Source organism: Salmo salar, chromosome 06, assembly GCF_965601325.2.
Source record: "Salmo salar chromosome 06, fSalSal1, whole genome shotgun sequence".
NCBI lineage: Eukaryota > Metazoa > Chordata > Actinopteri > Salmoniformes > Salmonidae > Salmo > Salmo salar.
The window spans coordinates 31,337,575-31,409,663 of NC_138296.1; the positions used below are offsets into that span (position 1 = coordinate 31,337,575).

General features: G+C 45.3%; 1 protein-coding gene across 1 annotated transcript; it reads left to right on the top strand.

The window, feature by feature from the left end:
* Nucleotides 1–12,629: 12,629 nt before the first annotated feature.
* LOC106606905 (neurexophilin-1) lies at nt 12,630–39,543 on the top strand. Its single transcript, XM_045720129.2, has 2 exons — nt 12,630–13,172; nt 31,949–39,543. Exons 1-2 carry the CDS (start codon nt 13,119–13,121, stop codon nt 32,714–32,716), a joined length of 822 nt encoding a protein of 273 aa, XP_045576085.1. The 5' UTR covers nt 12,630–13,118; the 3' UTR covers nt 32,717–39,543.
* Nucleotides 39,544–72,089: the final 32,546 nt, after the last annotated feature.

The window sequence follows — 72,089 nt, forward strand, 5'->3', positions numbered from 1 at the left end:
GGTAAAATGACATTGGATTCATTAAAATGCACATTCCCATCCAGTGCCAATATGACCATGCATTCATGTACCTGTGTGTATATGCACTAAAGTCTTGCAGTCCAGTAGTCATAGCTCCCAACCTCATACATGCATACTGTACCTCATTCAGAAATCTATTTCCACACCATCTAACATAGCGTCTTTTCTCTTCTGGTCCTGATGAATATTTACGTTGACCATGTTTGCATTAGACTGTGGTGCCGTTATCATTGACTGGAAACAGCTTCAAAGGCTGAGGAGCCATGTCTATGCTCATCACACAATATTTACAGTGGTTTGCAAGCAAAATAAACGTTGTCTGGACATGCAAACACGAAGAGTTTGATTGGGGGCCCTGTGGCTATGGGTCTGGGCCTATAATCAACATACTGGTAATTACGTCATGGGATTGATACTGTATATTACGGAATGAAGCAGCTGCAGTGTTCTCATGGTGCAGTCTTAAACTCCCTCTAGTGGTGGACATTATTAGAGATATCACTATGACCCCACACCAATATCTGTGTAAAAACAGATCGAGCCACTAAGACAAAGTCTGAAGCCATCCTATAGCTCTCCTCAACCCCTCCCTTCCTGTCCATAGATGAGTCTGTGTTTTTAATCTGAAATTGCCCTGCTCTGATCACTCACCCCCCCCCCCCCAACCCCCCCGCACCCTGCCCCCTCTCCCAGAGGCACACCCTGCTCTAAAAGCTTTTTTAATTATGGCGCCCATTAGAGTTGGGCTGGCTCTCTGCTCCGCTCTGCTCTGTCCTGCACACAAACTGTTCTGCTTTGACTTGATGACAAAAAACCTGCAGTGACATTGACCTGCTCCATGTGTCTCATCTCACTTAGGAACAGAGAAGGGATGTGAGCTGGACGCTCATCAGTGGAAAAATAGAGTGTGGCGGGAGAGAGGTAAAGAGACAGAGTGAGGGGGAAAGAGGTAAAGAGAGAGTGAGGGGGAGGGAGGTAAAGAGAGAGTGAGAGGGAGAGAGGTAAAGAGACAGTGAGGCGGAGAGAGGTAAAGAGAGAGTGAGGCGGAGAGAGGTAAAGAGACAGTGAGGCGGCGAGAGGTAAAGAGAGAGTGAGGCGGAGAGAGGTAAAGAGACAGAGTGAGGCGGCGAGAGGTAAAGAGAGAGTGAGGCAGAAGAGAGGTAAAGAGAGAGTGAGGCGGGAGAGAGGTAAAGAGAGAATGAGGCGGGAGAGAGGTAAAGAGAGAGTGAGGCGGGAGAGAGATAAAGAGAGAGTGAGAGGGAGAGAGTGAGGGGGAGAGAGGTAAAGAGACAGTGAGGCGGAGGGAGGTAAAGAGAGAGTGAGAGGGAGAGAGGTAAAGAGACAGTGAGGCGGAGAGAGGTAAAGAGAGAGTGAGGCGGAGAGAGGTAAAGAGACAGTGAGGCGGCGAGAGGTAAAGAGAGAGTGAGGCGGAGAGAGGTAAAGAGACGAGTGAGGCGGCGAGAGGTAAAGAGAGAGTGAGGCAGAAGAGAGGTAAAGAGAGAGTGAGGCGGGAGAGAGGTAAAGAGAGAATGAGGCGGGAGAGAGGTAAAGAGAGAGTGAGGCGTGAGAGAGATAAAGAGAGAGTGAGAGGGAGAGAGTGAGGGGGAGAGAGGTAAAGAGACAGTGAGGCGGCGAGAGGTAAAGAGAGAGTGAGGCGGAGAGAGGTAAAGAGACAGAGTGAGGCGGAGAGAGGTAAAGAGAGAGTGAGGCGGAGAGGGGTAAAGAGACAGGTGAGGGGGAGAGAGGTAAAGAGACAGTGAGGCGGGAGAGAGGTAAAGAGAGAGTGAGGCGGGAGAGAGGTAAAGAGACAGTAGTGAGGGGGAGAGAGGTAAAGAGAGAGTGAGGGGGAGAGGGGTAAAGAGACAGTGAGGGGGAGAGAGGTAAAGAGAGAGTGAGGGGGAGAGAGGTAAAGAGACAGTGTGAGGGGGAGAGAGGTAAAGAGACAGTGTGAGGGGGAGAGAGGTAAAGAGACAGAGTGAGGGGGAGAGAGGTAAAGAGACAGTGTGAGGGGGAGAGGGGTAAAGAGAGAGTGAGGGGGAGAGAGGTAAAGAGACAGTGTGAGGGGGAGAGAGGTAAAGAGACAGTGTGAGGGGAGAGAGGTAAAGAGACAGAGTGAGGGGGAGAGAGGTAAAGAGACAGTGTGAGGGGGAGAGGGGTAAAGAGAGAGTGAGGGGGAGAGAGGTAAAGAGACAGTGTGAGGGGGAGAGAGGTAAAGAGACAGTGTGAGGGGGAGAGAGGTAAAGAGACAGAGTGAGGGGGAGAGAGGTAAAGAGACAGTGTGAGGGGGAGAGGGGTAAAGAGACAGAGTGAGGGGGAGAGAGGTAAAGAGACAGAGTGAGGGGGAGAGAGGTAAAGAGACAGAGTGAGGGGGAGAGAGGTAAAGAGACAGAGTGAGGGGGAGAGAGGTAAAGAGACAGAGTGAGGGGGAGAGAGGTAAAGAGAGAGTGAGGGGGAGAGAGGTAAAGAGACAGTGTGAGGGGGAGAGAGGTAAAGAGACAGTGTGAGGGGGAGAGAGGTAAAGAGACAGAGTGAGGGGGAGAGAGGTAAAGAGACAGAGTGAGGGGGAGAGGTAAAGAGACAGAGTGAGGGGAGAGAGGTAAAGAGACAGAGTGAGGGGGAGAGAGGTAAAGAGACAGGTGAGGGGGAGAGGTAAAGAGACAGAGTGAGGGGGAGAGAGGTAAAGAGACAGTGTGAGAGGGAGAGAGGTAGTGAGGGGAAAAGGTAAAGAGACAGAGTGAGGGGGAGAGAGGTAAAGAGACAGCGTGAGGGGGAGAGAGGTAAAGAGACAGAGTGAGGGGGAGAGAGGTAAAGAGACAGAGTGAGGGGGGGAGAGAGGTAAAGAGACAGTGTGAGAGGGAGAGAGGTAGTGTGAGGGGGAGAAAGGTAAAGAGACAGAGTGAGGGGGAGAGAGGTAAAGAGACAGCGTGAGGGGGGAAAGAGGTAAAGAGACAGCGTGAGGGGGAGAGAGGTAAAGAGACAGCGTGAGGGGGAGAGAGGTAAAGAGACAGCGTGAGGGGGAGAGAGGTAAAGAGACAGCGTGAGGGGGAGAGAGGTAAAGAGACAGAGTGAGGGGGAGAGAGGTAACGAGACAGCGTGAGGGGGAAGAGGTAAAGAGACAGAGTGAGGGGGAGAGAGGTAAAGAGACAGAGTGAGGGGGAGAGAGGTAAAGAGACAGAGTGCAATAAACCTGGATGTTTCTATTCATCTCCCTGAAGTGGAGACGTCTGGCTTTGGCAGGCTGTGCACAAAAAAAGAAAGAAGTGCATGTAAATATTGAAAGGGAAATGTGGTGGACAGTGTGACTCAACTATTGAACAGCTATTAGTGTACTTCACATGTCCATTTTCATTTATACGCATCTGCCCCGACCATGAAATCAAAATCAAAACGTCACTGCCATATTTTGTGTTGCATTATGTTGCATTAACCTGTGACTGTGTATGAGAGAAAACAGAGTAAACTTCACAGGCACAGCAGGGGGAGAAAATGTAGTGTATGTGTGTGTGTGTGCGTGCGTGTGTGTGCGTGCGTGGTGACTGTGTGTTTGTTTATCTATGCTCCTCTGGCTTTCTGGTCTACATAAAACACTAATCCAATAGTCACCGCTCTGAGAAAAGTGTTCTGTTTCTGACCCCTGGTTCACGGTTGCTTCCTGTTCCGACCAATCAGGCGAGTCTGTCCGTCGTTGACTGGCTGCTACACAACCTCTCATGTTACTCTGGGATCACATGGGGTTTGGAAGCAGGGTAGCGTTCCTATGGAGGCCATACAGCTACAGCGTCTCAAACCAACCAGCTTCAAAGGGTGCCAGTCCACCCCCTGAAGGCACCCTGCTGCATCGCCCTCTATCCCCCCAGTCTGGACCACAATGCCAGGTGACACAGGGTGCTCAGACAGACCTTGAAGTCTGACACCTTCACACCATGGTCCCTAAGCCCCACCCGGTGACCTTCTCTGTCTGTGAGCCACAGAGCATCCCAGCTGAGCAGGGCCATACTTTGATCAGATGGGAACTATGGAAACGTCATTGACACCATAGAACTGAGCACTAACTTAGATAAGATCAGAATATGGATCATGGAATGAACATAAGACAATTTGGAGACCACTGCTTTTTAATGGTTATCAGGTGTTGACCAGAGCCCGAAGAACAACGACTAGGCCATTAGAACAAGGGCTCACCTGTTCTGTGGTTTGTGATTGTGCATGTCAGGAGGATGTGGTGAGGGAAGGGGCTGAGTGATGATGATCCTCCACATGGAGAGAGGTGATGCTGACAAATCTCTATTATGAACAGACTGGAATTCCATCTCTTTTAAATCAACAGAGGTTATTACCACTCCAAATCACTAGCATTGTAACCTTGTCACACATAGTTATTATCTGAGAGAAGGGCATCGGACTGAACTATCCTCCATTACATATGAGGAAAATCAGTCACGTTGATTAGCATGCTACCTGGTTAAATGGATTTCCCATAGAAGAGCCTGTGACAAAAATCCAAATGGACTGAGTACACGCCCTGGGTGACACCACGGTGATGCATGGTTTTAGTAACCAACCAGGAAATGCTTGTGAGCTGAGTAGTTCCCATGTTTAGGGTTAAAGGTCGTGAAAATGCCAGATTGGTTTAAGCAGTGTCACTCAATAGAGACATAACGGAGTTTGAATGAACCTCAGCAGCAAACCCTCAAGGGGGGATGGAAAGCTACCTCCCCTCCAGGAGATGTTTGTTTTTGGTATTAGAGGGAGGTTAAACAGTTTAAACTGAGCAGAGGTGGAATAAGAATAACCCTCTAGTGTTAAGACTGAGCACTTCTCTCTCCCATAGTGTGTAAACCCAAACAAACATCAACGCGACGCCGAGACGCTATGAGATACTAACACCAGACACTTAAACTAGACACTAAACACCAGACATAGACTGAGGTATTATGAACAAGATGTTGATCAGAAGCACATGGGGGTGAGCGTATTAACTTCTTCTGTCTCTCCATCTTTCTCTCTATATGCCTCCCATTCACTTCTTCCCTGTCTCTCCATCTTTCTCTCTATATGCCTCCCATTCACTTCTTCCCTGTCTCTCCATCTTTCTCTCTATATGCCTCCCATTCACTTCTTCCCTGTCTCTCCATCTTTCTCTCTATATGCCTCCCATTCACTTCTTCCCTGTCTCTCCATCTTTCTCTCTATATGCCTCCCATTCACTTCTTCCCTGTCTCTCCATCTTTCTCTCTATATGCCTCCCATTCACTTCTTCCCTGTCTCTCCATCTTTCTCTGTATATGCCTCTGGCTCTGCTACACACAGTAACAGCTCTATCTGGACTATAGATTTCACAGAACAAGAGAAAACTAAAAATGTCTGAAATTAAAGGAGTTATTTCACAGAGCACTGGGTCGGACTGTCAGTATGTCTGGAAGTAATCCACTCCTAAGACAAAAACAGAAGAAAAAAGATGACAAGCTTTCAAAATCTTTTGTTCTCCTGTTGTCTCAATTAACCCACCATGGTCCACTAACCAACATTAACTTTCTATTAGACTCCATTAACCCACCGTGGTCCACATACCCAACATTAACTTTCTATTAGACTCAATTAACCCACCATGGTCCACTAACCAACATTAACTTTCTATTAGACTCCATTAACCCACCGTGGTCCACATACCCAACATTAACTTTCTATTAGACTCCATTAACCCACCGTGGTCCACTTACCCAACATTAACTTTCTATTAGACTCAATTAACCCACCGTGGTCCACATACCCAACATTAACTTTCTATTAGACTCAATTAACCCACCGTGGTCCACATACCCAACATTAACTTTCTATTAGACTCAATTAACCCACCGTGGTCCACATACCCAACATTAACTTTCTATTAGACTCCATTAACCCACCGTGGTCCACTTACCCAACATTAACTTTCTATTAGACTCAATTAACCCACCGTGGTCCACATACCCAACATTAACTTTCTATTAGACTCAATTAACCCACCGTGGTCCACATACCCAACATTAACTTTCTATTAGACTCAATTAACCCACCGTGGTCCACATACCCAACATTAACTTTCTATTAGATTTGCAGGCAGAGCCAGGCAGTGGCGGTTCTAGACATTTCAACTGGGGGGGGGGGGGGGGGGGGGGGGGGGGCAAGCTGGGGCCAGTTGTACTGTTAGGGGGGCCAGTTACATTAGACGTTATTGTTGTCATATCGTTTTCTTCACTGCATTGCAGGCATTCGCAGGCAAAAGACCATGTTCATAATCATTAGTGTTTCGCGTTGCCACTGTCTAATAACGGATGTAAAAGAAGAACGATAGCAAAGATTAGTTATGTAAAAATTATTTCCTACTCCACATTTAGGGGGGCCACAAGGGGGTCCAAAATTGTTGTCACAAGGGCACTGCCCCCCCCTGGAGACAGGGGGCTGATACTCAACATGGGACAGCTTCGGGAAAAATAGACCTCTGGGGAAACACAAAGGAAACACACATAGGCACTCAATGCACAGACACAATCTTTCACAAACCACATAGAAAGACGGAAGGCTGTGAGAGCAGGGACCAGCGGTGGTTATGGGAAAGTGAAAGAGAGAGTAGAGGTGGAGCCACGGCCGGTGGGTTTTCTTTCCCTTGCTCTCTCAGAGGAAGAGAGGAGGAAATGAAACATAAATAAAGGAAGGATCTATCAGGATTAATGGAGCCTGAGCCTCAACAGAGCTGGAGATTTAGACCTCCTTCCATCCTCTTTCCTTTATCCTTACAATTACACTTCTCCACTCTTCTTTCTCCCTTTTACCAGTGGTGGAAAACGAACTCAAAAGTCATACTTGAGTCAAAGTAAAGATATGTTAATAGAAAATGACTCAAGTAAAAGTCACCCAGTAAAAAACTACTTGAGTAAAAGTCTAAAAGTACTTGGTTTTAAATATACTGCTAAAAAAAATAAAGGGAACACTTAAACAACACATCCTAGATCTGAATGAAAGAAATAATCTTATTAAATAATTTTTTCTTTACATAGTTGAATGTGCTGACAACAAAATCACACAAAAATAATCAATGGAAATCCAATTTATCAACCCATGGAGGTCTGGATTTGGAGTCGCACTCAAAATTAAAGTGGAAAACCACACTACAGGCTGATCCAACTTTGATGTAATGTCCTTAAAACAAGTCAAAATGAGGCTCAGTAGTGTGTGTGGCCTCCACGTGCCTGTATGACCTCCCTACAACGCCTGGGCATGCTCCTGATGAGGTGGCGGATGGTCTCCTGAGGGATCTCCTCCCAGACCTGGACTAAAGCATCCGCCAACTCCTAGACAGTCTGTGGTGCAACGTGGCGTTGGTGGATGGAGCGAGACATGATGTCCCAGATGTGCTCAATTGGATTCAGGTCTGGGGAACGGGTGGGCCAGTCCATAGCATCAATGCCTTCCTCTTGCAGGAACTGCTGACACACTCCAGCCACATGAGGTCTAGCATTGTCTTGCATTAGGAGGAACCCAGGGCCAACCGCACCAGCATATGGTCTCACAAGGGGTCTGAGGATCTCATCTCGGTACCTAATGGCAGTCAGGCTACCTCTGGCGAGCACATGGAGGGCTGTGCGGCCCCCCAAAGAAATGCCACCCCACACCATGACTGACCCACCGCCAAACCGGTCATGCTGGAGGATGTTGCAGGCAGCAGAACGTTCTCCACGGCGTCTCCAGACTCTGTCACGTCTGTCACATGTGCTCAGTGTGAACCTGCTTTCATCTGTGAAGAGCACAGGGCGCCAGTGGCGAATTTGCCAATCTTGGTGTTCTCTGGCAAATGCCAAACGTCCCGCACGGTGTTGGGCTGTAAGCCAACCCCCACCTGTGGACGTCGGGTCCTCATACCACCCTCATGGAGTCTGTTTCTGACCGTTTGAGCAGACACATGCACATTTGTGGCCTGCTGGAGGTCATTTTGCAGGGCTCTGGCAGTGCTTCTCCTGCTCCTCCTTGCACAAAGGCGGAGGTAGCGGTCCTGCTGCTGGGTTGTTGCCCTCCTACGGCCTCCTCCACGTCTCCTGATGTACTGGCCTGTCTCCTGGTAGCGCCTCCATGCTCTGGACACTACGCTGACAGACACAGCAAACCTTCTTGCCACAGCTCGCATTGATGTGCCATCCTGGATGAGCTGCACTACCTGAGCCACTTGTGTGGGTTGTAGACTCCGTCTCATGTTACCACTAGAGTGAAAGCACCGCCAGCATTCAAAAGTGACCAAAACATCAGCCAGGAAGCATAGGAACTGAGAAGTGGTCTGTGGTCACCACCTGCAGAACCACTCCTTTATTGGGGGTGTCTTGCTAATTGCCTATAATTTACACCTGTTGTCTATTCCATTTGCACAACAGCATGTGAAATGTATTGTCAATCAGTGTTGCTTCCTAAGTGGACAGTTTGATTTCACAGAAGTGTGATTGACTTGGAGTTACATTGTGTTGTTTAAGTGTTTCCTTTATTTTTTTGAGCAGTGTATATCAAAAGTAAATGCAATTGCTAAAATGTACTTAAGTATCAAAAGTAAAAGTAATTATAATTGCTAATTCGTTATATTATGTAAACCAGACAGCACAATTTCTAGTTTTTTTTAAATGTACAGATAGCCAGGGGCACACTACAACACTGACATTCATTTACAAACAAAGCATTTGTGTTTAGTGAGTCCTCCAGATCAGAGTCAGTACGGATGACCAGGGATGTTCTCTGTTTAGTGAGTCCTCCAGATCAGAGGCAGTAGGGATGACCAGGAATGTTCTCTGTTTAGTGAGTCCTCCAGATCAGAGGCAGACCAGGGATGTTCTCTTGATAAGTGAGTGAGTTGGACCATATTCCTGTCAAGTACTTTTGGGTGTCAGGGAAAATGTATGGAGTAAAAAGTACATTATTTTCTTTAGGAATTTAGTGTAGTAAAAGTAAAAGTTGGCAAAAATAAATAGTAAAGTAAAGTACAGATACCCTAAAAAACGACTTAAGTAGTAGTTTAAAGTATTTTTCCACCACTGCCTTTTACATTTTAGTCATTTCGCAGACACTGTTATCCAGAGCAACTTACAGGAGGAGCAATTAGGGTGAAATGCCTTGCTCAAGGGCACATTGACAGATAAAATAAAAATGTTACCTTGTTCATGTAACATATTAAGTTAGCCCATGTCAGATGCACCTCTACACTACACATACAAGTAACTGCCAAACTAAAGGAAACATCAACATAAAGTGTCTTGATAGGGCGTTGGGCCACCACGAGCCAGAACAGATTCAATGCACCTTGGCACAGATTCTACAAGTGTCTATAACTCTATTGGAGGGATGCAATATTATTCTTCCACAAGAAATTCCATCATTTGGTGTTTTGTTGACGGTGGTGGAAAACACTGTCTCAGGCACCGTTCCAGAATCTCCCAAATGTGTTCAATTGGGTTGAGATCCGGTGACTGAGATGGCCATGACATGTGGTTTACATCGTTTTCATGCTCATCAAATCATGTAGTGAGTACACCCTGTATATAGCCCTGCTATCATCATTTACTGCTGCTCTTTAATCATTTGTTATTTGTATCTCTTACTTTTGGGGGGGATTTTCTTAAAAATGCAATGTTGGTTAAGGGCTTGTAAGTAATTATTTCACTCTAAGGTCTACACCTGTTGTATTCGGCGCATGTGACAAATACAAATTGATTTGATTTGAGTACTCGTGGACTGGGGATAGGGGCATTGTCATCCTATGGGGGCATAACCATGGTAGCCAAAATAATGCCCTGCCCAACATTTTTAAACATAATGGGATTTTAATTGCTTAAATAACTCAGGAACCACACCTGTGTGGAAGCACCTTCTTTCAATATACTTTGTATCCCTCATTTACTCAAGTGTTTTCATTATTTTGGCAGCCTCACTGTCGGTAAATGCCTGACAGATTCACATGCTACAATAGCTCCCCCTAGTGTCAACTGATCAATTTGGCTACTGTTTTCTAAAGACTGTTGACTGGACTAAACTAAGACACAAATGTACTTAGTAAGCGCAACATTCAGTTAAAATGATAAATGTTTCAGTATATAGTATTAACCAAAACATTGGATCTGATAGCTTGAGTTTGACCCTTAGTTAAACCACTATGTCAGCAGGGTGTGTCCAAACCTGGACACTAGAGGTCGCCCACACATCACTGATCACACCAGCACGCCCCAGACCAGCTCTCACCATGCTCCCTCTGCCTGGCTGTCGCTTGCAGCGCCTCATTGAAATTGAATTATACAGTGAAATAGGATTACATGATAGAGCACTATTGTTGGAGTCTGGAAGAAAAGTAGAATCAGTACATATTACACAAACACACATTTCTGTCTGGCATTCTGATTCAAGTCTTGAATAAAACTAGACTGGAAGAATATATTGTTACACATGCTGTTCCCTGGTGTAGCATGACGACTTATTTTAGCATTCAGCCTCTGCTTATCTTGAGTGAGTAAAGAAACTGAGTGATGGGCCTATAACAATGTGTGGTGGTGAATGCGTGTGTATGAATGAAACAGTGCTGATTTAAAGACACTTTATTATGGCTGGTGTTCTACTAGATAGCGGGTTGGGGAGCTGATATCCCTTTATAGACGGGTTGTTGCTTCTTCCATGACCCTCTCTGGTACACAGGGCCGCCTCTGAGGCAGAATACAATTAAAAAGAGGGAAGTTTATAGAGTCTAAAATAATCTAACAGACATCTAGAGCCCTCCTGAGCCTGGGTACTCATTCTTAACCTTCATCAGCATTTACTGGTGCGTAATGAGAATAGAAAGGGGGACTATTGAGTGTGTGTGTGTGTGTGTGTGTGTGTGTGTGTGTGTGTGTGTGTGTGTGTCTCAGTCATATGGCTGATTGACACACTCCACAGAGACCTTATCCTCCAGTGACCTCTCACCTCTGAACTCAGTCTTGTATGAGGGTAGAGTCTCTGGCCATCACAGATTTATAGCTAATTAACCCCTGAACTGAGATCAATTAACCCTGTAACATCGCCTTAATAGATAGCCAAACAAGCTGAATTAGCAGATACAGATAACTCCAAAGTTCAAAGGTCAAAGGGTAGAGTAACATTAGAGATCCAGAGGAAAGCAGGAAGCTGAGGAAAATATATCATCTATCAGATAGAAGAAAAGGTAGACGGATAGACAGACAGACTGACAGACCGAACCGGAACGACTGAACCAGACAGACAGACAGACTGAACCGGACCGACTGAACCAGACAGACAGGCAGACTGAACCGGACCGACTGAACCAGACAGACAGACAGACTGAACCGGACCGACTGAACCAGACAGACAGGCAGACTGAACCGGACCGACTGAACCAGACAGACAGACAGACTGAACCGGACCGACTGAACCAGACAGACAGGCAGACTGAACCGGACCGACTGAACCAGACAGACAGAACTTTATGTTTCTATCTAATGAAGTGGAAGTAGAGTCGAGCAGTGAGCAGCAGCAGTAATATGCTGAAATGCCCAGATATCCAGTAGTCCGGCCCATTAACCTGCTCCTAATGAACTGTGTTATAGGAAGTGTTTTTATTAATCACACAGCACCGGGTGACGCACGTGTGCTCTCCAGGCTCACTGTGTACATCAATAAGCTTCAACAAGGCTGTAGATTGACTAGACACCCTGCAGGAAACTACATCAGGGCCAAACAAGCTGCTCACAGCGTTCCTGTGTCCATCAGAATGAAAAGGGATCAATTCAGCTTTGGGACTGGCATAACAAAGTCAGAACCGGCCCTAACCAAAAAGGTCAGTTCCTGTCCTTCAGATGTCAATGAGGAAAACGTTATGTATGCCCCATGTGTGGTGGCATTGGTTAACACTGAGAAATGTGACTGTGACATGGTCATGATCACCACCTGTTGCACACAGCAGGTGAACCACAATGGTCAGGGACAGTCTGTTAGTCTACAGAAGATCATAGAAAAGTTGATTCCAATCATTTGCATCAATAGCTTAATTCCCTAAATGGATAAAATGGGTTTCCAAACAGCAGCCATCATTATCATACATAATGACATGCTTGGTTCCACTGACATAATGTGTGCAAAAGTGCAAACCAGTCAATTAGTTTAGTAGAACCACAGTGGGTTTGACTATATTCTGCTTGACTGCTGATCAGTGGCGGCTCTAGACCATTTCAACTGGGGGGGCCAAGCTGGGGCCACTTGTACTGTTAGAGGGGCCAGTTACATTAGACGTTATTGTTGTCATATCGTTTTCTTCACTGCATTGCAGGCAAACTTGCAGATGCATGTGGTACGATAGTGTTGTGTTCCGCCTAAAGCCGTCCCTCTAGAAAATGTGTGGGTTAAATTAGTGTTCCGCGTTGCCACTGTCTAATAAGGGATATAAAAAAAGAATGATAGCAAAAATGTGTTATGTAAAAATTATTTCCTACTCCACATTTAGGGGGGCCACAAGGGGATCCAAAATTGTTGTCACAGGAGTACTGCCCCCCCCCCCCCCCCCCCCCCTCCCAGAACGCTAGTGCTGCTGATGAGAAATAGTGTGAGGGGATGAAAGAGAGATAGTTGGGGCCACACGCATGAGGGGTAGGGAGAGAGAGAGAGAGACTGTTTAAACGTCAATGCCAGGATTCGATTCCTTGTCAGTCCACACACGCTGATATGAGCAACGCCAAGGATTCCATTCATCAACTTGGCTTCACCCCCGTGGATATACACTGATACAGCCGAACAGATATGATCTACTTCATTCTCACTCACACTGTTGCAGGTTGAGCAGGAATTGCATACACTATTTTTCGTGGATGGTAATGCGGTACATTCTCATGGATTTCCAATGTTGAAGTGATTGGACTCAAACCCGGGAAAAGTAAAAGAACAGGCGCGTGTTGAAGGTGCCCAGGTGTAGCAGCTGAGCCTGCGTTGGACATGGGACCGTATCTTAGCTTTGGGGAATACAGTACGGAAGGAATAGCGTCTTCGTGAAGGAAAGCTGACTTCGGGCTGAAGCGGGAATCTGAGGCACTGCGCGCGGCAGAAAAATGCGTTCCAACCACGGCTTTATCTTGCTTCTCCTTAACGGAACAGCGTGCTTGGTAAGCAAGAAGGGGCGGCGGTGCCCAGCAGTGTAAAAAAGTTACACCAGTCATATGTGTGTCTGTGTCCATAGTTCCATGTCCATTCACCCCCGTCGTTACTAGGCTACCTCTTCCTTCAGACATGTGCCACTCATTTGTTTGTCGAAAAGTGAAGGGAATTAACCGTGCGTACGGTGTCGCACGAGCTACTGGACCCGACAAGGTTCGCTCTCCCAGGGCAGAGACCCGCGTGAGTGGGTACGCTGTGAGCGGTTGCCATGGATAGCATGCTGCGCCACGGACAACGGTCCCGTACATTAAGTGTGCCTCGAAGCTCCATATTGGAGTTCCTCGGTTGAAGCGTATTCTATCCATTGATGAAGTTATGTGTTGATGGACAACGAAAGGGGACTCTCTTTGACCGTTCATTACTATATGTTAGAACCAAAAAAATTGAACGATAACTTAATAACGGTACAAAGCCGAGACGAATATGGCATGAGACACAGTGCAACGTGTCCCCCATACAGGTAATGTCTGGTCAATATTTTAATGTTTCATTGTGCAAGGTTGACAAAAAAAAAAGGAATTTCTATAATTTTTTATTGACCACTAGCTGATTATTGCAGGCAACACAATTCGACGTTAGTGCACTGTAGCCTATGGCATTTCAGGTACCACACTGTGCAACCTGATGTATACTCAATCAAAATTATGTTGTGATTAATGATCTGCAATTACCACAGGATTTAGAGTCCTGGTAAATTAAACGCTTTTAATGAGATAAACATGACTAACATCAAGATGAAACTAAGTGCCTTATTGGGCATGTTTATTGACCATGTTGTGTGCACAATTTTAGCCTAGACTTTAATATTCTAAACAAATTTACGTCATCATGCTTTACATGTATATCGGTATATAGAGCAACAATCTAATTTGGCAAATTTAGAGGCAAATTGTAGCATCAAGAACAAAAACTGAATGACGTAGGCTAAATTCAAGTGTTGTCGCAAGGTTGCTTCTTTGATGTGTTGTGTTCTGTTGTGACACCTTTGTGTCAGAGCGGCCGACCTTGTGGCTTTGTAAAGGCACACACACGGAATAACCTTGGGCGCTTCTGACTGAACAAAGACTGTAGTCTACAGGTGAATTGTAGGCTATAATAAAGTATTCAAAGAGTTATTACCCACTGGGCACAGATGTCAGTTCAACGTCTAGTTATCGTTGAGTTGGCAACTAATGTAAAGTCAAGGTGAAATCAACAAAACATGTCACCATGTCATTGGATTCAGGTTAAAAGTTAGGTGAAAAAGACGGAATCCCCTTATGTTGATTATTTTTTTCAAATCCAATCCGTTTTCCACATTGATTCAATGTCATCACATTGATTTATTTGATTGAAATGGCGTGGAAACAAGTTGATTAAACCAGTTTTTGCCCACTGGGTAGTTGCCTAATCCAGGACTTTAAGCACAACAAATTCGTAAAATATAGTAAGAATTGGATTCTTAACATATCATACGAATTGTAAAAAAAATAAAAAAAAATATATATATATTGCAGGATGTAACCACAGAGTTTCTAAACCCAGAGGTGCAACATCGCAAGACTTCCTGGGAACACTTGCGAAACAAACCAAGCAGAGCAGGCTGGGGTTTGAGAAGTCAGTGAGAGAAGTGACATTTTCTTCCTTAGTTGTTCATTTTCTTGAAATCTAAAGGCACAACCTGGATTCGAGCCAACGTCTTAAGTAGTTGGACATATTATTACTCCAACCTCGTGAAAGTGACAAACTGACACCTTTTCATTTTCCTCAAAACCAACATTATATCGAAGCACTGCCTTTGATTTGACGGCCAGCACATGGCAGTTCCCCTTAGACCCAGTGACGTGTTTCAGCCCACTAGCCAACATCACCATGGCATTGCCTATAAGTGTGATTAGGGATTTCTATTGGAGAAGCAGTTTCTGCCTACATACTGTACTGTCTTTGATGTAACATATTACACGAAATAGATGACTTGGTACACAATTTGATGAGGTAGTAAACAAAAAACGGGGACAACTTTTGGCTCTTGAGCACCACTTTCAAAACTACTGGCTGAAATGATACAAACGTTTGAGAGTACATCTTAAAGTAGGTAACCTATTTTAAATAAATACATATGCCACTGTTTAGCCTATGTGAAATTAAAATGAGATTATGGACAATTCAAAATAAAAGTCATCATTAGGCCAAATGTACCACTGTCTCAAAATTATTTTTCTTCATTGATTGAACATTTGCACGTGTTACAAAGGATTTGGGTCGTAAAGACATATTATTAATAGATGACATTGGCCCTATTACTTGACCAATTGAATAAATGTTCCCCTTCCATTTCCTCCCATCTAAGAAAGAGATTTTAGGAGTCGGAGAGCATGTTTACGCTTCAAGGTGTATGTTCACACATGCTTGCCACATACTCTCAAACGCAGCAGGATTGCACTAATGATGTAATTAATTGGAGTGCAGTTTCTATCAATATTCTACCATGTTGCCTATCTAAAAACTGTGGCGCACCACATCTCTCAGCAGGGAATCTTGGGTAATTCATTAGCAGCATGACATTGATAAATTATAGAGCAATTAATAAATTATCCAAATTATTACACAATAGAGCTCGGATTAATAATGATAAACCATGCATTTATATTCAAATTCAGCTGATTTCCCTATTGTACTGCCCCACTCAATATCAGTGTGTAGCCTTTGTCTCTAGGGTGTATAAACCCACTCTGTCTGGATGGAAATAAGGTTATTAATACACTATCAACACGAAGAAAGCAACAATGATGTGATGGATTTAGCGTCTCAAATATTAATTACTATGCCATGCATTGGTTGATATGAATAATATAAACAGTCTTAGTCAGAGTGCTTTGAAATTGACTGCTATGCTGAGAAATTACGGTACGTTTTTGGCGAGGGTTTAGCAATTTTTCATTCAATGACATGCAGCTCAGAGATTGGATTCAGGAAGTTTCTAATGGACTAAATGGCTCGAGCATTCCGTGTTATACAGTCAAGAGCCTATTACAACTAATTTGTTTGCTAAATGTTTATATTAGGGCTATTAACCCAACACTAGTCTCATAGCAATACCATTAGATCCTTACAGGCAATATCAAGGGTTATTGTGCTTTCTCCAGGTTCACATGCACACACACACACACACACACATGCACACACACACACACACACACACACACACACACACACACACACACACACACACACACACACACACACACACACACACACACACACACACACACACACACACACACACACACACACACACACACACACACAGAGATCGAGAGAGAAAGAGAAAGACAGAGCTGTGTTCCATGTGCCCATGCTCATAATGACTGGGCTTACAAAAGGGCTGAATAAGGAAGAGTGTGCAGAAAGGGAGAGTTAGCAGTCAAATACAGGGTGAGGGACAGCCTAGTGTGAATAGGATAGAAAAAGAGAAGGAGGGAAATGTGTAGAACAGCATACAACGAGAACAGAGAGTATGGTGAGAGACAGAATTAAATGAAAGAGTTGGGGCAGAGAAAAACAGAGGGAAAGAGAGGGATTGAAATGGATAGAGTGTAGAATAGATGGAGGAGTAACAGTAGTAATAATAATAAGAATAATACATTTTCTTTGGTGGACGCCTTTCAGGACAGTCAAGGACATCTTCCGTTAACAGTAGGTTTACATCAAATCAAGTGTAACAATCAATGTGCAATTTAAAATCAAAGGACCAGACAAAACAGGACAAATAAAATGAGGAGGGAGGGCTTGGGTAGAGGATATAAACCCAGTTTAGGGTAAGGGTTTGGGTTTAGGGGGTGGGGTTGGGAATTGGCAAAGGGAAGGGTTTAGGGTAAGGGTTTAGGGGGTGGGGTTGGGAATAGGCAAAGGGAAGGGTTTGGGTTTAGGGGGTAGGTTTGGGAATAGGCAAAGGCACGGGTTTAGGGTAAGGGTTTGGGTTTGGGGGGGACACATGGATACTGAGAAGGAGTGTAGGACAGACTACATAGACTACAGACTACAGGTTATAGACTTCCTATGAAGAGGTGTGTTTTGAGGAGTTATTTGAATGAGATGACTGTGGCTTCATATTGTATGTGTGGGCGTAGTGCATTCCAGAGCCTGGGTGCCGAGCAGCTGAAGGCCCGGGCACCCATGGTGGAGAGGCAGAATGAGGGGGTGACAAGGAGACCAGCAGAGGAGGAGCGGATGGAGCGAGAGGGGGCATAGACTGGGAAAAGGTCAGAGAGGTAGGTGGATGCCAGGTTGTGGAGGGCTTTGTCGGTGAAGAGGAGTGTCTTAAAGTCAATACAGGATTGCACAGGGAGACAGTGTAGATTGATGAGGATTGGTGTGATGTGTTCAGTTGATCTGGTGCGGGTGAGGATTCTGGCAGCATAGTTCTGGACCAGCTGGAATCTGTTGGTGAGTTTGGTGAGGATACCAGGGAGGAGAGTGTTGCAGTAGTCTAGTCGGGAGGTGATGAAGGCATGGATAAGGGTTTCGGTGCAGTAGTATGCAAGTGATTACTAGTGAATTGTACTGGTAAAACGAAGTCAATACTGTATATTACACATTCACAATCTCGCTTTCGCACGCACGCACGCACGCACGCACGCACGCACGCACGCACGCACCACCCACACACACACACACACACACACACACACACACACACCACACACACACCATAGGGATGCTTTTGGAGAGTTTTGGAGAGGCAGGCACGTATTGAACAAGGACTTCTATAGGCTAGAAGCCTCAAGTTCTCAGAGACCTTGAGAGGTTGCACATGTCCTCCACACTCCACAGATTGTCACCCACTATACATACAGTAGTTGTCAGAGAGCATGATTTCCAATGTATTAACTCTAGCTTTACAATTCTAAGTTTATGGGGAAATGAAATGGGAACAACAGAGAGGATCCATAGGCCAACAGAGGTGTGTGGAATATTCGCCCAGTAAGAGATCTGAGGTACTGTCCAAGGATCTGAAGTGGCTCTCAACTTTCGTGGGTTTTAGCATTAGTTGCGCTCCCTTTCCATGGTGCTGAAAACGTCTTCTATTTTTCCCGTGTTAGTTGTGGTTCCTGTCCATGGTGCTGAAACATCAGTGTGATGTCTTAAGTATTACCTGGGGCTTCTCCCAATGAAGTTACGCTGCAGACAGCACTCTGATCTACACAGATCTATGTTTTCTGGTTATAGGCCGGGCATCTGCAGCTACATGACTGATCTATGTTTATACAGCTATGTGTTGTATGAGCTTTATGTATATGTTGAGCATCAGGGTCTGTTCTCACTGATCTGTTTTTACTCCAGCCTTTCTACCCCTGTCCACTATGAAGTCTATAGGACCATTACATATCTGACATCTAGTTGCCAGTGCAATTTTAGGTGTTCGTATTTTCAACTCTTCATATTGAAGTAAGATATTAAACAGAGCGTCTTTCCACAGCGTGTTGTGTTATTTAAGGTTAAGAGACTGGCTGAAGGTCATTTTAACCACATGCAGCTCTTTTCCCCTCTTTTATCTTGTCAGAAAGTCTGAGTCATCTTTCTTAGATACCCAGCCCTCCCTTCACGGTCAGTGACCTTGTCCACCCAGATTCATCCCTCACTAAGCAGGACAACACCAGCCATGCTCCCCCTGTACAACAACAATACATCCAAAGCATTCCAAACTGAGACAGAGAGACACAGACTGTACATGGCCACACAAATATGGTACAATACAGCAATGCTGTATCATCACAAACACATTAGATGATTGCCAATGCAAAGCTGTGCATTATAGTCCTAGTGCCTCTCTATCTTGCTGTCTCCAGGTTCAATCACATCTGCAAACAGTATCAATCAGTCACAAACAGTACAGTTATACTATGGCATCACAAACACAGATAAGCTATAGCCATATCTCTGTCTCTCATTTTCTGTATTTATTGTTTTGTTTAACCTTTATCTATCCAGGTTTCATTGAGATCAAAACTCTTTTACAAGACGGACCAGGTCCAAGACAAGAGCAGGCAGGGTCACGGTGTAACAAGAGGTTACAGACATTAAAACACCTCCCTGTGGACAATGGATTCTTATTGTACTTCAATAATTCCTCCCACAGACAAGAGCTAGACAGACACACTAAAGTGAATGAGAGGAGCTTTAGATAAGAGGCAGAGAAAAGGGCCAGTGGTGTTATTATGGACAGGCTGTCACTTCCTGCTCGGGTTATAAAACAGCTTGAGTTATGCGCAGGCATGGCATGGATGACCCTAGAGGTGCGCCATTCTCCTGCCCACCCAGCGAGTACCCCAGCACTGAGCCTCAGGCCGCCCTCAGCCCCCCAGGCCCTCAGCATCCCCTGCTGCCTGCCTGACTGACATACGGCAGTAGAGAGAGGCATGATGGGTAGAGGGAGATTGTGCTCTGTGACACATCACCAGACAGGCACAAAGCTGCCTGTCCACAGACAGAAAACACTTTTCTGCACAAGCGCAATTGTCAAATCCTATTTTACAGATGTAGACCTTACCGTGAAATTCTTACTTACAAGCCCTTAACCAACAATGCAGTTTGAAGAAAATAAGAGTTAAGAAAATATTTACCTAATAAACAAAAGTGAAAAAAGGAACACAAAATAACAAAGGCTATATACAGGGGGTACCGGTACGAAGTCACTGTCAAACGTTCCCTAAAACACTTCTGTTTCTAATCGACCTGGCCCGGGTATCCTGGAAGGATATTAACCTCGTCCCGTCAGTCGAGGATGCCTGGTCCTTCTTTGAAAGTCATTTCCTCACCATCTTAAACAAGCATGCCCCTTTCAAAAAATGTAGAACTAAGAACAGATATAGCCCTTGGTTCACTCCAGACCTGATTGCCCTTGACCAGCGCAAAAACATCCTGTGGCTGACTGCACTAGCATCGAATAGTCCCCGCGATATGCAACTGTTCAGGGAAGTCAGGAACCAATACACGCAGTCAGTCAGGAAAGCAAAGGCTAGCTTTATCAAACAGAAATTTGCATCTTGTAGCTCTAACTCCAAAAAGTTTTGGGACACCGTAAAGTCCATGGAGAACAAGAGCACCTCCTCCCAGCTGCCCACTGCACTGAGGCTAGGTAACACGGTCACCACCAATAAATCCATGATAATCGAAAATTTCAATAAGCATTTCTCTACGGTTGGCCATGCTTTCCTCCTGGCTACCCCAGCCCCGGCCAACAGCTTCGCCCCCCCCGCAGCTACTTGCCCGAGCCTCCCCGGCTTCTCCTTCACCCAAATCCAGATTACAGATGTTCTGAAAGAGCTGCAAAACCTGGACCCGTACAAATCAGCTGGACTAGACAATCTGGACCCTCTATTTCTAAAACTATCCGCCGCCATTGTTGCAACCCCTATTACCAGTCTGTTCAAACTCTCTTTTGTATCGTCCGAGATCCCTAAAGATTGGAAAGTTGCCGCGGTCATCCCCCTCTTCAAAGGGGGTGACACTCTAGACCCAAACTGTTATAGACCTATATCCATCCTGCCCTGCCTTTCATAAGGTCTTCGAAAGCCAAGTTAATAAACAGATCACTGACCATTTCGAATCCCACCGTACCTTCTACGCTGTGCAATCTGGTTTCCGAGCTGGTCACAGGTGCACCTCAGCCACGCTCAAGGCACTAAACGATATCATAACCGCCGTCGATAAAAGACAGTACTGTGCAGCCATCTTCATCGACCTGGCTAAGGCTTTCGACTCTGTCAATCACCGTATTCTTATCGGCAGACTCAATAGCCTTGCTTTCTCTAAGGACTGCCTCGCCTGGTTCACCAACTACTTCGCAGACAGAGTTCAGTGTGTCAAATTGGAGAGCCTGTTGTCCGGACCTCTGGCAGTCTCTATGGGGGTACCACAGGGTTCAATTCTTGGGCCGACATTTTTCTCTGTATATATCAATGATGGTGCTCTTGCTGCAGGTGATTCCCTGATCCACCTCGACGCAGACGACACCATTCTGTATACATCTGGCCCTTCTTTGGACACTGTGTTAACTAACCTCCAAATGAGCTTCAATGCCATATAACACTCCTTCCGTGGCCTCCAACTGCTCTTAAACGCTAGTAAAACCAAATCCATGCTTTTCAACCGTTCACTGCCCGCACCCGCCCGCCCGACTAGCATGCGCTCCAGCAGGTATATCTCACTGGTCATCCCCAAAGCCAACACCTACTTTGGCCGCCTTTCCTTCCAGTTCTCTGCTGCCAGTGACTGGAACGAATTGCAAAAATCGCTGAAGCTGGAGACTTATATTTCCCTTACTAACTTTAAACATCAGCTATCTGAGCAGCTAACCGATCACTGCAGCTGTACATAGTCCATCTGTAAATAGCCCACCCAATCTACCTACCTCATCCCCATATTGTTTTTATTTACTTTTCTGCTCTTTTGCACACCAGTATCTCTACTTGCACATCATCATCTGCTCATTTATCACTCCAGTGTTAATATGCTAAATTGTGAATAACTTCGCTACTATGGCCTATTTATTGCCTACCTCACGCCATTTGCACACACTGTATATAGACTCTTTTTTTCTATTGTGTTATTGACTGTACGCTTGTTTATTCCATATGTAACTCTGTGTTGTTGTTTGTGTCACACTGCTTTGCTTTATCTTGGCCATGTCGCAGTTGTAAATGAGAACTTGTTCTCAACTAGCTTACCTGGTTAAATAAAGGTGAAATAAATAAAAATAAAAATGTGCGGGGGTACAGGTTAGTCGAAGTAGTTGAAGTAATATGTACATGTAGGTAGGGCTAACGTAACTATGCATAGATAATAAGTAGCGAGTAGCAGCAGTATAAAGGGAGGAGGATGAGGGTCAATGCAAATAGTCCGGGTAGCCATTTGATTCATTGTTCAGCAGTCTTATGTTTTGGGGAAGCGATTAAGGAGCCTTTTGGACCAAGACTTAGCATTTCGGTACCGCTTGCCGTGCGGTAGCAGAGAGAGCAGTCTATGACTAGGGTGGCTGGAGTCTTTGACAAGTTTTTGGGCCTTCCTCTGACACTGCCTAGTATATAGGTTGTGGATGGCAGGAAGCTTGGCCCCTGTGATGTACTGGGCCATACGCACTACCCGCTGTAGTGCCTTACGGTCGGATGCCGAGCAGTTACCATACCAGGCCGGTCAGGAGGCTCTCGATTGTGCAGATGTAGAACTTTTTGAGGATCTGGGATCCATGCCAAATCTTTTCAGTCTCTTGAGGGGGAATACGCGTTGTCGTGCCCTCTTCACTGTGTTTGGAAAATAATAGTTTGTTGGTGATGAACTTGAAGCTCTCGACCCACTCTACTACAGCCCCATTGATGTAAATAGGGGAGTGTTCGGCCCTCCTTTTCCTGTAGTCCACGATCAGCTTCTTTGTCATGCTCATGTTAAGGGAGAGGTTATTGTCCTGGCACAACACTGCCAGGTCTCAGCCCTCCTCCCTATAGGCTGTCTCATCGTTGTCGGTGATCAGGCCTACCACCGCTGTGTTGTTAGATAACTTAATGATGGTGTCATGCTTGGCCGCACAGTCGTGGGTGAACAGGGAGTACAGGAGGGGACTAAGAATGCTGAGGATCAACGTAGCACATGTGTTGTTGCCTATCCTTACCACCTGGGGGTGGCCCGTCAGGAAGACTAGGATCTAGTTGCAGAGGGAGGTGTTTAGTCCCAGGGTCCTTAAATTAGTGATGAGCTTTGTGGGTGCTATGGTGTTGAATGCTGAGCTGTAGTCAATTAACAGAATTCTCACATAGGTGTTCCTTTTGTCCAGTTGGGAAAGGGCAGTGTGGAGTGCAATAGAGATTGCATCATCTGTGGATCTGTTGGGGTGGTATGCAAATTGGAGTGGGTCTAGGGTATCCGGGTGATGGTGTTGATGTGAGTCATGACCAGCCTTTCAAGCACTTCATGGCTACAGACGTGAGTCATTTAGGCAGGTTACCTTTGTGTTCTTGGGCACAGGGACCATAGTGGTCAGCTTGAAACACATAGGTATTACAGACTCGGTCAGAAAGAGTTTGAAAATGTTTGTGAAGACACTTGCCAGTTGGTCCGCGCATGCTCTGAGTACACGTCCTGGTAATCAGTCTGGCTCGCGGCCTTGTGAATGTTGATTCACAAGGCTACGGAGAGTGTAATCACACAGTCGTCTGAAACAGATGGTGCTCTCATGCATGCTTCAGTGTTATTTGCCTTAAAGCGAGCATAAATTGCATATAGCCTGTCTGGTAGGCTCGCGTCACTGGGCAGCTTGCGGCTGGGTTTCCCATTGTTGTCCGTAATAGTTTGCAAGCCCTGCCACATCCAACTTTCACAGAGCCGGTGTAGTAGGATTCAATCTTAGTCCTGTATTGAAGCTTTGCCTGTTTGATGGTTCGTCGGAGGGCGTAGCGGGATTTCTTATAAGTTTCCTGCTCCTTGAAAGCAGCAACTCTAGCCTTTAGCTCGGTGCAAATGTTGCCTGTAATCCATGGCTTCTGGTTGGGATATGTACGTACGGTCATTGTGGGGACGAAATGATCAATGCACTTATTGATGAAGCCGGTGAGTGAGGTGGTATACTCCTCAATGCCATCGGATGAATCTCAGAATTTGTATTTTTTTTAACTAAGCAAGTCAGTTAAAAACAAATTTGTATTTACAATGACGGCCTACCCAAACAAAGCTGGGCCAATTGTGCGCCGCCCTATGGGACTCCCAATCACGGCCAGTTGTGATACAGTCTGGAATCAAACCAGGATCTGTAGTGATGCCTCTAGCACTGAGATGCAGTGCCTTAGACCACTGCGCCACTCGGGAGCCAACATATTCCAGTTTGTGCTAGCAAAACAGTCCTGTAGCTTAGCATCCGCATCATCTGACCACTTCCGTATTGAGCGAGTCATTGGTACTTCCTGCTTTAGTTTTTGTGAATAAGCAGGAATCAGTAGGATAGAATTATGGTCAGATTTGCCAAATGGATTGCGAGGGAGAGCTTTGTACGGGTCTCTGTGCGTGGAGCATAGCTTGTCCAGAGTTGTTTTTCCACTGGTTGCAGATGTGACATGTTGGTAGAAATTAGGTAAAACGGATTTAAGTTTGCCTGCATTAAAGTCCCCAGGTCACTAGGAGCACTGCTTCTGGATGAGCATTTTCTTGTTTGCTTATGGCCTTATACAGCTCGTTGAGTGCGGTCTTAGTGCCAGCAACGGTTTTCGGTGGTAAATAGACAGCTACGAAAATATAGATGAAAACTCTCTTGGTAGATAGTGTGGTCTACAGCTTATCATGATGTACTCTACCTCAGGTGAGCAAAACCTAGAGACTTCCTCAATATTAGAGACTGCGCACGAGCTGTTATTGACAAATTGACACAGACTACCACCCCTCGTCTTACCGGAGGTAACTGTCTTGCCGCTGGACGGAAAACCTAGCCAACTCTATGTTATCCATGTCGTCGTTCAGCCAACTCGGTGAAACAAAATATATTACAGTTTTTAATGTCCCATTGGTAGGATATCTCAAACAGAGTTCATCCAGTTTATTCTCCAGTGATTGCACGTTGGCCAATAGGACGGATGGTAGAGCCGGGTTACCCACTCACCAACGAATTCTCACAAGGCACCCGGATCTGCGGCCCCTGTATCTCCATCTCCTCTTCATGCGAATGACAGGGATTTGGGCCTGGTCTGGGAGCAGCAGTATATCCTTCGCGTCAGACTCATTAAAGAAAAAAATCTTAGTCCAGTTTGAGGTGAGTAATCGCTGTTCTGATATCCAGAAGCTCTTTTCGTTCATAAGAGACGGTAGCAGAAACATTATGTACAAAAATAAGTTACAAGCAACGTGAAAAAACACACAAAATAGCAGAATTGGTTAGGAGCCTGTAAAACAGCAGCCATCCCCTCCGGCACCATTGTGTGGCATGGATGACCCTAGAGATGCGCCTTTCTCCTGCCCAACCAGTTGTGGTATTCTCCTCTGAAACACTGGGGCACATAGAAAAAAAGGGCCTTGGATGAATTGTGCTAGAGAATATGTTACAGTATGTGTCTGTCAGGAATTGTTTGAACCACACAACAATGATATACAAAGGTTGTAAAAGGCTCTGCATGGTCAATCCGACGTCTGCTGTGACCGTACAGCATTTACTGCGATGTGGCCTCCACAGAAGTCAGATGAAACATTCGTGCTCTCAAATTTTTTAACAATGCGGGATGGCTTTGTATAGCTCCACATTGACATGATTGGTTGACAGTAAGTTGGGGCGGGAGGTCCTGTATAAACACAAACTCACTTCCTTGACAACATCCTTCACAACAGCTCTGCTGTCAACCAATCATGTCAATGCGGAGCTATACAGAGCCCTCTGAATTGTTAAAACATTTGAGAGCACACGGCAATGCGGTACAGAGCTTGATTTGGTCTCTGCATGCCTCTGGAGACTCTGCAATTGCGTCACACCCTCCATACGAAGCCTCCGACCACATTTTCAGATCAAGCATAAATTGGCTTTAAGTCATAAATTGTCTCTAATTCCATAGAATTAGAAGTAATTTCACCTTTGATCATTAGGAAGGAAGCGTCAGACAATTTTATTCCTCTGAGAATGCTAGCCACTCGATAGCTTCCTATTTGTGCTGAATATACTTTTATTTATGTAAATAAAAAGTTATCTCAAGAACAAACAGCTTTAGAGAGCGGACGGTGGCAGAACTCCTTTTTACTGGAAATAGAAGCAGGTTTATTTGAAGAGGGGACATCTGTCACCATCTGCTACTACAAAGAGACCACTAGTGATGTCCTCCTGATGATGCAGTGGGCTATGGGTCCCATGCTGACCTCACCAGGCTGTGACGGGGGCTCCTGGTGACATCGTCAGGGGGTGATGGGGCTTCTGCTGACCTCACCAGTCTGTGACGGGCTGTTTGGTTACAGTAGGGAGGGAGTAAAGACACACAAGTATCTACCCACTCCAACAACCAGCTGACTTAGGGGCCTCCAGGGTGTAGTCCCGAGATGTTGAAGTGATCTGAAGGACTGGAGTACTATATGTCTCCAAGGGTAGTGCTCTGCTCTGGAAGGGTTTTCTGAGTTTGTACTGTAGCTTAAAGGAGATGTATGATGTAGGTTGGAGCCATGACAATGTCGATGGAGATGTCCACACTCTGTTGATGTTTGTGTTTGTACTATAACCAGACACAAAAACCAGATAGTATTAACTATGTCCACTGATATGACCTCAAATTAAAGTTAAGCCCAGTATTCCACAGTGCATCACCACAGAGAGAGAGTGTGTTAGAGAGAGTTAGAGGGAGGGAGAGAGAGAGAGAGAGGGAGGGAGGTAGAGGGAGAGAGAGAGGGAGGGAGGTAGAGGGAGAGAGAGAGGGAGGGAGGTAGAGGGGGAGAGAGAGAGGGAGGGAGGTAGAGAGAGAGTCCAGTCCCCTCTCAGGTCCTCTCAGACAGGTGGGCCTATACAGTAGCAGATCTCATCAACCCCTGCTCTCTCTCTCTCCTCCTGCTATCCTGCTCCAGCACCGCACTCCACTCAGCCGCCTTGTCGATATCTTATAATGTACAAATTTGATAACCAATTCAGAGCAAGGTCTCTCCCTCAGCATACTAAATGAAGCTGCAGGTCCAGTGGGATGGTAGAACTGAACTTGTCCAAAATGAGTAAGGAGCTCAAAACAGAGAGAAAGAGGCTGAATGTAGTGAGTTCATCCACCCAGCATAGAGCTAAATGTAGTGAGTTCATCCACTCAGCATAGAGCTGAATGTAGTGAGTTCATCCACCCAGTGCAGAGCTGAATTTAGTGAGTTCATCCACCCAGCGCAGAGCTGAATTTAGTGAGTTCATCCACCCAGCGCAGAGCTGAATTTAGTGAGTTCATCCACCCAGTGCAGAGCTGAATTTAGTGAGTTCATCCACCCAGTGCGGAGCTGAATTTAGTAAGTTCATCCACCCAGTGCAGAGCTGAATTAAGTGAGTTCATCCACCCAGTGCAGAGCTGAATTTAGTGAGTTCATCCACCCAGTGCAGAGCTGAATTTAGTGAGTTCATCCACCCAGTGCAGAGCTGAATTAAGTGAGTTCATCCACCCAGTGCAGAGCTGAATTTAGTGAGTTCATCCACCCAGTGCAGAGCCGAATTTAGTGAGTTCATCCACCCAGCGCAGAGCCGAATTTAGTGAGTTCATCCACCCAGCGCAGAATTTAGTGAGTTCATCCACCCAGCGCAGAGCTGAATTTAGTGAGTTCATCCACCCAGTGCAGAGCTGAATTTAGTAAGTTCATCCATCCAGCGCAGAGCCGAATTTAGTGAGTTCATCCACCCAGCGCAGAATTTAGTGAGTTCATCCACCCAGCGCAGAGCTGAATTTAGTGAGTTCATCCACCCAGTGCAGAGCTGAATTTAGTAAGTTCATCCATCCAGCGCAGAGCCGAATTTAGTGAGTTCATCCACCCAGCGCAGAATTTAGTGAGTTCATCCACCCAGCGCAGAGCTGAATTTAGTGAGTTCATCCACCCAACGCAGAGCTGAATTTAGTGAGTTCATCCACCTAGCGCAGAGCTGAATTTAGTGAGTTCATCCACCCAGCGCAGAGCTAAGCTCCGGTGATCCCCTTGAAGCTGACGTAAATTATTAATTAAGAGTCAAACGCCTTGTTTCTTGTGAAATTACCTTTCCCTCCCCCGGCCCTCCCGTCCACGCTAGCCAGTGGAATAATTAGTTGTAAGGGCACAGCCGCTCTCCGATTTTAATCATGTAACAGAAGGAGAATATTCCTACAGTTAACACATTAGGTCTGGAGTTTGGTGGGAGGGAAAAAAACCCACAAAGCGTCGATGAAATATGAGCAGGCGCTTGAGCCTTTAATTAAAAATGTATGTCATATTAGAGATGAAGATTTCAACTCAACAGCCAGAGGAAAATTGAGAGCTTATTGAAGCCATCTGCTGCCCAGGAGAAGGATGTGCTGTAATAACACCTGCTGTGTGCCTCTATATGATCAAATCCCATATACACCGTCTCTATACACGTGGATATTGATGAGAAGACACATCTGAATAGGTAAAACGCTCTATTTTCAGTAGCAGTATTTCTCTAGTTGACACCATGGTCTCTCATCACCACCTGAGCACTGTGACAGAACAGAACAGTAAGTTCAGAGATTTGAGCTAACTTTCTCCATAATCTCTGTTCTGGCTTTTAGCAACTGTGTGTCGTGACGCCAGGGAAATGGGAGGGTAAAATGGTGTAACTGTCACTTTAATAATCTGAATATTTCCTGTGGAGCTGGTGGGCTCTTGTTGATCATTTCCTCCCTCTCATCCTCTCCCGTTCCTCTACCCCCTGCCGCGAGAGAGGCCCCAGGCCTGTACTCACTAACGCTTAATGCGTCACAATTACCACAGTGATGGAGCCTGCAGACCCCCCCACATTCCCTCCAACCATTTCACTGACTCACACATGACAGACAGATGACAAAATCACCCCCCGCCAACAACCCTAGACTCTGACCTGATTGCACCTTCGCTCTCATTTCAGCTTTGTGTAGCTCAGATCGGCTGATAAGCACTCTTTATGAAGCTTCATAAGTACTTTGAAACCTAACACCAACATTGTTCCTCGGATTACAACTCAGCCTAATACAGCTGCTGTTAAACAGGTCTATTCATCTTCTTCAAACTGCTGTGCCATGCTATGTCAGTCTTATACAGCACTATTCAGCCTCATAGCATGTGTTTCCATCTTTCACTTCAGACATCCGTCAACATAAGCAGGCCAGTGCATAACCTTCAGCACGGTGACTCACTCTACAGAAGCGTTCCTTCAAGCCGTTAACCATCTGCTCTAAAGCGAGGGGGATCTCATCCTCATTGTTTTATTACCCCAGTAATCATCCATGAAGCCCGTTCTGACATGTCTCCCACACTGACGCTGTGCACTTCAATCGTTTGTTCTACAGCAGCACTCTCTCTTCCCTAACCTCTAACACACACGTCCTGTCTCACCCCGAATGCTCTGTTTACATATTCAGATCCTTAAACGAACACATCTCATGCAAGTTATGGCTCAGTGAGATTGTATTATAGAGGGGGCAATGTGTTTGTTGTTCAGCTCTCCTCCTTGCCGCCACTGCCTATCTGAGTCACTGAATCACTGAGTGTCTGGGAAATGAGCTCAATGTAAACACAAGTGTGAGTGTCATAGAGTGTCATAAAGATTCATACAGTGGCACATTCCACACAACCCTGGAGGGCACTGTGATGGCCACCACTGAGAGACTGCAGTGCCACCTAGGGAGACTGGCAGACAGTGTCCCATGAAGGGAGAGGAGTCAAACCCAAAGTGGCACATCATTCAGGGACAAGGGGGAATAGTGTATTTGCAATCACAGTCACAGCGCCTGGCACGCACTCACAGGCAAGAGAAGGCTTCTGAATAGATTAAAATCAATATGTCTTCTGCTCCATGTTTTTTATTCATTATTAATGAAGCCAAGGAGGAATTCTCAGGGACGCTATCAGAAATGTCAAATAATATCACATTTTAACCAACAGGGTTCCTTGTCAGGCTGATGTGTTTGTGTCTGAATGAGGGTCAGCTCTCTGTGGGAAACATGGGAGACAGTGTTGACTGTGGCACAGCCCAGGTAACCAGACCAGGGGTGTGTAGTGTTGACTGTGACCCAGCCCAGGTAACCAGACCAGGGGTGTGTAGTGTTGACTGTGGCCCAGCCCAGGTACCCAGACCAGGGGTGTGTAGTGTTGACTGTGGCCCAGCCCAGGTACCCAGACCAGAGGTGTGTAGTGTTGACTGTGGCCCAGCCCAGGTACCCAGACCAGAGGTGTGTAGTGTTGACTGTGGCCCAGCCCAGGTACCCAGACCAGGGGTGTGTAGTGTTGACTGTGGCCCAGCCCAGGTACCCAGACCAGGGGTGTGTAGTGTTGACTGTGGCCCAGCCCAGGTAACCAGACCAGGGGTGTGTAGTGTTGACTGTGACTCAGCCCAGGTAACCAGACCAGGGGTGTGTAGTGTTGACTGTGGCCCAGTCCAGGTACCCAGACCAGGGGTGTGTAGTGTTGATTGTGGCCCAGCCCAGGTACCCAGACCAGGGGTGTGTAGTGTTGACTGTGGCCCAGCCCAGGTACCCAGACCAGGGGTGTGTAGTGTTGACTGTGGCCCAGCCCAGGTACCCAGACCAGGGGTGTGTATTGTTGACTGTGGCCCAGCCCAGGTACCCAGACCAGGGGTGTGTAGTGTTGACTGTGACCCAGCCCAGGTAACTCAAACAGCCCTAGAGGGACCAGACAGAAAGGCTGAGGTCTGGGGACTCCTCATCTCCTCCAGAGTCTGAGTCCATAGCTAGACCATAACACAACAACATCAGTAGGGAATCCTCTACAGACTGCTGCAATGCAAGTTGTTACGAAAGGAAATACATGTTTTAGAGCAACAGAAAATCAATATTACAAGACTGTCTGAAATGCAAGAGAACAAATCTGAGTGAGCCTGTGGAAATCTGTATAAAATGGAGTAAGAATGAGTAAAACTTAATAATCCTGACTAAGCCGGTGTAAGGAAGCCCTGACACTCAAAACAGTGGATGGATCAGAGCACAGACAGAGCAGCATGCATTATGAATCACTGTATAACAGTGGGATCACTGGGAAAACTCTGCTCTATCTGGGAGAGAGAGAGCGGGAGAGAGAGAGAGAGAGAGAGAGAGAGCATGCACACAAACACACACACACACACACACACACACTTATACCTCGCTAATAGGGTACTGTCCACACACATTCCGGCAACCATCCATTGCATAATGACACTAACACAAACAGAGGAACGGCGACACAGACAGACTCCTATCCTCTCCACGGTTAGATCAAAAGGACAGAAGAGCACTCTGGGCTCCCACAGCCGACAGTGCCTACCTGTTAATAGATCATTACCATCTAATAATTACCCATTACAGCCTGCTCTCACACACACTCACACACTCCACAAAGCCACGGCTGAGCCCAGCACGACTATCTTATCTCTCGCTCTCCTTTCTCCTCACTCACTGTTAACATCTGACAGCTTTGTGTGTGTGTCAACACAGATTTTTTAATTAAAACATAAAAAACCTTAATTGCACATCAAGGTTTATTCGCCTGCCCCTCCTCCAACCCCACACCGAAGGCACCGAAGCAATAATTGTTTCTCCACTCAGGCCTGCACTATGGGGCTTAAATCTCTACCTTCATCCCCCCAGGCCTCTCAAGTAGCTGAAGGTATAGGAGTCGATTTGTATTTCATCTGCTGCCTGGGGAGCAATATAGCTTCTCTGAAAACCAGACGTTAAGGTATATCTGTTCTCAACCTGAATAGACACCAGAATGTAACAGAAGCAACATATATACCTGCATACTCAAACATTCATTTAGAAAAGTACAACATTGATAGAATGTCACAGTTGATACCTATAGCACCAGGAGCTAAATGAAGTATCGATTACATCTTTCATTCCTTTTCTGTCCTTGTTTCTTACTCCCTTGATAATAACTCCACTTTCCCCTTTTTTCTCCTCTTTCCATCTCTCTCTCTCTCTCACTTTCCCTTTCCCTTTCACCCTTTTTCTCTCACACACCCTCTCCCCCTCTCTCACTCTCTCTTTTTCTCATTCTCTCTCTCCATATCCCTCTTTATCTCCAGCTGGCCCTGGGTCAAGAAGATGACTCTCCAAGCCCCAAGAGCTCCTCAGCAGACGGGTCGTCCTCTAAGACGGTGGGTCTCCTGGGGAGTCAGACTCCCCTTTCCCCCCTGAGTCGCTGGATGCTCCAGAGTAAAAGTCGGGCAGCCAATGCCACCTCCCTGGAGCTGCCCTACCGCTCACCCATTCCCTTCTCCAAGCAGGAGTTCTGGGAGATGCTGGGTAGTGACCTGATGAAGCCAGACACGTCCTCTTCCTCCCGCGTCAAACGGCGGCCCATCGTCAAGACGGGCAAGTTCAAGAAGATGTTTGGCTGGGGAGACTTTTACTCTAATATCAAGACGGTGCGCCTCAATCTGCTGATTACCGGCAAGATCGTAGACCATGGCAACGGAACGTTCAGCGTCTACTTCCGCCACAACTCCACGGGCCAGGGCAACATCTCAGTCAGCCTGGTGCCGCCGGTCAAGGCGGTGGAGTTTGACCTGGAGCGCCAGAGCGTGGTCTACCCCAAGGACTCTAAGATCTTCAACTGCCGCGTGGACTATGAGAAGGTGGACCGCAGCAAGCGCACGTCGCTGTGCAACTACGACCCGTCCAAGACCTGCTTCCAGGAGCAGACACAGAGCCATGTCTCCTGGATCTGTTCCAAGCCCTTCAAGGTCATCTGTATCTACATCTCCTTCTACAGTACAGACTACCGCCTGGTCCAGAAGGTCTGCCCGGACTACAACTACCACAATGAGATGCCCTACCTGCCCTCGGGCTAGAGGGGGACACACAGGAGGGCGAGAGGAGGGACGAGGGGAGGGGAGGAGTGACTCTGTAGGGTGAGGGGCCACCAGATTGAGCTGGATTAAATTTATGTAATTTCCTGCAACAGCTCACCAGACAACCCCTCGCTGTAGCCAGACTACTGTACCCTGTAAAAACATATATATGCAAATTATACAGTATGCACACAGTGAGGCATTGATATTTAGAGTGCTGTCATGAAGCATTCATCGACAGGAACAGTAGTAACTAGCACACCCATCATCACACACGTTTACCTCAACTCAAACCTCTAATCTTGCTACCTACTTTGCTAAATACAGAAAACACCTACAAACATCTATGTTTTCGTGAACTACTGCACACTGTCATTCAGGTGAGGTAGCATTCTCCTTTCAAAAGGGCATCTTCCATTTGTTTCTGTATGGACCCTTCCTCCAATCTTTCCCAATGCTCCCATATCCCACCCCAACCCTCTCTCTCCCCACCCCTATGTCATCCCGATAGGCTATCCCAGCCCAATCCTCTCTCTCCCCACCCCTATGTCATCCCGATAGGCTATCCCACCCCAACCCTCTCTCTCCCCACCCCTATGTCATCCCGATAGGCTATCCCACCCCAACCCTCTCTCTCCCCACCCCTATGTCATCCCGATAGGCTATCCCACCCCAACCCTCTCTCTCCCCACCCCTATGTCATCCCGATAGGCTATCCCACCCCAACCCTCTTTCTCCCCACCCCTATGTCATCCCGATAGGCTATCCCACCCCAACCCTCTCTCTCCCCACCCCTATGTCATCCCGATAGGCTATCCCACCCCAACCCTCTCTCTCCCCACCCCTATGTCATCCCGATAGGCTATCCCACCCCAACCCTCTTTCTCCCCACCCCTATGTCATCCCGATAGGCTATCCCACCCCAACCCTCTCTCTCCCCACCCCTATGTCATCCCGATAGGCTATCCCACCCCAACCCTCTTTCTCCCCACCCCTATGTCATCCCGATAGGCTATCCCACCCCAACCCTCTCTCTCCCCACCCCTATGTCATCCCGATAGGCTATCCCACCCCAACCCTCTCTCTCACCACCCCTATGTCATCCCGATAGGCTATCCCACCCCAACCCTCTCTCTCCCCACCCCTATGTCATCCCGATAGGCTATCCCACCCCACCCCTATGTCATCCCGATAGGCTATCCCACCCCACTCCTATGTCATCCTGATAGGCTATCCCAGCCCACCCCTATGTCATCCTGATAGGCTATCCCACCCAATGTTTATTCTAAACATTCTATCAAACATCATCTCTCTCTCCCTGAATGATGTAACCTCTATGACATAGAAAAGAGAGATTGAGAGAGTGTGTGAAAGAAAGAAAAAAGAAAGAGAAAGAAAGAAAGAGAGAGAGAGAGAGAGCAAAGAGAGAAAGCAAAAGCAATCGCCAGACAAAAATATGGGACAGGGCTTAAGTTCAACATGAGAGAAATAACTTGATTCTGCATAGAGATAGGCACTTGCCTCTCCACACATGATAGAGGGGGAGGGGGAGAGGGAGAGAGTGAGCACGAAAGTGGGAGAGGGAGAGAAATGAGAGATTCAGAGAGCTCTTTTAATTAAAGTGGAGGAAAGAGAAGGAGATGTAGAGTATTCAGCTCCTTCTATTGTCCCCTCTGTATGAAAAAGATGACATTTTGTTGCAGTCAGGATTCCTGATTTCAAGCTTTGATAACTTCGGCTGTGTGTGGGAGATTTCTCTTTCCTGACAAACGCCGTGTGTTCACTAAAGTCTGATCGTTATCTGGAATAAATTAAAATAAAACTAATTAAGGCTTCCACCGAGAGAGGGCGAAATGTATTCCTGGAAATCAAGTTAGGATTATTAGGATGCGAGCGAGGAGCACAGCGAGGGGTATAGTGGATAGTTGTGTTATGGCTCCCTGACCCAGCAGCTTAGCCTTCAGTTAACAGCTATCTCATCAAGATGAATAGCCACTGGCTGGCTGAACTCATGTCCATTTCACAAACAGCAACACTAGACAAAATACTTTATTTATCTAATTTAGGGACAACTGATTCTGTCCTGACAATATGGGCTGTTTGGAAATGGACTCATAGCACCTATATAGACTACGTAATGATTTCCTGACTATGTATTTTCCAATGGCAGGTGTCATACTTTGAACACTGAATGCATAATATATGGTATTACTAATGTATTTGTAAAAAGGAAAAACCTCAATGTAACAGAAGTGATTAAACCCCATGGCCTTTGGCACTGCTGTGCTCTGATTGGTCTGGAGAGAGCTTAGTGGGGTTTCTGTAGCACTGAGGCCTGGGAGGCCAGTGTGTGACTTGGATCAGGAACCACTCACTATAAAGTCCTCCTCCTGTGGGGGGTATGGGAGCATCACGTCAGGTAGAGATGGAGCGATGTGACTGTGGGGAGAATAGAAGAGAGAGACAGAATCAAAGAGAGAAAGGCTCACTCACAAGGCTATATATGGGAAGTACTGTAAGTGAGATCTGAACATAAAAGTGTCTGGGTGTTTCATTTAATGTTAAAGAGGGGAGTAGCTCCTGTGTTTATGAGGCCATAACCACAACATCTCTGTTAGGCTGCTGCCGTTGCTGCCTCTCTCAGGCTGCCTCTCTGCTGCCTCTCTCAGACTGCCTCTCTGCTGCTTCTCTCAGACTGCCTCTCTGCTGCCTCTCTCAGACTGCCTCTCTGCTGCCTCTCTCAGACTGCCTCTCTGCTGCTTCTCTCAGACTGCCTCTCTGCTGCCTCTCTCAGACTGCCTCTCTCAGACTGCCTCTCTGCTGCCTCTCTCAGACTGCCTCTCTGCTGCCTCTCTCAGACTGCCTGTCTCAGACTGCCTGTCTCAGACTGCCTCTCTCAGACTGCCTGTCTCAGACTGCCTGTCTCAGACTGCTGCTAGAACAGCCCTGCAGGGTCCAGCAGGGAACTTTAACCACTAACATCACAAAGACTAAATGATCTTTTAAGATGTTACTGTCTATTCAGACGCATAAACCCCAGTCTACACTTCAGACCCCTGATGCTTACTGATGATTTGGTTTTCCTCTGAGCAAATGTTTTACTTGAAAAGACAATATGCAGTGGTTTGGCTGTGGTGGTTCTCCCTCGTTCAGATGATGTTTGTAAAATAGATCTGTCTGGTTTATCACTAGTGTCACAGTCAATCCTCACTGTCACACCTGCTGTGTTTAAATGCACACTAATAATCTGCTATTAGTCAGAATTAAATGAGTCTGAATTAAACAAGTAAACACCCGTATTGGACAAGAAGTCCAGTAATCCGAATGAGCTAATTTCAAGTGAAATGAGTGTACAATACTCCTTTCCTAAACAATTTGTTTGGGATTTATTAAGTCAGTATTTGGCATGTAAACATTACATTCAGATTACTGTTGTTTGCATGACAGCTTTCTGGTGAATATTTGCAATTGTTAAGAGGCGGTTTTGGACCTCTTAGGAACAAATTAAACATGAAAGGAAGCGATTGAAGTAAAAGAAAATGATGTAACGCTCTGCATTAGTTGTTAGTGCTTGCTACCTTTAGGGAAAATGTGCCTCATGCAACCATCAATGGAATATCAATATACAGTAGTAAGCATGCAAACAGTCTAGACAGTATTCAGAACATATGAGTCCAAGTGCAGTTTATTTGTTTGTTTATTATGATCCCCATTAGCTTTTGCAGAAGCAGCAGCTACTCTTCCTGGGGTCCACAGAGTTCATCTGAATACCCAGATACTCCAACAGAATTGTGCATGTAAGCATAGTACCTTCCCTGTCTCATAGTAAACTGATGCAAATAGTGCCTGGCAAGACCCTGTCCCTCTCAGAGTTGGCATGCAGGGAAGTATAGCCTCATGTCGCAGTGTGTAATGTTGGGATTTACCAACTAGTGTGTGGAAGTCTGCCATTGGCCTAAACTCATCCCACTCCTCTCTGCCCATCTGGGCTCTCTTTTCTCCTACCCATAACAGGCCCTCCTATCCTCTCTCTGTCTCTCCTCTCACTGTGACCTGGCCAGCTCCCCTAACCTCCATGCCCCCATGTTCCTGTGTCGGGGCTACCTCCACTGTGGGCAGGTCCTCATCCATCTCTCTTTCTCTCCCTCTATCCCCGCCCGCCAGAGTCCAGCTCGGAGCTCATCTGGCTAATCTCTCGGCTTAACAGTGAGGCCAACTGAACCCTCACAGTGAGAACACACACACACACGCCGGCGCAAACACACACACATCGCAGTGCTACAGAGACCTGAACGAAGAAGATTATGTACACAGTACCTCCAGCCCTTGTAGACACACAGGCTGGTATGGGTGCTCCTTCTCCTACCCCCCCCCCCCCCCCAGAGGTGTGCTAACCTACTGACGCCCCACTCACCTCTATCCCTCCATCCCTCCACCAGCCCTGTAGCAGAACATCTGGATAACACATCTGGACACACCTTTCAGAGGAGACATGGAGTAAAACGCCTTGAGGTGGAGCCCCACCCCCTCCTGCCAACTAGAAAACTAACAGAGACACTGCTGGACTGTCATGACTGCTGGGTCACATGTACCGCCTCTCTACCTTCCTCAGTCCCTCGCTCCAATCCTTACCCCATCCTCGCAAATTAACAGCAATATATCACTGAGACTCCACCGTGCCCCTCTATGGCTGCTCAAACAGAGGGTGCTGCTGGTTGGAAGAAGAGATAATGTTGCTGTAGGATGGGCAGTGTTGTTATGGTGACAGTCTTATTGTTGTCCAATGGAGTGCCAACAGACTTGTGGACAGTTGGCCTTCCATAGGCCACAGGGCAATGCTTGTCCTCTCAGCACACAATAGAAACAGAACTGACCGTCAGAGATATATATATATATATATATATATATATATATATATATATATATATATATATATATATATACACAAACTACAAGTTCTCCGACCTAAATAAAGTTGTATTTAATGTGGGTCATGCCGTGGAGTTGTCTGTTTTATCTTTTCACATTCTTTTGTTTCAGTGTCATGTTGATGATATAGTGTAAGGATGATATGATGGCATTAACTGTGGTTTCCGACATTCAAAAAAATCAATAAAGTACACAAAAGAACTTATCACTTCAATTGTAGAGAAACAGGCTCCAGACTTATATCTTGTTTCGCTTGACAAAATCACTGGGAGCCAGAAAGTGTCAATGTCGATGAAATCTTTATTGTCTAATTTGCATATAGTCATATTGTGCGCCAACGGCAAAGAAAAGATGTGACAATGTGTGCTAATGGCCCTTACAGAGACACGAAGAGAGAGAGAAAGAGGAAAGAGAAATAAACTAGAGAAAAGGGGGTAATGTTTCGTCTAGGATGATGCATGAAACTCCTTTAATGAGCCTCTCCTTTCTTTATTTCTTTATTTGTGACTTTTCTCTCTCCTTCATTTTGGGAATGTAATTGACATTAAATCCGTTCGGCTTCTTAATTAAATCCCAGACAACTGTTAACGAGGAGATGAGTTCAAACATTCAGCTCACTACATCCCTTTAAACAAGATCGATTACGGCATGGCTGGCGGCGAAGCCCCTCTCCTCCATCTCCTCATCCCTCTGCCAACGCCCCCTTGTTTCCATAAAAGCGCCGCCTGCCTCAGGGTAACCTTGCTGGAGATGAAAGAAAAGGGAAAAAGTCAACAAGACAGAAGAATAGAAATCTAATTTGGAAGCCAGGGTTCTTGTGAATGTGAAATCTATATAACAGCAATGTAGTGGCTGACACACAGGGAGAGAGGAAGCTGGTAGTGGTGAAGGAGAGTGAATAGAGTTTACATGGATCAGTCTAAAGGGAGAGAGGAAGCTGGTAGTGGTGAAGGAGAGTGAATAGAGTTTACATGGATCAGTCTAAAGGGAGAGAGGAAGCTGGTAGTGGTGAAGGAGAGTGAATAGAGTTTACATGGATCAGTCTAAAGGGAGAGAGGAAGCTGGTAGTGGTGAAGGAGAGTGAATAGAGTTTACATGGAACAGTCTAAAGGGAGAGAGGAAGCTGGTAGTGGTGAAGGAGAGTGAATAGAGTTTACATGGATCAGTCTAAAGGGAGAGAGGAAGCTGGTAGTGGTGAAGGAGAGTGAATAGAGTTTACATGGATCAGTCTAAAGGGAGAGAGGAAGCTGGTAGTGGTGAAGGAGAGTGAATAGAGTTTACATGGAACAGTCTAAAGGGAGAGAAACAACGGACACCAGTGTTGTCGTACTGGCACAGACTGAGGCGTTTTGGCTCTCTCTGGGAAGAGAAAACATTTTGTGAGTGCGAGCATCTGGTTGGGGAAGTGGCGTTTCAGCAGGAGTAATAGGGAACAGGACCATAGTCAATTGAGAAAATAACTAGTGATGGCATGAGAAGGTGGGAGGAGGCGTGCAAAGCTAAAAGTGATAAATAGACATTCACACAAGTAACCTTGAGCTATGAAAAAGTGTATCCGAAGAGCAAGACAAGACTTGAAGAGCGAATGAGAGAGAAACAGAGAGAGAAAGGGAGAGAGCGAGAGAGAGAGAGAAAGAAAGAGAAAGAGAGAGAGATTATTTGCAGGGCATGCGTACTATAAGTCACCCACCTCCTAATTATACCCAACATGCCGTCTATACGCATAATATTACCAACTAATCACTGATTGCCCATTATTGTCTGAGTCAACAACAGAATACTGTACCACACCTGCCTGGGAACATGGCCTCAATTGTAGTATCTCAATTTGCAACATCATCCCTCCATAGAGGTATCTGTTACCCAACAATACTAAATCTATCACAGGTTCCTTTACCTACAGGTCCTATATCCCATTCACTTTACTAATACCAATATCAAGACTATCCTTTCTATAATCAGCGGCTGTATCGGTGAGCTGTGACACTATTTGGCCCTCGGATCTATTTCCACATACCAGGCACGGTGGCTTGGCTTCTAAGACCACCAGTCTTATGTAAGTTGATTAGGCTACATTTACCTGGGTACCAACCCTGTTGAGAAGATGGTAATTCCAGGAAATTACCTTTAAAACTGCAAAATGTTCTGTCTGCCCCATGACACAATGAGTAGAATTGCTTGAAATTAGTTTAAAAACTGCAACATTTTCTCTCCGCTTGTGGCAAAATGCGCAGAATTGCAGAAAATCAACTTTAAAATGTCTAAACATTTGACCCACTAGGTGGGGGGCCCCCAAACCAAATCTCGCTGAGGCCTCCCAAAAAGCTAGGACCGGCCCTGCACACGAATGCTCTAAGTGGTTTCATGTTCCAGCATTCTAATGGTCTGTCTGGACTGCCATTCCAATCATGCAGAGCAGTGGGTGTGTGGGCCCTGGAGGTTATTAGCACCGTGTGTTAGATTAGAGGCCCTCAGAGCTGGTTCATATGTGGGAGGGAAGAACAAACAGAGGCCAAGATAGCCAGCCTGATTCTGTGCCTGAGCCTGCGGGGGGCCAGCACAGAAAAAAATGTATGAAATGTATGTATTCACTACTGTAAGTCGCTCTGGATAAGAGCGTCTGCTAAATGACTAAAATGTATGTAAATGCATGATCCCCCAGCTCTGTATCCATGGCCCTGATGGAATACTAACTGGGCCTTACGCACTATTCACCACTTACACAGGCAGTGACAGAGGCTGGGAGAGAGCCCAGGCCAGAAGGACACTGAGGGAGAGAGCGGGATGGAAATACATTGTGTTGAAAGAGGGGTGGAGAGAGGGATACTGAACAATAAGGGCAGGGGGGTTGGTATACACTAAGTGTACAAAACATTAGGAACACCTGCTCTTTCCATGACAGACTGACAAGGTAAATCCAGGTGAAAGCTATCCCCCCTTATTGTTGTCACTTGTTAAATCCACTTCATTTAGTGTATATAAAGGGGAGGAGAAAGGTCAAATAAGGATTTTTAAGCCTTGAGATAATTGAGACATGAATTGTGTATGTGTGCCATTCAGAGGGTATATGAGCATATGCCTTTGAATGGGGTAGGGTGGTATGTGGTGGTCTGCTTTCGAGACTTTGTAGAGTCCATGCCCTGACGAATTGAGGAAGGTGCTCTTAATGTCTTGTATTTTATTTATTAACTTTATTTTATTTATTAACTTTTATTTAATCAGGGGAGCCCAATTGAGACCAGGGTCTCATTTTCCAATGGAAAGATAAAGAAAAAGTCAAACTGTATGTGTGCGTGCCTGCCTGTGTGAGTATGTGACGCAGTGAGAGATTGTTGGAAAGGAACAGGAACAGCCCGGAGGATACAGTGGAGTCAAACTGAATCAACTAATTAGATTAGAATCATTTCACAATGGCTTCAGACACTGTAAATCATTATTTTATCCTATTAGTCTTGTGAATAGAAAAACAAAGCCTTTAGTATAGAAACATGAACTACCATCAACAATATAGTGAAACTACAATCAGGGGTCACATACTAGGCTCGTCACTAGTTTCATAATCCTGCTACATTTCAACTGACCTTGTAGATGCAGTTTCAAAGAACTGCTGTCCATGGTGCTGAAATCTCTGATTGCTGCTATTTGCTTAACGTTTCCATTGGACATTTCACGTCACTCAGTCCTCTGGGATGCAGTTGGCTTTCTGTTCTGATCACGGACGTGTCACAGAAAACCTAAAGGTCCTCAAACCTATTATGACCATGACCACAATGATCAATAAATACATCATGTTACTGTACCAACAATATGAGCCCCCTCCAGTGTGTCTCAATGGGGTCAACTGTTCATCTGTGCACAACAAAGAGAGATATGTGTCCATCACAGTGTTGACATTAAGGATAATATCTGTCTGCGTTAGCCAATAAGACAGTGTTATCTGTAGGTTATGATGAAGGCATCAGGTCTCTGATCTCTGGATCATCCAACAAAGAGGACATTTCCACTTAACTAAGCAAAGCTGAGGAAAGGTGTGATTAAAATTCAGTGACAGGCCTTTAAATACCAGCCAGGGATGACAGTGGTGCCCTTTGGCAAGGTAATTATTCACTCTGCTGAAAGACCATCAGGTGTGTGTGTGAATGTGTGAGGGGTGGGTCTGAGTTTGAGCCTTTAGCTTTGAGGCGGTGTGTTTGAGAAATACAAGTAACAGAATCTGTTCTTTCAGTCTTGATGTGAGAAGTGTTGGTGTCTAACTCAGTAATGCCGACAGACAGCTCTGCTAAGGGCCTTTAATAGGCTGATACATGTGAGATAAGGACATTGCGCAGACAGACAGACAGACAGACAGACAGACAGACAGACAGACAGACAGACAGACAGACAGACAGACAGACAGACAGACAGACAGACAGACAGACAGACAGACAGACAGACAGACAGACAGACAGACAGACAGACAGACAGACAGACAGACAGACAGAGAAAGCGAGAGAGAAAGCGAGAGAGATAGGGAGAGAGAAAGCGAGAGAGATAGGGAGAGAGATAGGGAGAGCAAGAGACAGAGAGGGAGGAGGGAGAGAGAGACGAACTGGTAAAGGTTAGCTTTCTACCGCTCCATCACTGTCTCTGTCTCAGCCTCTCCAGACCTCCATCTCTCTTTCACCTCCAAGCGAAAAACATTTTATATGATCTACTGAGGAGGTGCTGTCGTCCTCTCACACCGAGTAGAGACCCAGACTACAGCCCAAGGCCTGATGGGATGAGACTCTTATTGAGAAGCTGTCCTTCAAAAACTGCAGCTTGACAAAAAAACTAAACATTTTCCCTCCTCCTTCTTGTCTTTCTGTAACTCCCTCTCCCACCTCTCCAGGTGTGTTTCTTTTGACAGTCTGCCTACTGTGGGGTTCTTGATAAGAGTCATGTGGGAGTCAGGTGTTTGGGGGTTGTATCTTTGGGGCTGATCACCCCCCTTTTGTACCTCCCCCTCCCTTCCTTCCTTCGCTGTGTGAGTGTTGGGCTCAGATCATTATTGGCAGCCCTGAATGGGATTCATCATGCGATGTGCAGAGTCAGCTGCAGTCAACGTGCAACACCCTTCGCCACTTCTCAATCAATCTTCATTTGCCTCTTTTCCTCATTTTTGGTAGGGGAGACAGATTTCTCTAGTGAGAAACTTTAGTTCCTTTAGTTTTCCACTCTTAGTAAACAGAATAGAAAGTGTTACATTTTCATCCAGGACGGTTTCTAAAACAGAAAATAGGTTTCAAAACTAGTTTGAGTCTTGTGTCCTGCTGGGCTGACGGTTAGTAAAACAGAAAGTAGGCCTTGAGCAATGGAGGAATACTGAAATCATTCATAGATATCCCCCTGCAGGCACTATTACAACTACAAGTCATGAATATTACACACTAATGAAACGCCACATCCACAGAACCAGCTACAATTTAGGAAAGAGGAGTTTTTCTTTGTGCAGCGCTAGGACATTATTGGAATCCCTTAGATGTAAAGATGAGAAGTTTGGCCATTTTCCATGTATAAAATGCATGAATAAAAAGCTTGCTGACAGACTTGTCTCTTTTATGGCTGTGAATGGATTGCATTTTGTGCCTGGGTCATATCGTTTACAGCACAGTAAAAGAAGAAAGCCAGAGAGAGGGAGATTGCTGCAGGGAAATCATTGGGAAGCCTATGTTACTGTGACATGGGAATTCATTTTTGAGTCCTTCATAGTTTACTTTTGACATGAATTACCTCTATATGTATGATTTGTGAAAGGAAGGTCCCAAGGAGGTTTCAGTCAGATCTGGTAGAACTGAGGCCGTAACACAAACACTTGGCCTATGGGTTTATACTCTGACCCAGTGGTAATCAAACTTTTTCAGAGGGGAGTCCATTTTTTATTACCAGAATTTCTTGGGCCCCCATTTTTTCCCCAATAATTTCTTGCGACCCAACTCCACCCCAAAGCCAATGACACAATCTAAAAATCTGTAAATAACCTTATCAAAATGAAAAGAAAGCAATAAATACATTTACTCAACCTTTATCTTTCTCAAAAACGTTTGTATATGGTCCAATACAATAATCTATACTGTTAATTTAAATATTTTTTTTAAATGTGGGGCCACCCCACTACAGTGGGGTCATGACCCTGACTTTGAATACCACTGCTCTAAGTCTATTGTTGTGTACTATAACCCTTGTGAGCTAATGTCTGTAATCATAGCTAGTTCTAGAAAAGCTCAGGCCTACCTTCAAGCAGCTCATACCATGCCTCTAGCCAGCACCATGTAGCTCTTTGTTTCCCAATAAAAAGACACTCAAACAAAGACCAATGTTTCTATCCCTGTCAGATCTCGGTCCTGGCAGTCCTTATAGTCCTAATACTGCCAAAATACTATCCTATAACCCTAATACAGTCTTCATACTATCCTATAACCCTAATACAGTCTACACACTATCCTATAATCCTAATACAGTCTACACACTACCCTATAACCCTAATACAGTCTACACACTACCCTATAACCCTAATACAGTCTACACACTACCCTATAACCCTAATACAGTCTACATACTATCCGATAACCCTAATACAGTCTACACACTACCCTATAACCCTAATACAGTCTACACACTACCCTATAACCCTAATACAGTCTACATACTACCCTATAACCCTAATACAGTCTACACACTACCCTATAACCCTAATACAGTCTACACACTACCCTATAACCCTAATACAGTCTACATACTACCCTATAACCCTAATACAGTCTACATACTATCCTATAACCCTAATACAGTCTACATACTACCCTATAGACCTATTAGTGTCTACACACTACCCTATAACCCTAATACAGTCTTCATACTACCCTATAACCCTAATACAGTCTACATACTACCCTATAACCCTAATACAGTCTACATACTACCCTATAACCCTAATACAGTCTATACACTACCCTATAACCCTAATACAGTCTACATACTACCCTATAACCCTAATACAGTCTACATACTATCCTATAACCCTAATACAGTCTACATACTATCCTATAACCCTAATACAGTCTACATACTATCCTATAACCCTATTAGCGTCTACACACTACCCTATTACCCTAATACAGTCTACACACTATCCTATAACCCTAATACAGTCTACATACTACCCTATAACCCTAATACAGTCTACACACTACCCTATAACCCTAATACAGTCTACACACTACCCTATAACCCTAATACAGTCTACATACTACCCTATAACCCTAATACAGTCTACACACTACCCTATAACCCTAATACAGTCTACATACTACCCTATAACCCTAATACAGTCTACATACTATCCTATAACCATAATACAGTCTACATACTACCCTATAGGCCTATTAGTGTCTACACACTACCCTATAACCCTAATACAGTCTACATACTACCCTATAACCCTAATACAGTCTACATACTACCCTATAACCCTAATACAGTCTACACACTACCCTATAACCCTAATACAGTCTACACACTACCCTATAACCCTAATACAGTCTACATCTACCCTATAACCCTAATACAGTCTACATACTACCCTATAACCCTAATACAGTCTACATACTATCCTATAACCCTAATACAGTCTACATACTATCCTATAACCCTATTAGCGTCTACACACTACCCTATAACCCTAATACAGTCTACACACTATCCTATAACCCTAATACAGTCTACACACTATCCTATAACCCTAATACAGTCTACACACTACCCTACAACCCTAATACAGTCTACACACTACCCTACAACCCTAATACAGTCTACACACTATCCTATAACCCTAATACAGTCTACATACTATCCTATAGGCCTATTAGCGTCTACACACTACCCTATAACCATGATACAGTCTACACACTACCCTATAACCATAATACAGTCTACATACTATCCTATAACCATAATACAGTCTACATACTATCCTATAACCCTAATACAGTCTACATACTATCCTATAATCCTAATACAGTCTACACACTACCCTATAACCATAATACAGTCTACACACTACCCTATAACCATAATACAGTCTACATACTATCCTATAACCCTAATACAGTCTACATACTATCCTATAACCCTAATACAGTCTACATACTATCCTATAGGCCTATTAGTGTCTATATACGATCCTTTAGCCCTCAACCCTCTCCATGCCCTTGACTGTACCTTGGTGTCGAAGTCTTGATGCTGGCTATAAAGTGCTTCCATTGTGGATACTGACAGGCTCGGGACCTGGTGGTAGTTGGCCAGATACAGTGTGTGTCTCTGCTCATTATCTTTAGCATTTTAGAATACTAGCATTTTTTATTGGGTTGTAGAGGTCGCATAGACCGCAGGATTCCAATTCACTGTTGAACGCCAACAGAATTATTATGATTAATGGCTGAATGTGCAGGGTTGAGTTGACTTGATTCCTTTTTAGACCCAAAAACCATTGGCTTAAATGTACCCCTCTGGAACGCAATGTTAAATTGGGAGATGGTCTGAAGAGAGAGAGATACAGTGAAGAACAACTAAAGAGAACAAGTTGCACAATAAAACACACATACAGAATGACTGCTCAAATGCACGCACACGCGCACACACAGCCAGTTCCAGCCGCTCAAGCAAAGCCAATCCCTTCTCACACTGAGGGGATTTGGGACAGCATCAAACAAGCCAGCCAATTGGAATTATGAGCAGAGTCAATGCTTCACACAAGACACAGAGACTCCTCTGCCACTAAAATCACTCTCCCTGCCTGGCCTTGGTCCTTGACCGCTTTTGACCTCTCCTCCGTGGGGATTGAGTTATTCGACCCTGTGGCCCGGTGGACATCACCCAGCAGCCATCACTTTACCACCTTACCTTCCTGCCACGGAGAAAATATGGCAGCTGGAACAGTGCTTATTGAAGGAGCCTGCGGTGGTGGTGAAGGGGTTGGTATGGGGGGGCTACAAGGTGAGGGTGGGGAAGTGGATGTTTTATGAGGCCCTTAACATTTAGTTCCCCAGCATTTCAATCCGCGTGTCTATTAAAGATGGCTGCTCCTCCTACGCGTTCCCCATCCATCACACCGACAGAGAGCCACCCCACACTGACGGACAGCTCAATATGACAGAGAGAGAGAGAGAGAGAGAGAGAGAGAGAGAGAGAGAGAGAGAGAGAGAGAGAGAGAGAGAGAGAGAGAGAGAGAGAGAGGAGAGAGAGAGAGGAGGATGGAGGGAGGGAGGGAGCGTACAGCAGTAATGGAACAACCGAGACAGAGAGAGTAAGACAGATAGAGGTAGCCTACAGAGTGTACAATTAACGATGAAAACAAGGAAAGGATTTGGCAGAAGAACCAACAATATGGACCAACAGAGAGCTCCTCACAGAGCAGCATCGTCACTTTACTTCCAATATGGCTCCTTTATAGCCAACAGTAGTGGTAAGTTAGGAGCAGTGAAACAGACTCCATAGTCGGAGCAGAAACAAAGCTTCTGGTTGGAAAATGAAGTCAAACAAGCGGTAAATAAAAACAGACCCTGAGAAATAGATGAGGTCTCAGCTCCCCCAGGCAGTGTGTGTGTGTGGGACAGACAGGGCTCCCGCTCTGTTCAGGCTCTGGTAATATGCTGGCCCCTCCAGGTCACTGCTATTAATTACAAAACGTACCCAGCTCTCCCTCCATTAATCTAAATTTAGAGGCAGAGTCCAGCGACCGCCTGCTCCTGCTGATGCCACGATCGCTGGGTACAGAGAGAACAGAGCCCTGCTGCCTTCGGACCAATCACATACAGTATCCACTGCTCTCTGGCCAATTGGAGCCAAGCCCTGGTAACTTCTGACCAATCAGGGGCAAGGCTTCAACCTTAAAGCCACTAAGAGCCAAGGTCAGCTGACTGCTGACCCACCACAGCCAAAAGCCTGCCCCATTCTGACCACTCAGAACAGAACACACACAGATAAACACATCTACTGCAGACCCCTGTGCAATTAGCATTACGTTGATGAACAGCTGTTGTGGGTCTGCTCACCTTCCTGAGGCCTATTATCTTAATTAACAGCCGCACACATATGTGCAAGAACCCAATCCCACACAACACCGGCCCCACCCCAGCCCAGCTCTCACTGGCTACAGTACATGTGTAGGTCAGACAGCAGACAGGGGAGTCTGCTCCACAACACGTCAACAACAAGGAGAAGAGAGGGAGTGGAGAGAGAACGAGAGAGGGTAAACGAGACAGAGACAAAGAGAGATAGAGAGCAAGTCGCTGAGGGAGACAGAAAGAGGGAGAGAGAGAAAGGGAGCTAGAGAGAGAAAAAAAGAGGGTATACCGTGCTGCAACCTTGTGTCCCCGCGCCAGACTGTCCCTGGGCCGCCATGCCCACCTCCAGCAATTAATCATCTGATACTGAGCTTACTCAACCGACAACCAGCTCCCCCACATCCTCATTAACACTGGAGAGGAGAGGAGAACACAGTGTGAAAAAAAGAACGAAGCAAAAAGAGAGGGAAATAGCGGAGGTGATAAGAGAACAGAGAGAACAGAAGAGGAAGAGAAACTTGCAGAGGGGATACGTGAAAGGAGGAGATCAGAGAATACACAGACATTGCCTGGGAATGTAAAGGAAACATAAGGAGGAGCTGTGCCAGCCTCTGCAGAATAACATCTATCTCTCAGACTGGTGAGGCAGGAAACATGCTGGCACCAACGGTATTCTAGCAGGGGGGGGGGGGGGGGGGGTGACAATGTGTGTGTGCACATCCGTGTGTGTGCGCGTTTGTTTGCACATCTGCAGTGCCTGCATTCTTGAGCAACACTTACATCTCTGGTCTAAAACACCAGGAAACTTGATGTCCTCCTATTTTTTCTCTCCCAGAACCACACTAGTGTTGCCATGGCCACCTGCCAACCAATTAGCAGAGCGGGCAGCAGCTGCCCAGGACAGGAGCAGGTGGAGGACCATGCCCAACATACCCACCGCCTGCTAATGCTAATCACTGTGCTCACTGCTGGGACCACTGGACTGAAGGGCACAAGGGGCTGGGCTGGGGGGGCTGGAGGAAGAGGTGCTGGGGGAGCTAATAGTAGGACACTGCCTGGGTAAACCAGACCCTGGCCAACTTACAGTGTTCCACTTCTCCTATACTGCAAACCTCTGCAACGGTGCTGAACCACTGGAACAAGCCCACCTTACTTATCCTGTACCTGCATACCGTGACCATCAGTGCATGTTTCCCTCAACCTTCTATCTTTCTCCCGCTCCCTCTCTTCTCTGAAAACTAGCTCGATCTACAGGGGTTGGGTGATGGAGGGGGGGGGGGGGGTGGCAATCAGAGCTGAAATAGGCCCGCTCCTCTCCCACTCGTTAAACCTCTAGACCTTTTTTCACTTTTATGGATGGAGTAATATATTACTTTATTTACGAGGACAGAGCCTGACAGATTTAATATTTTAATTCAGTTTTATGGCCTGAACATGGGGCGCACCACTCTCTTTATGGGTCCTGCTCCGCCACCACATAGACACAGACACCGGATCGGTCGGGTCCGCTCGGCCGGGACAGGAGGGCAGGGCCTTACAGACATAACCATCCCTCAAAAACACAGAGCATCTGTACCTCTGTGTTCCAGAGCCCTCCCCTCCTCTCCACCACCTCCTCCCTCTCTCCCTATAACTCCTGGGAGGAGACGTGGCCATGGTGCAGACAAACAGTGCAGGTCTAATAGAAGATAAATTGATGGTTGAAATGTTTCAGGGCTGATATTGAGGGGAGATTCATATTTCAGACAACTCAGGGATACTGGTATAGAGATTGATAATTCACACCATACAGGTCGCAACTTTGGTCGTTTTCATTGTTTCAATGATACTCCGCCAATATTTTAGAAATTCATGGTTTAGACCATTAGCAGCCAATATTGGAAGGAGATTCATGGATCACAGGGCTCTATAGCAGAGGGTGATCACTCAAACACTTCAGGACTAAATATCTCGGAGTAGAGTCGTGGTGTAGGCCACTTCAAAAACACAAATCAGAGTTTTTCACAATGAAGAAATACCCACGCGCATCTATCATGAAAAGTTTGATTACACTTTAATGGAAATCAATAGGCTTTCAGCGCACTCTCTCCAAAATAATTTTTCAATCAAGAGAAATTCATTACCTTGGCAACATACCATTTAAGAGTTTTCTTGCAGAAAGGCAGAAAACAAATGCCAGACAGCCCAGATAGCCACAAAGCCATGTTTTCTGTCCAATACTGCCAACTAAGACAGTTCCCAGAAGTTCTATTCCCTGACTGGTCTTCACCAGTGACTTTTAGTGGGAAGTTAAAAGCCCCAGTACCATGTGTGAAACCAATACAGAGGTGGACTACAGTATCTCTCCCTATGAGGAGTCTGTATCAGGCACCTAGAGAGCATAATCACTCTCCGTGCTCCCCGAGATCTCCCCTGACTTCCCCCTCCACCCCCCCCCCCCCCCACAGCGCTGGGAGAGAGCAAGGCGATTATCGATCAGTCTGAGGGGTGGGCAGCTCAACCAATCAATGAGTCTCTGAGCCCTCCGGGGTTTATGGGATAGAAGAGGGGGACTGTTCAAGTGGCTGTTCCAGGGTTATTTCTGTCCAACACAAAGTGATTTCTGTCCAACACAAATCACCAGTCTAATTGATGGGCCTGGAATTGATTTAATCGACCTGGTCATCCCAGCCAGTGACACATCGGTGGGCCATTTATAGGTGTTCGTTTAATTTCCCCCTCATGGGGAGCAGAGAGGAAAGATGCCTTCAGGGGGTTAGCAGGCCAGGCCAGGCCAGGGCCGCAATACTGGAGGCTGCAGTTCTTTGCTAACACTTTGCTACCCTGCTATCTCCTAGTCATGTAGGCCTATCACTGTTATTCTCTTCTATGTCTCTGAGAAGATACTGGGATGCACCACGGTCACATTGCATACTGACTTCACTAAATGAGATAACTGTGGAAAAGACCAGGTATAAAAGCTATATCCATCAGAGGTTTAACTTCACCAAGAAGACAGACTGGCAGACTACACATAATTACACACAACATAAGAAGACAAAGATGATGGCAAAGATGGATCAGATCAAACAACCACCAGAACCATATAAGAAGTAGAACCAAACCAGAACAGAGGAAAGAGCTGAGTAGACAGAGATCATTTTAGTGTGGTCCAGAGAGAGGAGAGAGAAGAGAGGAGAGAGAGAGAGATAGAGAGGCACAGAGAGAGAAAGAGATAGAGAGACACAGAGAGACAATTGATTCACAGCATGGATAGCTGGGGAAGAGAGAGAGATAGAGAAAGAGATACACAGAGAGACAATTAATTCACAGCCTGGATAGCTGGGGAAGAGAGAGAGATAGAGGTAGTGAGTTCATGGGCTCCTGAGTTCTGCAAAAGATAGAATTAGAGTTGGATACATTCAGATAAACGTACATTTTTTCGCAGGGACGTATACAGGATATTAACCTCAACATCAAAACCTTCAATCCAAATCCAAATTCCATACCTAAAGCCTTAATTTGACAAAATTACCTGAATGGACTATTACTACGAAGAAGAAACGAACAAACTAAAACCTGCAGAAAACACAGCAGAACCTGGAAATACCACCCAACACATAACTGAGTAAGTAATGTTCAGTCTGAACCTACTTCTGAAGTAAAAAAGTCAAAGACAATTTTGCTATATAAAGCTTAATAAATAAGACTACTAATGTACCAAGCTGCTAGACCAGAACTGACCTGGCTGCAACTTCAATTAGCACTGAAGTGTGAAGTAAGAGGTGTGAAAACTCTTAGGCCTAACAATGGCAGGAGAATTGAATTGAATTGAGTTTCACAGAGGTCATTACCATACAGTACCCCATAGATATAAAAAATAACACTGCACGGAATAAGAAGAACAAAAAAAGCTCCTCAAGGACAATCCAGAGACACTATTTGCTGAGGGGAACATAAGCAACCTAATTATCCACACAGACGAATCCCCTGGCATGTCACAGTGCTGTAAGAGCACACTACCCCTATCTCAAGAGGGTATTGGCCCAGGGTGGAAACTCAGAATACTAGACATTGAGGAAATTGAAACAAGCTCTGTCAACGTGTAAAAGTCTGGGACAGTAATGGTGCAGGGCATCCTCATGCAGTTCCAGCAGGACTTTTACGGGATCAAAGACAGAGCACAGCAGGAAAAGGTCTCTCCGTGACGACGACTCAATCCTGAGTGAGTCTGATCACACCTCTTCAAACTGTCCCGCAGACGAGGATAGTCACCCCCCCCCCCCCCAGCACTGAACACACCCAGGTCCCACAACTGCACTGCTCCTCCATCATTGAGAGGGATAAATTCACAGAGCTGGAGAGAGACATGGTGGAGCTCAGAGAGCTGGTCCACACAATCCTGACAGCAAAACAAAACAGACCAGCACAACAACACCCCACCCAACAAGACCCAGAGGGCAGTCGTCACAGAGACGAGAGAACCCACGCCAAGAGGACTTACACCCAGACCACAGCATCACTAGCCACACCCCAACCAGCTAAGACCACCCCAAGCAAACCCTGGCCACACCCTATATAGGCCCCCCCATATCAGACCTATGCCCCTTCTGCCCAGCATGCCCCCCGACCCTGCGTCAAGGACCTCAACATGACAGCTGCACATATGCCCAGGCCGTGAGCAGGGCAACAGGCCAAACCCCCACTATTACATGCCCCCAAGCCCCATCCTGTGACCGGGGTACAGATGCTCAACATGCTCTGCTCACACCTTCTGTGATGGTCCGGGCCTAAACCACACAAAACAACACTAGACCTATGGAACATAAACATTTCACTATCTCAACCTGGAATATACAAGGTCTGAAGTCATCTGCCTTTGGCCTAAAGAGCAGGAACCCAGACCTCATCAAAGAAATTGGAAATACAGACAATGTCATCCTACAAGAAACACAGTATAGAGGAGACGGACCCACTGGTTGCCCTCTAGGTTACAGAGAGCTGGTTGTCCCATCCACCAAACTACCAGGTGTGAAATAGGGAAGAGACTCAGGGGGTATGCTAGTTTGGATTATAGCAGGTCTAAACCAATCTATTAAATTAGTCAAAACAGGAACATTTTACATCCGGCTAGAAATTAATAAGGAAATTATCTCGACAGAGAAAAATATCCTCATGTGTGCTACCTATATCCCCCCACTAGAATCCCCATACTTTAACGATGACAGCTTCTCCATCCTAGAGGGGGAGATCAACTATTTCCAGGCCCAGGGACATGTACTAGTCTGTGGTGACCTAAATGCCAGAACTGGACAAGAACCTGACACCCTCAGCATACAGGGGGATAAACACCTGCATTCCCTCCCCCATATGCTCCCCTAGACACAACTACAACAACAAAACCGGGTCACAATTCCTGCAGCTCTGTCGGACGCTGGGGACTCCTACGGTACGTACACCTACAGCTCATCTCTTGGCAGTAGTACTGTAGACTACTTTATCACTGACCTCAACACAGTCTCTTAGAGAGTTCACAGTCAGTCCACTGACACTCCTATCAGATCACAGCAAAACCACACTCTGAACAGATCTACGCTCAATCATGAGGCGTCAAAGTCAATGGAACTGAATAATATTAAGAAATGCTATAGAGGGAAGGAAAGTGCTGTGGAAATTAACCAAAAAAACAATTAGGCAACAACAAATTATATCCCTTCTAGACAATTTCCTGGATAAAATGGTTCACTGTAATAGCGAAGGTGTAAACTTGTCAGTAGAAAACCTAGAGTATATTTGACTTCTCAGCTTCCTAATAAAATCCAAAAATGTCAAGCAGACAACCTAAGAAAATTAACAACAATGACAAATGGTTTGATGAAGAATGCAAAAATCTAAGAAAGAAACCTATCGAACAAAAACCATAGAGACCCAGAAAACCTGAGCCTACAAAACAATACAGAAATACACTACGGAAAAAGAAGGAACAGCACGTCAGAAATCAGCTCAATGTAAATGAAGAATCCATAGAATCTAACCACTTCTGGGAAAATTTGAAAACTCTAAACAAACAACAACACGAAGAGTTATCCATCCGAAACGGAGATGTATGGATAAACCACTTCTCCAATCTTTTTGGCTCTATAGCAAAGAACAAAAACATACATGATTAAATACAAATCTTATAATCAACTATTAAAGACTACCAACACCTACTGGATTCTCCAATTACATTGAATGAACTACTGGGCAAAATACAAACCCTCCAACCCCAAAAGGCCAGTAGGGTTGATGGTATCCTAAATACAATTATAAAATATACAGACCACAAATTCAAATTGGCTAAACTTAAACTCTTTAACATCCTCCTCAGCTCTGGCATATTCTCCAATATTTGGAACCAAGGACTGATCACCCCAATACACAAAAATAGAGACAAATTTGACCCCAATAACTACCGTGGGATATGTGTCAACAGCAACCTTGGGAAAATCCTCTGCATCATCATTAACAGCAGACTCGTACATTTCCTCAGTGAAAACAATCTACTGAGCAAATGTCAAATTGTCTTTTTACCAAATTACCGTACGACAGACCACGTATTCACCCTGCACACCCTAAATGACAAACAAGCAAACCAAAACAAAGGCAAAGGCTTCTCATGCTTTGTTGATTTCTAAAAAGCTTCTGGAGGCCTGCTATACAAATTAATGGAAAGTGGTGTTAGGGGAAAAACATACGACATTACAAAATCCATGTACACAAACAACAAGTGTACAACACACATTTCTTTCCACAGGGCCGGGGGGTGAGACAGGGATGCAGCTTAAGCCCCACCCTCTCAACATATATATCAACGAATTGGCGAGGGCACTAGAACAGTCCGCCGCACCCAGCCTCACACTATTGGAATCTGAAGTCAAATGTCTACTGTTTGCTGAAGATCTGGTGCTTCTGTCCCCAAACAAGGAGGGCCAACAGCAGCACCTAGATCTTCTGCACAGATTCTGTCAGATCTGGGCCCTCAGTAAATCTCAGTAAGACAAAAATAATGGTGTGGCAAAAAAGATCCAGTTGCCAGGACCACAAATACAAATTCCATCTAGACAGAGTTGCCCTAGAGCACACAAAAAACTATACATACCATGGCCTAAACATCAGCACCACAAGTAACTTCTGAGAGGCAAGGCAAGAAGTGCCTTCTATGCCATCAAAGGGAACATAACATTCAACATACCAATTAGGATCTGGCTGAATCAGTTATAGAACCCATTGCCCTTTATGGTTGTAAGGTCTGGGGTCCGCTCACCAACCAAGAATTCACTAAATCGGACAAACACCAAATTGAGACTCTGCATGCAGAATTCTGCAAAAATATCCTCTTTGTACAATGTAAAACACCAAATAATGGATGCAGAGCAGAATTAGGCCGATACGGACTAATAGTCAAAATCCAGAAGAGACGTTAAATTCTATAACCACCTAAAAGGAAGCGATTCCCAAACCTTCTATAACAAAGCCATCACCTACAGAGAGATGAACCTAGAGAAGAGTCCCTTAAGCAAGCAGGTACTGGGGCTCTGTTCACAAACACAAACAGACCCCACAGAGCCCCAGGACAGCAACACAATCACACCCAATCAAATTATGAGAAGACAAAAAGATAATTACTCAACGCATTGGAAAGAATTAACTAGAAAACAGAGCAAACTAGAATGCTATTTGGCCCTAAACAGAGAGTACACAGTGGCAGAACACCTGACCACTGTGACTGGCCCAAACTTAAGGAAGCTTTGACTATATACACACTCAGTGAGCATAGCCTTAATATTGAGAAATGCCATCGCAAACCTGGCTCTCAAGAGAAGACAGGCCATGTGCACACGCACACAAAATGAGGTGGAAACTGAGCTGCACTTCCTAACCTCCTGCCAAACGTATGACCATAGTAGAGACACATATTTTCCTCAGATTACACAGACCTACAAAGAATTAGAAAACAAACCAAATTTTTATAAACTCCCATATCTACTGGGTGAAATACCACAGTGTGTCATTACAGCAGCAAGATGTGTGACCTGTTGCCACAAGAAAAGGGTAACTAGTGAAGACCAAACACCATTGTAAATACAACCCATATTTATGTTCATTTATTTTCCATTTTGTACTTGAACTATTTGCACATAATATGATATTTGAAATGTTTTTACTCTTTTGGAACTTGTGTTAGTGTAATGTCCTGTAAAAAAAAAAGTGAATTGTTTATTTCACTTTTGTTTATTATCTACTTCACTTGCTTTGGCAATGTAAACATGTTTACCATGCCAAAAAAAGCCCTAAAATTGAATTGAGAGAGACAGAGAGTTAGAGAGACAGCGATAAAGAAAGAGAGAGAGAGACAGAGAGAGAAAGAGAGAGCGAGAGAGAGAGACGTTTAGCTCAGGGCCTTCTCTTAAACATGCAGTCAGATACTGATCAAACTCAGGGGGCAGAGATGGACTCTGCCCCAGAGGTGGCTAAATAATTAACAAGGCTTTAATTAAACCTATAAATGAGCAACTGACCCCTGGTCGTCTGAGAGAACCACAGGGTGTGGTGGGTGGGGTGGGGGCTGGAGGACAACGGGGCTATTGGCAGAGAGAGCAGGGGGTGACAACATTACAGTAATAAACAGGGGCAGATAGAACAACATGCAGAGCGGCACGTTGGCCTGCTCATTTAGCTTGACATTTGAGCAGCGTCATCACCCCAGGGGCTCACTGCAGTGTCATGATGGAGAGCCTCTTCACTGCCAGCTATACTGACACTCACATGTTCATTGGAGGGAAGCTAGATGAGACAGGAAAGACCAATCAGTGGTCCTATTACTGTACGTCTTTTACTGTGGAGTGACTGTATTACCACCTGTTGGTCTTCACCTATAGGCTCTAGCAGAATAATAATATAATCAGTAAGTGTGTGTGTGTGTGTGTGTGTGTGTGTGTGTGTGTGTGTGTGTGTGTGTGTGTGTGAGAACGTGATTTTGAACAGCAGGAAGATTTCTGAACCCTATTTTGATGATAAAAAACTGTAAATGTAAAGGAGATATTATGGTGATAATGAAATTAAATATTTCTTAATTTGAAGAAAATAGAGAATAAAAAAAACGAAGAAATTCTCTCCAATTACTTTAAAGCAGTTTCTGATTAGGCCTAGACCAATGTCCCAGTCTTTTCTAGGTCCTCCAGATTCAACAAGACAAGGGACATTTTTAAATCTCATCATTTTCTTCTTCAGCCTAATATTGCATAAAAGGGATAACATCTTCGCTCTCATTGGTCACAGCGACAGCACTCTCACTTAATGAAACGAAAGTCCCAAAAGCCATACCACGAAAACAGCCCACAGGTTCTAACTCTCTCTCACACACACACCCTCTCTCTTTCTCTCTCAAACGGCACAAGCACTCTGAAACGCAATCAATCACACAGTTCCTCCACACACACACACACACACACACACACACACACACACACACACACACACACACACACACACACACACACACACACACACACACACACACACACACACACACACACACACACAGAGAGGAATAGTCGAGTACCAACTCTGTGGCATAGCCTGGCAGTAATCAGTCTCTCTCTTAGTCTCTCTCTGTAGGTCTCTCTCTCTGTCGGTCTCTCTCTCTGTCGGTCCCTCATGGCGCAAGCGTCTTTTTAAACAGTCGTAAAGAGGAAATTAATCTCTCCCTGCGCTGTCATGGCAGGATATAAATCTATCAGCTCACTCATCTCCCCATCACCACTCCTCTCCATGCTAATCCCTGTCTCGTCATCACCAACATATGCACACGGCAGATACAAGAAGATCACAGTCATTGAAGTAGAATATGCTAACCCCCTCCCTCCCTCCTTCCCTCCCTCCCTCATTCCCTCCCTCATTCACCTTTTCTTTCACAGTTTTTTTGACCTTTCTTTCTGAATTTATTTATATCGCTCTGACAACACAGAAATTCATTACAGAAATATATGCAGAAACTCGTCAGTCTATACCCTTTAACCTTTATGTCAGCACAATATTACAGTTATTGGCAATTTATCATGTGACATTTAAGTTGTTCCTCAGTGTCAGAAATAGACTGCCTTTCATTCCTGTACAGTAAATGATGGCCTTAACAGAAAGCTATTTTTTCATTTAATCTCTGCTCATGGTGTCTGTAGAATGTTCTGTATTTTCTCCACAGGTATTCAGATCACTTCTACTGTGATTAGGGAAAGGGGTGTTGTCTGTGAGGCCAGATAAATCTGTGTGATTTCTATCAGAGCAGCAGTACTACCCTGGCCCTGCTGTAAGGATTTACTCCAGAACCACACAGCAACCTCAGACGACCGGGGAGTGGAGAGAGAGAGGAGGTTGAGGAAGCACAGTTCACTATCAGTGACTTACACAGAGGTCGGAGGTCGGCTCTAATCTGAGCCCAGAGGAGCCCAGTCACACTGCGTCCCGGCAGCCCGGCTCTGTTACACGCCATAATCCGCTGAGGTTAATGTGCTGCTTCCTGATAAAGAACTTACAGAGGGAAGGAGAGATTCTTAGCTAAACTACCTTGAGACAGAACTCAGCATTCTCCCCATAGAGACCACACAGCTAAAGCTAGCCACTACTACAGCATAAAGCCATAGCTCTTAGGAATGAGTACCGGGGGAAATAAACATCATCATTAACCCAGAATTAAAACGCTGTTCTCTGTGCTGACACCCTTTAATGTTGTCATATCTCTGGCCAATTAGAAGACAGTGCTGTGTTTATGTCTGCATTAAAAGGTGATGCTGTTATCTGAACAGGGCTGCTTCACTGACAGAAGGTAGAGGGGCTAATCTACACTATGGCTCATCTGCTCATCTATTGGTGAAATGTCAAATATAACATTCTGGACCATACACACTCATGGGGAAAGTGCAGTGGTGGCAAAAGTACCCAATTGTCGTCATACTTGAGTAAATGTAAAGATACCTTAATAGAAAATGACTCAATGAAGTGTCACCCTGTAACAAACTACTTGAATAAAAGTCAAAGTATCAAAAGTAAAAGTATAAATCATTTAAAATTCCTTATAGTAAGCAAACCACACGGCCACGTTTAATTCTTTTATTTACGGATAGCCAGGGATGCACTCCAACACTAGACAAACAAAGCAATAGTGTTTAGTGAGTCTACAAGATCGTGTTCTCTTTCTCCTGTCCTGCTAAACATTCCAAATGTAAGGAGTACTTTTGGGTGTCAGGAAAAATATATGGGAGTAAAAAGTAAATATTTTCTTCAGGAATGTAGTGGTGTGAAAGTTAAAGTAGTAAAAAAAATAGGCATTTTTCAGTGAAGTACAGATATCCCCAAAAACGTCTGAAGTAGTACTTCAAAGTATTTTTACTTAGTTACTTTACACCAGGGGTCTCCAACATGTAAATCCTGAACTACCAGTAGCTCGCCAAGCAATTCTGAAAGTGTTAGTTCATTTGTTCCATAGCAAACTGTGAAAAACATAAAGCTCCCAACTACTATCAAATCAAAGCCACATTGAATTATCCCACCCCTGGTTAGCCTCTATTGGCTTAAAAGGCCAAACACAACCTCTGCCTATACATTTCCAGAAATATCTGTCTATTTGGGGCACGCGAGTGCTTATCACTCTGTATGTAGCAAGTTAGTGATGCTAATGATAACCGTCTTGTGGGTAGACAAAGTCTTCCCCAAAAATATTCTCAATGAAATGTTAACTGCGAATTAGGTTTACCTGACAGAACTACACTGAACAAAAATATAAATGCAACATGCAACAATTTCTAAGATTTTACTGAGTTACTCAAAGTCACTGGCTTTGAGTAAGGCAGCGTGTCTATGTATGCGGATAACTGAACACACGTCAACCTACTACAGCAACTGAAATGACTGCAACACTTAACAAAGAGATGCAGTTAGTTTCAGAATGGGTAGCAACGAAGAAGTTAATATTTCCAAAACTAAAAGCATTGTATTTGGGACAAATCATTTACTAAACCCTAAACCTCAACTACATCTCGTCATGAATAACGTGGAAATTGAGCAAGTTGAGGTGAATAAACTGCTTGGAGTAACCCTGGATTGTAAACTGTCATGGTTAAACCATATTGAGACAACAGTAGCTTAGATGGGGAGAAGTCTGTCCATAATAAAGCGCTGCTCTGCCTTCTTAACAACACTATCAACAAGGAAGGTCCTACAGGCCCTGGTTTTGACGCACCAGGTCAGGTACAACAAAGAGAGACTTGGGAAATTGCAGTTGGCTCAGAACAGCGCAGCACGGCTGGCCCTTAAAAGTACATGGAGCTAATATTAATGACATGCATGTCAATCTCTCATGTCTCAAAGTGGAAGAGAGATTGACATCCTCATAATTTGTTTTCGTAAGAGGTGTTGACAAGCTGAATGTACCGAGCTGTCTGTTTAAAATACTAGCACACTGCTCAGACACCCATGCATACCCCACAAGACATGCCACCAGAGGTCTCTTCACAGTCCCCAAGTCCAGAACAGACTATCGGTGGCGCACAGTACTACATAGAGCCATGACTACATGGAACTCTATTCCACATCAGGTAACAGATGCAAGCAGTAGAATCAGATTTTAAAAAACAAATAAAAATACACCTTATAGAACAGCAGGGACTGTGCAGTAACACAAACATAAGCACAGACACATGCATACACACACATGATAACATACACATATGTACGCATGGATTTTGTGTTGTAGATATGTGGTAGTGGAGCACGGGCCTGAGGGCACACAGCGTGTTGTGAATGCCTTGGCAGCAGCTAATGGGGATCCATAATAACTACAAATAAGGAAATCAGTCAATTGAAATAAATTCATTAGGCCCTAATCTATGAATTTTACATGACTGGGAATACAGATATGCATTTGATGGTTAGATATCATCAAAAAAAGGTAGGGGCGTGGATCAGAAAACCATTCAGTATCTGGTCATGCAGTGCGACATCTCTTTCGCATAGAGTTGATCAGGCTGTTGATTGTGGCCTGTGGAATGTGGTCTCACTCCTCTTCAACTACTGGATATTTTGTCGGGAACTGGAACAGGGATGTAAACAAATTTGTGCACACAATTTGAGAGAAATAAGCTTTTTGTGTGTATGGAACATTTGTGGGATCTTTTATTTCAGCTCATGAAACATGGGACCAACACTTTACATGTTGCATTTATATTTTTCGTTCATTATATATTATTTGATTATTAGTATAAATTGAGTTGCCATTGTTTTACAAACTGTGCCATGACATGCTGCAGCAGTTGTCTTAACAACAGAAATGTCGCTAGACCAACAGATTCCTCTCTCGCTATATGCGCAATTAAAGGGGAATTATTATTATGTATATTTTTTGGTATAATTTCTTTCTCTGTAGAAAGGGTATATATCATGTCAAATGTGTGTGTTTAATGCACATGTGTGGGTGTGAGTGAATGCGTGCATGTGTGCATGCGATCTAGCTTGGTACATGTGCGTGCGTCTCAAGGAAAAGCTGGGGGATTGTATGAGCGAGGCTGTTTAGAGAAGGTCAGAGATGAGAGCAAGGCAATTTGAGGTTGGAAATGAGCGATGTCCTTTCTCATTTGAGCACCACGGTGACCCCAGCCTCACAGATGCCAACTCCTCTAATATATCAACAGCCCCCATTGTGTTTGGTTTCCTCCGTTGTGTTTGTCTCTTACCACAATGGAAAGAGAAAGAGAGGGATGGAGAGAGAGAGAGTGAGAGGGGGGGTGGTTACCTACAGGGATTTGGAAATTAAATATCTGGAATGGCCCGTGGAGTAGGGGTAATCTCCCCCATGAGGAAAGACAGGATAGGAGAGGATAGGAGAGAGGGGAGGACAATAAATGAGATAGAGAGGTAGAGTGAGAGAGAGGGAAAGCGAGAAAGAGAGAGAGAACGAGAGAGAAATAATAGAGGGCGGGGATGAGGAGGGAGGCAGATATTGAGCCAGTGTGTCTGAACGGCTGAACACATCAGTGGAGATCTGGCACAGACCGACAGAGAGCCCAGCAGCAGTGTGGTCCTGTTGGCCTTCCAGCACTGCTGTCTGCTGCTGAGAGCACAGAACACAATACAGCGCTGGCTCTTCTAGGGAAATAACACATCAACCAGGCATTTCTCACACCACACTACACCAATGGATGGATGGAAATATGCATATAAAGAGATCAATAGACATCAATATGGATGGACAGGGAGAGATTGAGAGGTGCACATAAGTCCACTCAAACATCTCAAGACACAATGCCACAGCAGTAAACATGCAGTAGATTGCTGACAATTACTAAAGAGGCAGTATGGGAATTGAAGGACAATTACAACATGACAAAGGACACTGCAGAGATCCACACAACAGGTCCACAACAATGTCCTCCTTGATAAGCATCCATCACTAAGCTATGCCCTGGAGGTGCTTGATAAAAGGTCTGTCTGCTAAGAGGCAGGTTGGAGAGTGGGGCTGGTGTGTGATGCATGGCGGCGGGGGGCATAGTGAATCACAGGAGACCAGCCCCAGCTGGGTGATGGAGGAGCGGCAGGTTGGGTTCAGTTAGGAGGGAGGGGGTGTAAGTTAGGCCTCTCTGTGTGGATGAGAAGCTCTGAGCCCCCCCCCAGTCCCCCTGTAAGTCCCCCGCAGGACAGCCGGCCGACACTCAGACAGCCGCACCTCCATGACGGACGCTCTCCCCCTTTAATGAGTCTCAGTCACAGCTGAACACACCGTGGTGCTTTACAGCTCCCACAGACAGACAGACAGACGGGCCGGGATGAATGGCTGCCTGCCTTGGTGAATCGCAAACACACCAACAAGAAGAAAACATAGTCCTATAAAGTCCCACTATAGTATGTCATGTTTCATGTATCATATTTGTTTATGTGAAAGTTGTGCCGGCACTTTGTCATCACAGGCGAACCGGACACCTGTGGTTTGTTCTCAGCGTTGCCTCTTAACCACCTGTTCCAACAGAACACCAAATGGTCACGGTAGAAAACAGAATCTTCTAGTAGACCCCCTAACAGACCTCTTTGGCTCAGCAAGAGAAAACTCTATTATATTCTAGTATTGTCACGCAGTCTCCCCATTCAGTCATCTTCTTATGCACCTGTCATGGTGATATCATGGCGAGGTTGTCTGTCACAGAGCGTGATGCCAGTTCCCCTGTCACAGTCACTTTACCTCCTCCCTGTCACTCAGCGTGGCGTGTCCTGAATGCCCAATGAAAGAGGCACAGCACAGGTGGCTGGAGCTGGATCCAGATGAAGGTGATTAAATGTCCTTGAGGGATCTCTAGTCACTGCTTGACAAATGTACCATATGCAAGAATGTATATGTCAACTCACTTGTTGAGAGACTGACACACACACACACACACACACATACATACACACACTGTCTTACACATTCTGTATAGTGGAAACAGACTCGGATCAAATAATTGGCATTGATTTTGTGGGACAGAGTCTTTGTCATGGTGCATGAGTATGGATCTTGTTCGTCTTGGTCGTGTCAGGCAGGGGGGGTGTGAGCAGTAATGTGAAAAATGACCCCCTATCTGTCTGAGGCCCAGTGAGGCAGAGCCAAATACACAGCTGGAGAACCCCACATCAAAACCCAACCTCAGCCTGTAATAAGGCTGGGCAATCACTTTCAGAGGGGCTGACACCTTGACGCAGTTGAACCCACTCCATAATGGATGCTGCCATTACCACCCCCATCTTCCATCACCCCTCTAAGGTACACACACCCACGAACGCAAGTACGCACGCACGCACACGCACACACACACACACACACACCTAAATGTAATGCAGTCTTCGTGGGTGTGTGTGGTTTGCTGTGCCAGTGAAATTAAAGGAGGCCTCTCTAATAACAGCACATTTAATACCAGCACTAGTCCCTTAATGAGAGCTGCCTGTGTTTGCTCTGGGCTCATATCCACAGACCAGCAGGAGGGAGAGAGAACGAAGGAGGGAAAGGGGGAGAGACGTGGTTAAAATCTCCCATTAGCGTCACCGCCTGGGCGAGCAAGCCCCCTCTCTGGAGGATGGTTGGTCTAAGGCGGGTGGCGCGGGGTGTCAGATACACGCCCTCGCCTCAGCCTAGCCAGGGCTCCCAGGGTGCAGTGCGCTCCGGCATTAATAACACACAGAATTACAACAGCGCTTATTAGAAAACAGCAATAAACAGTAAATGAGATGAGACAACCAGCCAGGAACCAGAATTGGAGCCTCCTCGAAACGGACAGAAATGATAAACAAGGCAACATTAAACATATTTTCCCCCACGAATGATGCAGCACCTCCCTTGGGCCAATCAGTGTGATTATGCAACTAATGGATCTCAATGGCAAGACGCATCATTCACCCAGGTTTTGTAAAAATCGGGCCAGTGGTGTTTGGGATATCGGGATCAATAAGTTCAGGAGTAAAAATGTGCTTAACAAGTCACATAATAAGTTGTATGGACTCACTGTGTGCAATAATCGTTTTTAAAGGGATACTTTGAGATTTTGACAATGAGGCCCTTTATCCACTTCCCCAGAGTCAGATGAACCCGTTTCCAAAATCCTGAAGTATCCCTTCAACATGATTTTTTTAATGACTACCTCATCTCTGTACCACACAAACAATTATCTGTAAGGTCCCTCAGTCGAGCAGTACTGTACATTTCAAACACAGATTCAACCACAAAGACCACGGAGGTTTTCCAGTGCCTCGCAAAGAAGAGCACCGATTGGTAGATGGGTGAAAATAAAAAAGCAGACATTGAAAATCCCTTTGAGCATGGTGAAGTTACTAATTACACTTTGGATGGTGTATCAATACACACAGTCACTACAAAGACACAGGCGTCCCTCCTAACTCAGTTGCCGGAGAGGAAGGAAACCAATTAGGGATTTCACCATGAGGCCAATGGTGACTATAAAACAATTACAGAGCTTAATGGCACTTTATTTAACTAGGCATGTCAGTTAAGAACAAATTCTTATTTACAATGATGGCCTACCCCGGCCAAACCCGGATGACGCTGGGCCAATTGTACGCCGCCCTATGGGACACCCAATCACGGCTGGTTGTGATACAGCCTGGAATCGAACCAGGGTCTGTAGTGACTCCTCTAGCACTGAGATGCGGTGCCTTAGTCCGCTGCACCACTCAGGAGCCCCAGGCTGTGATAAGAGAAAACTGAGGATGGATCAACAACACTGTAGTTACTCCACAATATTAACCTAATTGACAGAGTGAAAAGAAGTAAGACTGTACAGAATAAAACATATTCCAAAACATGCATCCTAAAGTAATACTGCAAAAAATGTGGTAAAGCAATTCACTTTTTGTCCTGAATACAAAGTGTTATGTTTGTGGCAAATCCAACACAACATGTTACTGAGTACCACTCTCCATATTTTAAAGCATAGTGGTGGCTGCATCATGTTATGGGTATGCTTGTAATCATTAAGGACTGGGGAGTTTTTCAGGATAAAAAAGAAATGAAATGAGCTAAACACAGGCAAAGTCCTAGAGGAAAACCTGGTTCAGTCTACTTTCCACCAGACACTGGGTGATGAATTCACCTTTCAGGAGGACAATAACCTAAAACACAAGACCAAATCTACACTGGACTGGAGTTGCTTACCAAGAAGACAGTGAATGTTCCCGAATGGCTGAGTTACAGTTTTGACTTAAATCTACTTGAAAATCTGTTGCAAGACCTGAAAATGGTTACAAGCAATGATCAACAACAAACTTGACAGAGCTTGAATAATTTTGAAAATAACAAATGTTGCACAATCCAGGTGTAGAAAGCTCTTCGAGATTTACCCAGAAAGACTCACAGCTTTAAACGCTGCCAAAGGTGCTTCTACAAAGTATTGACTCAGGGGTGTGAATACGTATGTAAATTATATATTTCTGTATTTAATTTTCAATAAATTTGCAAACATTTCTAAAAACATGTTTAATCAATTTTAAATGCATCTTGTAACAACAAAATGTGGAATAAGTCAAGGGATATGAATACTTTCTGAAGGCGCAGTATAAACATGTGCTCATTATAGCACCACTGTGTGGTCGATATGAATGTTCTTGCATATGTTGAGTCTTGACAGTGTTTGCAACATGTGTACAAAATGTTGTTACAATACAAATATCCTTGACATATTTATATGCATTTATGTGCCAGACCACGCCCACGTGAATGTTTATTGGTCAACAGCAGCCATGTTGTTTTAGGTACTATCTGATAAATATTGGTTGAGAGAGATATCAAGTTTCGTGCAGATTGGTCATTCGGTGCCAGAAGAGTTGCGTTTTGCGTGTTTTTGTTTGCGTGTTTTTCACAAAATTGTAAAAGGCTGAAAATCCATCATGGTTAACCTTATGGGTCCCAGGGCAAATGTGTTCTTTGTGAGGAGAGGGACTTATGTACTGAATCTCATGACTTTAGGTCAAACAGGGTGAGTTGAGTGACCTTTCAAAGTTTGCATTTTCATTATTGTTATAGCGCCACCATCTGGTCAATCAGTGTAATTGTGTAAATGCCAAATCTAATACAAGACGCATCATTCACTCATGTCTTCGTCAAAACCAGGCCAGTGCTGTCAGATATCTGTCCCCTCCCCGATTTCATTGCGGGCGACAATAATATAAAACGAGGGAATATGAAATGATTTTTTTTTTTAAAAGAGACAGTGTAAATTGCTCCTCTGACTCAGTTGTTTGGGATCGCCAGGTGCAGACCTGGGAACAAAATATCAGAAGAGGACAAGTGTGGGAGTGTGAAGTCTTGGAATCTGCATGCTTGCGCACAAAAGTATTTGTGTGTGTGTGTGCGTGTGTGCATGCCTGTGTGTATACATGTACATATCTGTTGATAATCATTTTAATGAACATGTAACATCTAACCAGCACGATATGGATACCGACGGTCAACATTTAGACTCCGTTCCGTTAGCATGTCGACTGTGTTAAAATATGAAACTAAACAAAAACAAAGCATTGCAATCATCAGTGCTGTAATAGTGTTGGCTGCCTGATCCCCTGAGAGTTCGCTAAACAGAGTGATTTTAATATTTAATAACAGGAAGGGATCGGAGAGGAACTGTGTCAGGGGAGAACAACAATCCGTTTGGTCTCGCTAGGCAAATGAGGGAAACTAGGCTGAGCTCATTGAGTTGCTCTTTCTGCTATTAATGCATTTAAATTAATTTGGGGAAATAGCCATGAATACACTTCAGCAAAGGACTGGAAAGTGTTTCTCTGCTTGTACTGTAGTCATACAGAATGTCTCCCTCTATGGTGCAGGTGAACACAGATCGAGTCTAATCTAATCAGACACCTCTTATCAGCCCCTCTCTGATGTACATCTAATAGAGGGATGCATTATGTCACAAACAAACGCTCTTCTTCTGAACACTATGGCTTGCTCAATATACAGTACATACAGTACATATCACATGGAGTGAAAACACACACACCGCTACTTGAACACACAGCTAGTAAAGGGTTCTAATCCTCAGCCTCTGGAGAGCTGGCTGTGAGTATGTGCTGCTTGGACAGTTTCAAGCCCATGCCTCTGTGAGTCTGAGTTATGCTTATTTAACAGTGAGCCTGGACTACTCTAAGCCTGTGATAAGCCTGTTCATGGAAGGTTTCAGTGTTGAGCCTGAATATGAACTGCTGATCGTTACAAACCTCACATTCACACATCAGCAGCATCCCTGTTTCCATCCACAGTGTGACCATTTGACCTTGGTCTGCTGACCCCAACCTTTGACCTCACAATTAGTGATGTCTTTAGCTGAATTTACACCATTAGAAATGAAAAGAATCAGTCACACACGTGCATACACACACCAAACACACACAATACTTATATTATACAAAAATCTTGAAGTTTGACGCTAAGCTGCAGAGAAACAAACACTGAGAGACATAAATAACCAAGCAACACAACCGAAAATCACAAACACACACACCACGTAAGACACACACACCCGCACACACAAACACACACTCCAAGCCCTGTCCAGGTCCATTAGGCTGGCATCAGGCGTTCGCCGTGGGCCGGGGCTGGCCAGATTCCCAGGTTAGAGGACGTCTCCTCCCGGTCCGCTCTCACCATCTGCTCTGTCCAGAAGGCCCGCACCACTGGGGGGAAGAGACGGCCCGCCAGATATCAACCCAGAGGAGAGGGAGGGGAGGAGACTGAGGAGGAACTGGAGATGAGGGGAACGAGGTGGTTGCAGGGGGTTGGAGGAGGGGGCTGGTGGTGGGAGGAGGAAGGTTGGAGGGGGATGGTGGTGGGAGGAGGAAGGTTGGAGGGGGCTGGTGGTGGGAGGAGGAAGGTTGGAGGGGGCTGGTGGTGGGAGGAGGAAGGTTGGAGGGGGTTAGAGGTGGAAGGGGGTGGTGGTGGGAGGAGAAAGGTGGAAGGGGGTGGTGGCCAGGTTGGAGGGGACTGGCCAGGGCAGAGCCTGTATGCCTGAGAGGGATACTGGGTCGTCTGTTACCTGTCCACCTCTGACAGCCACCATCTGCTACAGGGACGGAGAGATGGAGCAGTGGAGGGGGGTGAGGGCCAAACAGAGAGAGAGTGGAGAAAGACGGAGGGATTGGGGGGGAGAGAAAGAAAGATGGAGGAACAGACAGACGGACAAAAGAAAGGAGGGATGGGAGGAAGTAATCAAAGACAGGGAGGAGTTTGAGGGAAAGGTAATGAATAAGTAAGAGGAAGCTAAGTGTAAATCCAGCCTCTTTATTTCTGTTATGCATATACACCTTTAATTGGACTGGTGTGGTTGTGTTTAACAAGGTAGAGTGAGTGATAGACTGACAGACAGAGAGAAGTAAGGAGGCAGGGAAGGAGCGAGAGAGAGTGAAAGATGGAGGGTGAGAGAGAGTTTAATTGTACACAAAGTGTGTTAGGCTGGGCGAAGAGGCAGAGGCGGCCTGCTGCTACCTGCTGACGTCTGGAGTTTTAGGAAAATTGGGTTTGAAACAAGAGGGAAATTTCCTTGCTGAAATGAGAGATGGAGCGATACGGGAGAGTTAGCTCAGGACAAAGAAACAGGTCAGGCACTTCAGATGAACATTACTTTCTCTCCTCTGACAAATCCCATTCCAAATGAAACACGCAGCGGAGCCCAGGCCAAGGAAACTTATTACAGGGAAGAACTGCGGCGTTGCGATGCATGCATTAGTTTAGGCTCCTGTTCTCTCATTCTGTGGCTTAACCGTTGGCAGCTCGGATCCATACAATGAGCAACTATAGGACATTGAGGATATATCCCTGCTTGTATATCATGGATAAGCTCTCCTCAGTCTAGTTCAACTGGTCAGACAACATTCTCCTACTTGTCTAACAAGGAGAGGAGAGAGGGGGAGGAAGAAGAGGAGAGGAAGAAGTGGTGAGGAGAGGAGAGAGGAAGAAGGTGAGGATAGGAGAGAGAGAGTAAGAAGAGAGGAGGATGAAAAGGAGAGGAGAGAGGGAGGAACAAGAGGTGAGGAAGAGATTGAAAGTGAGAGAAAGTTGAAGGCGAGCTTTGGCAACGGAGGGGCAGAGGGATGGAGAGAGATTAGGAGTAGATTTACAAATGGATAAACTCATGTGTCAAAGTATAAATAAGAGTGAATTTGGTAAGTGCCAGACACTAGCAGTTCGCTTCACTCAGATCAAAACTCCTCCAGAAATAGATAGGAGAACACAGGCCTCCCTTTGGAACAGGCCTTCCCTGCACTGTTTAGATCAGCCTTCTACTGTAAAACATGTCCTAATTTCAGCTGAACTGAGAGGAGCATCTCCCAGGGATACTTCTTCAACGCCAATCTTTGAGCCCAAAAAAACAAGGGTGTAATTCAGCAGTCTGGATACAGAGAGGAGGGAGCGGTTGGTGGGATGATCTAGTGACTATAAACCAAAATGGATAGAGAAGGAGTCAATACCCTTATTGATTAATGGACTTAGTGATCGATGGACTTGATTGAATGGAAGTTTGTTGCTCCAGGGTCCCCAGCAGCACCAGACCAGGCAGTGAGGGTGCAATATTCAGCTCATAGCATCTCGCCCCCTGCCGTGTCACAATTAGCAGTCATTAGCAGCACAGGGGGGGGAGTGGGAGGGAGGGCGTGAGTCGGAGGGGGGTCTCGCCTCAGACAGCATGGTGAGAGATCACACAGTGCTAATCAGGTCTGCCTTTCTTTCCGTCCCCCAGCTCCACTCATCCACTGCACACACTCCTCAGATCCCCCGTGTGATACTGAAGAACAGATAACCAGCCAGACCATAAAAGCAACCACAGACTGAGAGACTGACTGTGTCACGTAAAGACAGAAGCATTCGAAGGTACAGTAGTTAAGAGCATGAAAGTCTCAGAAGATCAATAGTTAGGCTCTGTCTGTGAGTCCTCTGTGCATCACATTTAGATTGGGACCTTAGCTCAGAGACACAGCTCCAGTCTCCATGAAAGCCAAACGAGCTACCCTATCAACAGAACATCTACAGTACACATCAAGTAATAGAGAGATGTTGAAGCTAGACACCGTAAGTGGCTGTTAAGAAAGCGTTTTAGTGTCTGAGCAACAAGAACATACCAGGGTTATTGATAAACAGCAGCAAAGTGACTGGGTGGAAAAGCGAGCCTGTAGAACAGTACAATGATGCAGAAAGATAGTTACAGGAAATGCTTCTCTTTTTCTTTTTTTTTTACTCCTTGTCAGGAGATTGACAGCCTGTCCTCTGAAGCGCCCCTTCCTGACGGTGGCGTTGGGGACGACGGTACACGGTCATCTCATCTCCCTTGCCGTGATTTGTGGGCCCGTTCACGCAGGCAGCAACATTTACGGCCGCTATATCGTGAGGGCTAAACGGGACGTGGTTTGTGGAGCGAGGTGTGTGTGTGGAGCGAGGTGTGTGTGTGGAGCGAGGTGTGTGTGTGGAGCGAGGTGTGTGTGTCTGTGAAAGAAAGACGATCATTTGCTGTATCCTTTCAGGCTTGTGTTAGGGAATTGAATTTAAACCAGGGCCATCCAGCATATTTCTGTACATGAGAGGAGGGGGAGAGAGAAACATCAATAAAGATGACACCATTTAAGAGCCAGACAACCTTTACAAAAGAGCAGCGAGTTTAATGGGCTGGCCGCGAGGATCATAAACCAGTGCCTAAACCGTGGACTATACACTACTACCACAACCACACCAGACTACACACCACAACCACACCAGACTACACACCACAACCACACTATACACTACTACTACAACCACACCATACACTACTACCACAACCACACCAGACTATACACTACTACCACAACCACACCAGACTATACACTACTACCACAACCACACCAGACTATACACTACTACCACAACCACACCAGACTATACACTACTACCACAACCACACCAGACTATACACTACTACCACAACCACACCAGACTACACACCACAACCACACCAGACTACACACCACAACCACACCAGACTACACACCACAACCACACCAGACTACACACCACAACCACACCAGACACTACTACTACTACAACCACATCAGACTATACACTACTACCACAACCACACCAGACTATACACTACTACCACAACCACACCAGACTATACACTACTACCACAACCACACCAGACTGTACACTACTACCACAACCACACTATACACTACTACCCAAAAGCACACCAGACTATACACTACTACCACAACCACACCAGACTACACACTACTACCACAACCACACTATACACTACTACTACAACCACACCAGACTATAAACCACTACAACACCAGACTATAAACCACTACCACAACCACACCAGACTATACACTAAAACTAAAACCACACCAGACTATAAACCACTACCACAACCACACCAGACTATACACTACTACTACAACCACACCAGACTATAAACCACTACCACAACCACACCAGACTATACTACTACAACCACACCAGACTATAAACCACTACCACAACCACACCAGACTATACTACTACAACCACACCAGACTATAAACCACTACCACAACCACACCAGACTATACACTACTACCACAAACACACCAGACTATACACTACTACTACAACCACACCAGACTATAAACCACTACCACACCAGACTATAAACCACTACCACAACCACACCAGACTATAAACTACTACTACAACCACACTATACACTACTACCACAACCACACCAGACTACACACTACTACCACAACCACACTATACACTACTACTACAACCACACCAGACTATAAACCACTACCACACCAGACTA

Excerpts from the sequence above, each read along its gene's own strand:
- LOC106606905 (XM_045720129.2), top strand. The coding sequence starts at position 13,119 with ATGCGTTCCAACCACGGCTTTATCTTGCTTCTCCTTAACGGAACAGCG. Across the intron at positions 13,173-31,948 it reads TTAACGGAACAGCGTGCTTG|CTGGCCCTGGGTCAAGAAGA; the intron begins GTAAGCAAGAAG and ends CTTTATCTCCAG.